Source organism: Myxocyprinus asiaticus, chromosome 23, assembly GCF_019703515.2.
Source record: "Myxocyprinus asiaticus isolate MX2 ecotype Aquarium Trade chromosome 23, UBuf_Myxa_2, whole genome shotgun sequence".
NCBI classification, from domain to species: domain Eukaryota; kingdom Metazoa; phylum Chordata; class Actinopteri; order Cypriniformes; family Catostomidae; genus Myxocyprinus; species Myxocyprinus asiaticus.
In genome coordinates, this window is record NC_059366.1 from 9379892 (window position 1) to 9438241 (window position 58350).

Here is a 58350-nt window from a genome sequence, read left to right on the forward strand (position 1 = left end):
TATGGATTATGTTTATGCTGCCTTTATGTGCTTTTGAGGTCCAAAGTTCTGGTCACCATTCACTTGCACTGTATGTGTGTTCTGTGTGTTCTGCTGAAGAAAGAAAGTCACACACGTCTAGGATGGCATGAAGGTGAGTAAATGAAGAGAGAATTTTCATTTTTGGGTAAACTATCCCTTTAAGTTTGGAAGTTTTTTTGAAATTTTGAAAAATAAAAAATGTAATAATTTGAATTAAATTGATCACCACGCCCTACAGCAGGGGTCAGCAATCTTTTTGACATGGAGTGCCATTTTTTTTCCCCCTTGTCAATGGCTGTGCCAACGTATGTTTTCTTGTTTTCTCTTTTAATCATTTAATGTAATTTTTAGTGTGACATTGGTTTAATGAGGGTGTACCTGTATGCTGGGTTGGAAATCTCAAGGATTAATAGTGTTGTTTTCCTTATTGCATCACGTGTTGTTCTGAAAGCAAAAAGAAACAAATGAAACAGAATGTAGGCTGTCATCCGTGCAGCCTGACTGAAGCAAAGCAGGCGCGTTTACTCACGTGATTAACCAAACGTGAAGCGCTGCCGGCTCGTGATGTGTGAATGTTGTTGCACGAGTCAAATCAAATCAAATCAAATCCCTTTATTGTCACTCAACCATATACACAAGTGCAACAGTGGGTGAAAGTCTTGGGTGCAGTTCCAAGCAACATAGCAGTATGACAATTACAATAAACTTATCTGATTTACACATAACACAGTTTACACATCTGTTACACAACACAATATACACCTAATAATATACAATATACAGTATACACAAAATAGAATACTGTATAGAAGACCCCCACCCCATGTAATCAATGGAAATAAATATGAAGTGTTGTGTTGACATTCAGATGTCGGTTGATAGTCAGTTGCCAGTGTGTTACTGAGAAATATAAAATGTGAGTCCAGTCTGAGGTTAATAAAGTGCAGTGCTGATATATGTATCGTGATCGATCAAGAGTTCAAAAGTCTGATTTCTTGGGGGAAGAAGCTGTCATGAATTCGGCTGGTGCGGATCCTGATGCTGCGATACCGCCTGCCTGATGGTAGCAGTGAGAGCAGCCTATGGCTCGGGTTGCTGGAGTCTCTGATGATCCTCCGAGCTTTTTCCACACACTGCCTGGTATAGATGTCCTGGAGGGAGGGAAGCTCACCTCCGATGATGTGTCTGGCAGTTCGCACCACCCTTTGCAGGGCTTTGCGGTTGAGGGAGGTGCTGTTGCCGTACCAGGCAGTGATGCAGCCAGTCAGGATGCTCTCTATAGTGCTGGTATAGAACCGTGTGAGGATGTGGTGGTTCATTCCAAACTTCCTCAGCCGTCTCAGGAAGAAGAGGCGCTGGTGAGCCTTCTTCACAACGGCCTCAGTGTGGACAGACTATGTGATTTCCTCAGTGATGTGGACACCGAGGAACTTGAAGCTGCTGACTCTTTCCACCGGTGCTCCATTGATGGTGATGGGGCTGTGTTCTCTGTCTTTCCTCCTGAAGTCCACCACAAGCTCCTTTGTCTTACTGACATTGAGGGAGAGTTTGTGCTCCTGACACCAACATGTCAGAGTGTGCACCTCCTCTCTGCAGGCTGTTTCATCATTGTCAGTGATCAGAGCTACCACCGTCGTATCATCAGCAAACTTAATGATGGCACTGGAGCTATGTGTCGCCACACAGTCATGTGTGTACAGGGAATACAGGAGTGGGCTGAGAACCACCTAGGTGTCTGCTAGACAGGAAGTCCAGGATCCAGCTGCACAATGAGCTGTTTAAGCCCAGAGCCCGGAGTTTCTCATCAAGCTTGGAGGGCACTATGGTGTTGAATGCTGAGTTGTAGTCTACAAAAAGCATTCACACATCTGTGTTCCTTTTTTCCAGGTGGGAGAGAGCACTGTATAGTGTAGATGCAATGGCATCATCAGTGGAGCGTTTGTTGCAGTAAGCAAACTGCAGTGAGTCCAGTGAGGCAGGCAGCACAGAGTAGATGTAATCTCTGATTAGCCTCTCAAAGCATTTGCTGATGATGGGGGTCAGAGCAACAGGATGCCAGTGAGTTAAGCAAGTGATTTTGGATTGCTTTGGTACAGGCACAATGGTGGACCTTTTAAAGCATGTGGGGACTACAGACAAGGAGAGGGAAAGGTTGAAAATATCCATAAAAACACCAGGCAGTTGGTTCACGCACGCTCTGATGACACGGCCCGGAATGGCATCTGGACTCGCGGCTTTACGGGTATTCACCCTTTGGAAACATCGGGTTACATCCGCTACAGAGACGGTGAGTGAACTAACCTCTGTAGCTTCGGCCGTGAGAGCTCTCTCCATGAGGGTGGTGTTATTTCCCTCGAAACGAGCATAAAATGTGTTTAGCTTATCCAGGAGAGTTCACGGTGGAGTTTTTATTCCCTTTGAAGTCTGTGATGATATTGATTCCCTGCCACATGCTTCTAGAGTTGGTGGCGTTAAACTGTCCTTCAATCTTGTCCCTATACTGGCATTTGGCTGCTCTGATAGTTTTGTGGAGGGCATAACTGGCTTGTTTATGCTCCTCCGCGTTCCCGGAATTAGAAGCGTTGGTCCGCGCATTAAGTGCCACACGAACATCGCTATTAATCCATGGTTTCTGGTTAGGGTAGATCTGTACCATTTTGGTCAGCACTACGTCATCTATGCACTTCCTGATGAAACACATTACAATATCAGCGCAGACCTCGATGTCGTCATCAGAGGCGGACAGGAACATCTCCCAGTCCGCGAGTCTGTTGGGTATACTGCAGTCTCATCACATTTTAACTTTTTGTTTAGCCTCCCAATCAGCTCATGAAAAAACGCTGCATGATCATGAGGAAGGATTACATCAAGATGTAGATTGGAATGCAGGTGCAGAATTTATATAAATAAAATAGTCTACTCCTCTCTAGCCATTGCTGGCATACCAGTGTTTACCCCTCCCAGGGTAGCCGCGGGTCATTAAAAAGTATTAAAAGGTACTAAATCAATTTGGTGAAAAATAAGGTATTAATTTTTTTTGTTTGAACATTTCCCTCCTTGGGTCGTAAGGTTGAATGAAAACCTTCGCAGATAGCAGAGAATAGAGTGGGCGCATGGTTTTCACGTGTACGTTCAGTGTACATATGCGCTGATCCTGTGAGTGCTCCGGGGCTCAAGATATTCCCCTTTCATTTTCTCCATTGTCATTTCAACATTAACAGAATGGGCAATTACATGAGAGAAGTACTGTATCTTTCAACACACCCTCAGAGGTTCATTCATGTTTTCATTTCGTGCTATAAGTTGGAGAAAGAGAGCGCAGTGCCCACTCTGTTTGACTGTCCAGCTACAGCAATCTGTTACACGCACCATTAAAGAGTGTAATATAACATTTATTGTTTGCATTTCGAGATAACAGTGAAATCATCTAAAATCTTAAACTAAATTTGTGTTTCTCCAAAAAATTACATCTGACTCAAATGATGGAGCGTGACAACAATTTGTGCATCTGTAGCTGTAACCGGCGCTGTCCTGTGCCTTCACTTTGCGTTGGTGTGTGTAGATGAGAGACTCATTTGAGATGTCAACAGTGTTGGGTGTAATGCATTACTAAGTAATTAATTACTGTAATTAAATTACTTTTTCATTGAAAAAAGTAAAGTAATGGATTACTCTTAATTTTTCAGTGATTTAATTACAGTTACTTCTGATGTAATTGTGTTAAATACTGTATGGACTACAGAACAATTCTATATAAAACAATAGGGAATTTAAAATCGAAATTTTACATCTAATGTTAAAATGTATAATGTAAAATGTTTTCTAATTTAATGCAGCCCCCTTAAATTCTTTGGCCAGTTCATGAATAATTTATTTGATTTTATATGATTTATTTGATAGAATTAAAAGAACAGTTTCATGTCTATCCTTGTATTTTTCATCTGGTCGAAGTTGATAAGGGTTTTAGAAAGTAATTAGTAATAAGTAATGCAGTTACTTTTCAGACAGAGTAATTATTACAGTAATCTAATTACACTGTAGAAGATGTAATTAGTAGTTAGTAATTAATTACTTTTTTAGAGTAACTTACCCAACACTGGATGTCAAATTCCTCGCTTTGAAAGTAGAAGAGAGTAAATGGCTGCAGTCAGAGGAGAAGTGAAATACCAGCTGTCAAGTCAGACAGTTCTTGTAGTGGATCAGACACCTTCAAGATCAAAGGTAGATTTTGTGGGATTCACGCTCGCTGTTGCTGATAAAGTGGATATGATTTAAAATGATGTTGCTTTAAAATGAAAATAAATATGATGAAAAAGACACTCAATGTCCCTGTTTTTTAATTTCGCCATTTTTAGTTTAATAAAGAGAAGTATTTTAGATATTTCAGAAATATAATAAAAATCACATATCCCGTACAGAGATCGAACTGTCAGAGTCTTGTGAATATTCACAGATATTTTATACACATAAAACATGATATTAGAGATAAAAACATAAAACATTTTAGAAGAAAATTAAACATCACTTCACGGTTGTTTTTTTATTCATTCAATGTCAGACGAACAAGAGGTATTTATACATAGTCACCATAATAATATAAGTTACACTGCCAGAGAATATTTTACATACATTTTAGTTCTTTTAAAACTTTACATGTTTTCAGTGCTTTTTTGTTATTTGTTTTTCCATCACAGTAAAGCCAGTGAGCATTAAACTGTGTCATCAGCAAGTCGTTTCCCATCATGCTGTTGCGAGCGCCTCGCTCTCATGAGACTTTATTGGCATACAGTATGTCACCATGACATCACAGCAAGTCGGACAGATTTCTAACTGGCATGCACCTGCCGGTGATCACCGGTGATCTGTTCTGCACAGAACTTGCTCATCTCAAACGAGCCTAATGAGACAAGATGCCGGTGACATCATTATTCAAAATAAAAGTCCTATATTGAATTAGCTAATTTTGAAGATAATACAAACATGGATTAGTGTAAAAAGTTTGTAAAATATTTTACAACATATTATTTTAGGATATCACACGATATGGTGAAATTAACTTTATATTCAAAAGCTTTTTATAAAAAAATATAAATAATTGAAGATGAGTATTAATATCTGCTACATAGATAATGGCACAACTGTACATATTAAACGCGGTCTATATGCAATTTGGAACAAAAGATAGCTATGAGATTATGAATTATCTGAAGAGCGACTTTGTGAAACGTTGCAATGGAACCACCAGCCGATCATTCTTAGATCACAGGGAGCGAGAGGGGACATAGGCCTGGAGGCGTGAGTTGAAGTAAGAGGGTGCTGTTCCATCGGCTGTCCTGAAGGCCAGAGTCAAAGCCAAGTTATTATACAAATCTAAAAACGTGATACAGTATCACAGAAAAGATGACAGTGTTTAACCAGATTTCAAATGAGGAACAATGTAAACTGTTAAATAAACACTGCCCTTTCCGCCAAAATAAAAGGTCCAAGTGAAGGTGAAGTAAATACTACAGAAATATATTACTATTATATAAAAACAAATCTAATCCTCAAAATTATAATAATTCAATTTTATGTAATAATAATAAACTTGAAAGGAACCCACAATGGCAATATTATTAATAATATAATAAAATAATATTCAAATGGGTTCCAAAAAAGTGAAACTGTACTGTAATTTTTGCCAATACTGTTAATTCACAAAAATGTTTAGTAAAACTATATGTTGGTAAGTACTGTTTTTTATTAGGCCAACTTAATTGCTGTATTGGTGTAAATAAATAAACAGCAACTGATTAATTGCAGGCTTGTGAGAAAAGTTGACCTCTCAGTTGACCTCTCAGTTGATATATATTTAAGCAAGCTGACTTTTCACAGCAAGTACTCAGTTCCTATTTTCATAGTGTGTGTGTCAGTAACAGAAATCATGTGGAAAGGGTTCCCTGTTTTTCTTCTCTGAATGTCTCAAGTTAAAGGTCAAATATCACTCCTCTATTCTAGAACATTTTGTTTCATTTACATAATTTATGCAGAATCTTTATGTATATCTTTCCAAATAGGGTAATGATTGATCTCACTGGATAGTGTACTGCTTTTCCTGTTCTTACAAAGATAAATAATGATGTGCTGAACAATAAAGTACGAGAAATCTTTGACGCATGCTCTGTGTCTGTGTCACTCATTTCTTCCCTCGCGAGGATCCGGATTGAGACAGCGACTGCAGACCTGACTTGATACTTAGGGGCCAGTCCTGAAAATTCCTAACAGCTCTGGTGTCAGAAGGTGGGATATTTCAAGACAGGTAGGACAAGATTATATACAATTTTAAGAACTGTATGCTGAAATATTACATGCCAAATTTGGTAGAGAATTTGACGGTCAAACCTATAGTTGGGAGTCCTCTTTTTGTAGAGTTGAAGATTGCCTTATTTTGAAAGATAAATAGGAAGGAGATTCTAAACTCAGTCATGACTATAGGCAGGAGTCCTCTTTTGTAGAGTTGACGATTGCCTTATTTTGAAAGATAAATAAGAAGGAGAATCTTAATCTCAAGTTCACGACTATAGTCGAGTTTTCCTAATTTTGAAAGATAAATAAGAAGGAGAATCTTAATCTCAAGTTCACGACTATAGTCGGGGTTTCCCTAATTTGAAAGATAAATAGGAAGGAGATCAATCTCAAGGTCAAATTTCTCTGGGTGTCCTCCTCAGTGGAGTGGACAGTTGCCCTATTCTTATTGAATAGGAAGGAGATTATATTCTCAGAAAAAATAGATATTGGTCTGCCGTCCTGTTCTCCGTCCAGATAGCATTTTACTAACTTGCTTCATTCCTCTTGACTAACTACTATATACCTGAATACTCATACTGTGGTGACATTACGGGACAAGAGATAAGCCGTCCTTTACCGGAGGAAACACCAAAACAATGGATGTTTCATAATAATCAAGATTATAATACTGAACCATATATCAGTAATTTGGCTGGATGGTCAGAGTTAAAAACACAGTTAGATCCGTACCCTAGAGACGGCTCATTTGAAGATCGATATATGAGCAAGGCCAAATCGATGGTAAAAGGTGGGTGGGAAGATCCACAATGGGATTCCCGACTAAACCTAAACCAACCCCAGTAATGGTGCAAGTCGTTCAAGGTAATAACGATAGAAATTGCTATTACTGTGGCAAGCCAGGACACTTTAAGCGTGAATGTCGGAAGAAACAATATGATTTACAACAGTGTAAAAGTGGGCACAATCGCCGACAGGATGACCCAACTCTGTTCAAAATGCATGATTTTGTCATTTTATCTGACTCTCCATTCTGCTTATTGGGGCGTGATCTGATGCACAAAATTGGTGCCAAGATATCATTTTAATCTAACTCTTTGCAACTTATATTTTCTTCAGTGTATTTAAAGTCTGTGTGTACAGGAACTTGTGGTGAAGTGCTCAGCTCAATGTCTGTGAGGTCTTCTGATGTAAAACAGGAACTACTCAATGTCAACCCAGCATTGTGGGATGCCCACAAAGATGAGGCTGGCCTAATTGACGTTAGGCCATACATGGCTAAACTTCGGTCTAACATACCAGTATACTGCAAACAGTACCCACTCTCAAAAGAAAAGGAAGAAGGTATTAGTCCAATAATACAGCGGTTGCTGTCACAAGGTATACTGAAACCAACCCATTCACCATATAACACACCAATCAATCCTGTCAAAATGACTAATGGTACGTGGCGACTAACACAAGATTTGTGGAAAATGTATGATTTAATTGTTCCATTGTCTCCTGTGGTGCCAGATGTGTGCACAACTATTAATTCTGTTCTGGCAGACCACACTTATTTTACTGTTATTGATCTGTGTTCTGCCTTTTCAGTGTGCAAGTCTCAACTGTCACGTAGCCCCTGTTCGCGTTCATGTACGGAGGCCGACAATACACGTGGACAAGAATGCCCCAGGGATTTAGAGTCTCGCCAACTGTGTTCTCTGCTGTAGTGCATGCTACTTTGAAAGACACCAGGTTGCCACCACAGACCTGTCTGCTGCAATACGCTGACGACATCCTGGTTTCAAGGCATCAAAAGAGAAGCTGCAATGGGTGAAACCGAGAGTTGACTATCTGGGTCATGAGCTGCAGAAAGGAACAGTTTGTCTCTCCACAGACAGAGTCAAAACAATAACCACCTTTCAGCGTCCGACAACAAAGACTCAAATGCAAAGGTTTCTGGGCTTAGTTAATTATTGTCGAGCCTGGGTCCTGAACTGCTCATTGTGCCAGATATTGAGAGAGGCCACATTCTCAGGGGCCGAAGAGCCCATAAAATGGACTGCTGAAATGGACATGGCTTTCAAGCACTTGTGTAACAGTCTAAGTTCCCCACCAGCTCTAGGTCTGCCAAACTATGACGAACCTTTCCATCTGTACGTGCATGAGACTGGAGTCACAGCAGCAGCGATCCTCGCCTAGTCCCATGGTGGAACATATAGTCTGGTGGCATACTTGAAGACATTAGATGCAGTCGCCAAAAGCCTCCCTGCATGTCTATGGGCAGTTGCTACTGCAGCATTGATGGTACAAGATGCAGAACACATTGTTCTTTCACACCTTATGACTGTGCACACCTCACATCAGGTAGGAGCAATTATGCATAATATTACTACACAACACATGACAGCACAACATCGATCAGGGTATGAGGCAATTTTGTTGGCTACTGCTAATCTGACTATTAAACCAACCTCTGTTGTGCATGGTCCAACTTTGTCATTGCATACAGTGCATCTGGAAAGTATTCACAGCGCTTCACTTTTTCCACATTTTGTTATGTTACAGCCTTATTCCAAAATTTATTAAATTCATTATTTTCCTCAAAATTCTACAAACAATAACCCATAATGACAATGTGAAAGAAGTTTGTTTGAAATCTTTGCAAATTTATTAAAAATAAAAAACGAAAAAAATCACATTTACATAAGTATTCACAGCCTTTGCTCAATACTTTGTTGAAGCACCTTTGGCACCAATTATAGCCTCAAGTCTTTTTGAGTATAATGCTACAAGCTTGGCACACCTCTTTTGGGCAGTTTCTCCCTTTCTTCTTTGCAGGACCTCTCAAGCTCCATCTGGTTGGATGGGGAGCGTCGGTGCACAGCCATTTTTAGATCTCTCCAGAGATGTTCAATTGGGTTCAAGTCTGGACTCTGGCTGGGCCACTCAAGGACTCAAAATACGCATATGGGGTGGTGCACGATTTTGCCCTTATGTGGGAAGAATGAGATTTTAAGACAGCCGAGGGCAAACCGATATCCCATCATAACCTAGTAGCAGAGCTGCTGAGAGCAGCACAGTTGCCTGCTAAACTGGCTGTAATAAAAGTAGCAGGACACATGACAGGAGATTCTGAGGAGGAAAGGGGAAACAGATTAGCTGATGAGGTTGTGAAATGGGCGGCGAAGGAAGCTGTGGTAAGCCCTGATCTAATTCAAGCTGATGAAACCGTTTCGATGATGCAGTCCACTTTAGTCAGAGATGCTGACATCAAATTGTTGCAGGCTAATCCATCTGAATCTGATCTCCAACATTAGGCCTTTAATGAAGTTAAACCAGATCAAAATAATTTGTTACAATACAAATAAGGGAGCCTGGCTTTACCAAAAACAGCCATAGTGGTACTTTGCCGACATTATCATGGTATTTCTCATTTGTCAAAAGAAAAATGTAATCCAGTCGATTAATTAAACTTATTGCATAAACGGGGTACGGAACGTTGTAAATTTAATCCTGGATTCATGTTTAACGTGTGTACAGAATAACAGATATAAGCCTATAAAACACGACTCGTTACCGCATCCGGAACTACCATTCCAATATCTGAAAATTGATTTTACCCACATGCCGCCGTGTCGAAACAATAAATTATTATTAGTCATTGTGGACCGCTTCTCCAAGTGTACAGAAGCCTTCCCGTGTGTGAGGGAAAATGCTAAGGCCGTGGTTAAAATTTTAGCTAAAGAAATAATACCGAGGTTCGGTATCCCGTCGGTCATTGAAAGCAATAATGGCACACAGTTTGCTTCAAAGGTAACACAGCTCTTAGCAAAAGAACTAAACATAAACTGGCATTTTAACATACTGGATCATCCACAGTCAGCTGGTGTGGTGGAGAGAACTAACCGCAATCTGAAAGAATGCCTAAACAAGGCCTGTACTGAAACAGGTAGAACATGGGTTGATATATTGCTGGCTGTGTTGACTGAGATAGTCCTACTCACCCATTTGTCAACAGGTCCTGATCAGGTGTCTAAAACCTACTAAGTTGGGGGAGCCAAAGTATCTGGGTCCATCTACTGTCCTGGCGGTGACCAGAACCGGAGTGCTAACAGATCTGTAACCATAGTGCATACACGCAAGCAGCATGAAACCTGTACCTGAGGAGAGTCCGACTATTTCAAAAGCGAACAGTGAACGTACTGGAGGAGCTGAACACGCAGTGCCAGTGCCTAACCGGGAACTTGAGAATTAGGAGGGCCAGAGGGGGGGACGGAAACTTCAGAAGGGTCATAGCTATGTTAAACAGACATAATATTGCTATGCTTCATTATGTACACTTACCCACTGTCTAAGAGATTCCGAGTGATCCTTCCAGGATCAAAGCAGGTACTGTGAGAAAAGTTGACCTCTCAGTTGAACTCTCAGTTGATATATATTTAAGCAAGCTGACATTTCACAGCTAGTACTCAGTTCCTATTTTCATAGTGTGTGTGTGTGTCAGTAATGGAAATCATGTGGAAAGGGTTCCCTGTTTTTCTTCTCTGAGTGTCTTAAGTTAAAGGTCAAATATCACTCCTCTATTCTAGAACATTTTGTTTCATTTACAGAATTAATGCAGAATCTTTATGTATGTCTTTCCAAATAGGGTAATGATTGATCTCATTGGATAGTGTACTGCTCTTCCTGTTCTTACAAAGATATATAATGACGTGTTGAACAATAAAGTACGAGAAATATTTGAAGCATGCTCTGCAGCGACTGCAGACCTGACTTGATACTAAGATCCTGAAGGACAATCCTGAAAATTCCTAACAAGGCTGAAGTTATGTGGTGTCTCAGAACAGTGGTAAAGTACCACTCATTCAGGTTGAACGAAGATATTTGTCAGGTTTTTCAAACAATGTTCCCAGATATACCAAAAATATAGCTCAGATAAAGCAAACAGTTTCACGTGTGACATGACAGCATATATAATTTGATTTGGTCTAGTTCAAGGAAAAGCTTGTTGGTAGTGTCACAAAGAGCCTCAGTGAGTGCACTAAAAAACAAAAACAAGTGGATGTTTATGTAATATTTTTGGAGTGACATCCAGTCGAGGTACCTTGTGTATAGTAATGAACACAAGCATAAGTAATGAACTTTAATAACTACTGTAGATGTCTGCATAAAAATATACACAGTAGGCATACAGTATCAAAGCTCTCGCATTAGCAACATGTCATTTTAATATGTGACTTCATGTAGCATCTAGTGGTGAGTATGTATATCCATTAACCCCGATAGTGATTGAAGTAACAAGCAAGTCTTAAATATTTTTGAAAAGGTCTTGAAAAGGGTATTTAAGGAGAGTCACGTGACGCCATGCAAGGATCGGACGTGTGAATGGCGAGCTCTGCACACTTTGCTAGTTTTAATACCTTTAATGATATAAACGGGTGAGATTTGATACACTCTGTACCATAACTGTTCTAGGAGGACAGTATGTCAAAGAATTCAAAATCCTCGGGCTCTGGATACATTAAAAGACACTTACGTGCTCAAGCTGACACCCATGAGCAGGCTGCGGACCTGGAAGTCGATTTGGTTGGAGAGATGTGGGAAATGCGGCAAGAGATGCTGAACATGTCGGCAATGCTGACGAAGGTTATTGCTGACTTGGAGGATCTTGCTGTGATACGTCAATCAATCACTGACATGGAGGCAAAATTTACTGATGTGATCACAAGAGTGGGGGATGTCGAGAAACTGATCGATTATCTGGAGTCATTGGAGAGGGAATTATCTGCTAATCCGCTAGCAACCAAGGTGGATTTGGAGAGTGTCTGGGAGAAGTTGGAGGACATGGAAGACCGTAGCTGGCGGAATAACGTCAGAATCGTCGGAGTTCCTGAGGGCAAAGAAGGACAGGATATGGTGAAATTCCTGGACGGGTTCTTTTAGAATCTGCTCGACATAACACGCCATAAGCTGGAAATCGAGCGAGCTCATAGGGTTCTGACTCGATGATCTGCAGAAGGAGACAGGCCCCGATCAATTCTGGCCAAATTTCTGAGATCATCCGATGAAGATCTTGTGTTACGCGAGTCGAGGAGTATAGGAAGGCTTTCTTGGAAAAACCACAGGATTTTCTTGTTCCCAGACTTTGTGAACTCGACAAGAGAGAAACGTGATTGATTCAAGGAATGCAAGAAACGTTCACATCAATAGAAGGTCACTTTTGCACTGATATTCCCAGCCAAAATTGAGAATAGATGCTAAGGATGGCCGTAAAACATTCACATGCCCACAGCAAGCGAAGTCCTTCATAAAGTCAGTGAAGTGAGTAAGCCATCTTATGGTACTCACGTTGCAGCCGAATGGTCTGGCTCATTGAATATTCGCTTGACTGTTTGAAGATTCTGTGTGCTCTTTTTGTGCTGGTTCCACCTAGCGGCTAGAGTTTATTTTGTAGAGCAACACACCTTCTGGACGGTATTGTGGATGAATCTACAAGCTCTTTGTGCTTATTTAGCCTATCGGCTGGAGTTTATTTTGTGGAGTATTTCTTGCATAGTCATTAGAGTGAGTAAGTCATTTGCTTGTACTCATGTTGCAGCCGAGTGGACCGGCTCACTGAACATTCGTTTGACTGTTTGAAGAATCTGCGCATTCTTTTTGTGCTAGTTCTGCCTAGCGCCTGGAGTTTATTTTGTAGAATATCACACCTTCAGGTCAGTTTTATGGATGAAGCTACACGCTCTTTGTGTGTATTCTGCCTATTGGCTGTAGTTTGTTTTATAGATTATCTTTTGCTGTATAATTTTGTCTCACAAAATGTGTATAGAGACACCGGACTTGAGCAATCCATTGGCAAGGTTGTCGTGGGGGCTCTCATAGGCATGCATGGACTGTTTGAGTTTAGAGGGATGAACAGCAGTTGGCGCTGTCATGCGCGGGGTTAATGCGCACGTTTTCTTTTTTCTGTCTTTTTTTTTTTTTTTGTTCTTTGGGATGTTTGGGAATTGATTGTTGCACTAATGTTGAAATGTGGTCTTTATAATCTTGTCTTTGACACACGATCTATTTTTTCTTATATGTCAAAAAGTCAAATGTTAATATGAGTGGATTGTCTCTCTCCACGTGGAACGTGAATGGGTTGGGGTACCCCATAAAAAGAAGGAAGGTTTTTTCTCTTCTTAAGCGTAAGAAATATGATATAGTGTTTCTTCAAGAAACGCACCTTTCTCCGCAGGAAACTGAACAATTTGGAAAGATATGGGTTGGGCATTTTTTTTATAGTGCTGGCTGAAGTAAGAGCAGGGGAGTCATTACACTGATAAGTAAACATCTACAATTCAAATGTCTCAAACAGAATAAAGGTAAATTAGGAAGAGTCATTATTGTTTTAGCTGAAATTCAGGGACAAAGTCTTATTTTGGCTAATATTTACACACCTAACGTTGATGATCAGGGCTTTTTTATAGATCTTGAAGGGATGTTGTAAGCCGCTGGCACCCCTCATGATATAATATTGGGAGGAGACTTTAATATTTTGATGGACTCAGTCCTTGATCATAGTGAAGCAAAAGTGTGCAAGCCCCCTAGAGCTACACTGACGCTTCACAGGATGTGTAAAAGTGTTGATCTTACAGATATTTGGAGACTTTTGAACCCATCTGGTAGGGACTATAAAAAAAATTTCATCAGTCCATATGATTTACTCTAGAATAGATTTTTTTTTTATGTCTAAGTCCCTAATTTCATCTGTCGTTGATTGCTCAATTGGAAACATTTTAGTTTCAGATCACGCCCTGGTGTGTTTAGAGGTGTTACCATATATAAAGAAAAGGAAATCATATAGTTGCCGCTTTAATGTATCCCTCTTGCAAAATCCTGAATTCCAACAAATGCTAAAGGCTGAAATCAATGTTTATATGGAGACCAACTGGTCCTTAGTATCCTCTGTAGACATGGCTTGGGAGGCACTTAAGGCAGTTCTCAGGGGCTGGATTATACAGTATGCTACTATCACCAAAAAATCCAAAGCACAAGAACTCGTGGAATTGGAAGGGAATGTTAAAAGTGCCGAGGCAGAGCTGAAGCACCAAATGTCATCTAATGGCCTCAGAGAATTGACCTGGTTGAAATACAGATATAATACTATTTTGTTGTGGAAGGTGGAGTTTTGGCTATTCAGGGCAAGACAGTCATACTTTGAGTCGGGGGAAAAAGGAGGGAAGTTTCTGGCTAGATATATAAAACAGAGAGAGTCTTTTTCTACTATTCCCTCAGTGGAATCTACTAGTGGTGAAATATTTACCGTCTAAAATATTTAGACACTCTCTGGTTGTCAAACGTTAATGAAACATGTTCATAGTGAATATGATGAATACTGCCTTCATGTGCTACCGGAATAATCCTACTTCCCACTTCTGAAGTGGTAATTATGAGTACGTCGTGTTCACGTGCTTTGTTGTAGGAAAGAACAGGAAACATGGACGACGCCAGGTTCATTCATACATATTTCTTGAGGAACTTTTATTTTGACACTATAATACATATTACTCAGCTTGCTGACAATAATGGAATTTGGTCAAATACAAGCTATTTTCATTGTGTAAAAAGTACAACATGCATAGAATGGTTGCTGATATACATAAATGAACATGACCGAAACGGCAAGCGCTAACAGTTGGCTGTATTAAGAAAAATGATCAAAACCTGTCATTCACTTCAGAAACTGTACTCTCCTCTGCCATGTTGAAAGTTTAGGACTCCTCCCATCTCGGAAACTTGGGTATCAAAATTATCTCAGAGTTTCCCAGTCGTAATTTCGACTTGAGGGGTTGTTCATGTGCAACTTCCAAGTGTGAAACTGCTATTTACAATAATTCCAATAGTGAAGGCAGCATTCCTCCACCGGTGGTTACTTGGACACCTGCATGAACTTAAGAAAGAAACTGATTTCATACATCCACTAAAAATCACCTTCATTACAAAAATGGCTTAGAAAAGTGAAGTTAGTTCTGAGAAAAACATCAGTTGCTTGCAGATTCCACTTGGTTTTATATTTTAGTTTTTAAATCCAATGCAATTCATATATTTTTAAGTGTGACAAAATATTTAAGTCACTGTATATGAGACACGTGCATTGATTAAGTAGTTATGTGTACAAGATACAAGACTTTAATTTAAAAAAAATTATTTTTTAGGCTTCTAGATGTTCTTGCAGTTTGGAAAGATCAGGTCAAGTTCTGGTTGACAACACCATTGTGACCTCTGACCTCAGGCTCTGCTCTGCCTATGTGGTTCAGGTAGGAGAAATTTAGATGGCCTTCTAAATTTTAATAAATCAATTAAAAATACACTTTCCCAAAGATACTTAAGCTCCTGAGACCAAAGCGTGACTGCTGTGTGCATTTTTCATTTAACTTTTTGATTTGTAACTAGTAGCAGCTAATAAAACATGCTAAATTAAATAAAGAAAAAATTGAAGAGCAAATAGTTTTCCAGAAAATGTATGTCCTCATATGGGGACAGCAGGACTAAGTTAATACCAAGCAATAGAAAGTAGCAAATTGTTTATTATGTTACTCATGTTTTTGAGATGTTACAGACATTAGAGCTGATTTTCTGTAAAGCTGCTTTAGAACAATGTGTATCGGGGAAAAGCACACACACACACACACACACACACACACACACACACACACACACACACACAAAACTATACAAATAAAATATCTGACTTGATTTTTGTGTTACAATGTTTTTTTCTACTTTGGCAACAAAATCTCAATGTTCTCTCTTTGCACTGTCAAACAAACAAGTGCTAGCAAGTGCTGAAGCATTTTATCAATCAGAAATTAATTCTAATAAAAGTAATGGCCAGCATTATCCAATCACTGTCAACCATGTTAAAATAAAATAATATATTATAAATTCTGAATCTAAGTACTGATTACTATTGTCCCATGTCTGCCAAACATGTTGAGTGGTCCAAACATCATCTGCAGCCTGAAACTGAACTTTTGACCGGAAGTCAGGAGTGAATGCACTTGGCTGCTTAGGAAAGCTATAGGATGCTCCCTTGCTCCCTATTTAGTAAACAACTTTTTTGTTGCCATTTCTCCCAAAGACAAACTCTGCTGAATTTGGCGCCATGTTGTTTTGTCACATGACTCTGTGCACTGAAAGTTTAACCTTTTAATGACAGCCCAGAGTGTCCTGAACTGAGATCAGTTAGTTTAAATGAAATTAAATTATGCGTAGTGTATAGTGAAGCCAAAACACAATGTACACACATGAGGACACGGGGTCGCACAAGGTTAATTGAGTGTTGAGTGTGGGAGGCATTAAATATTGTATGAGATACAATATAATATTTCTTGTAAAGAACTGCGTACCTTTTATATTTAAGTCAAGCATAATTTCCTCTCCTTTGTCTTTCAGAATAATATTCTGATGTGTACTCTGACCATAAGGGAGAATCTGTCTCTGCCAATCTCTGTTTGTCATGCAAAGAGTATTCTTCATCTGACAAAGAGATGAGAGTCAACTCTGTCATACAGGAGCTGGGCCTCAAAGACTGTGCAGACACTAAGGTATTAGCTCATTTGTTTAAAAATACATCTGTTCCACCATTATGAAAAAGGGACTCTTATCTTAGTATTAAAAATTCCCTTTTGACAAAGTGTATTGCACTTAACTATATATGGTGAAAATGCATTCTAGACCTATTTATGAATGCAGTATTTTGCAATATAGGTGTTTTTTGAAGCAACATAAAATAATGTTGTGCAGTATTCACCCATTGTCTGTTGGGCTTGATGCAAGTTCCAACTGCAGACAGACACACAAGCACTTTCTCCTGTAAATCTGACTGAATCCCGACGATTTAATCTACACTTTGGGGTAACCATACTCGGAAATCCCTTTAATTTTCTGTATTGAGAAGCAGTTTGGCTACGCATCAGAGACGCTGTCAGTGTGAAAGCTCAATGCACTTGTGAGAATGTGTGAAACAGGTGTCATGCTTTGTTGAATCAGAGTAAGTGAAGGAACAGGGGTTAAGGTCACATGTGCTTCAATAACACAGAATCAAACACTGATAGGGCATTATTAGGGTTTGTTCTCTCTCAGATTGGGACAGAGTGTTTGCGTGGAGTTTCTGGAGGGGAGAAGAAGAGATGCAGTATCGGTATGGAGCTCATCACTTTTCCCTCCCTCCTGTTCCTGGATGAGCCCACCACGGGCCTGGACGCCAACACTGCCAACTCCATCATGGAACTGCTGCAGAAGTGCGACACCACTCACACACACCTTATGGTTTTCCTCTGAGTCCACACTTTGGTGATGTAAGCCCAATTAGATTGTATGGTATATACTGTACACTAGGGTTTAAAAGTGTGAATTTAGGACTTTAATCAGCTAATTCCCATTTATACTTAAACTCGCACTTGAATATCTTTTTTTATTAAATAATTCCAAGCAACACATTTACTATAAAGCAATACAAAATGAAACAAATAAACATAACTTCCGGATCTGGTTGTTTACGGGTGGGTGCGTAGGACAGAAAGGTAAAAAGAAGTCCCACACACTGCTGTAGCTTGCAAAAATCCTTATTTATTTAAACTGCAACGTTTCTTCAAGCGTATATAATCGTAAGACCAAATTTTGCTGTTTAAATTACAATGTAATATATTTTTGCAAGCAATGCCGGTGTGTAAGTGTTCTATGGTGCCTTGATCCTTGCATGGAATAAACAATAACTCTGGTAAGGTAACTCTGACATTGTATCTCACAATTCTGGCTTAATTTCTCGCATATAGAAATAAAGTCAAAATTGTGAGATTTAAATATACTGTATTGTCAAAATTGCAAGATATAAACTTGCAATTTTGTAATAAACTCTATATCAGTTGATACAAAACTTTATATCATTTGCAACACAATTATGACTTTTTATCTCGCAATTGCGACTTTATTTCATGCCTCAAATCTGATTGGACGAGAGGCATTCCAAAAGTGCCGATATAGGAGTCCAACAGCACTGGGAGTTATAAAGTCAAAATTGTGAGAAATTAAGTCACAATTGTAAGACAAAGTCCGAATTGCCTCTTTTATTTTATTTTTTACTATTTATTTCATGGCAGGATCTGGCTTCTGAAGTATTCTCTCCTTTCTAAATATTTTATTTTATTCTAAAATCCTCTGTGAAGATAACAAAAGTTTAGATTTATGACACTTTTATCATTGTAATTTTCATTTAATAATTTTCAATAGAACTGAAAAGAAAAAATATTCAATAAAATTGTTTAAACAATAGAAACTAAATATGCATAATCTAATTTGTAGTAAAGTGAATTAAAGAAATTGAGGTTTTTGCCAGTTATACATATCAAACCAAAAAGTGTTAATATGTACACAATAAACAAGTGATGTATTGTTTCAATTTCAATTATTGTGATCAATTTTAAATCTGCACATTTCATGTAAAATTGTCAAGCATGGTCTCCTATTTATCTTTTGTTGGCACAAATAACATTGTATTTTTTTTTCAACTGCAATTTTTGCAAATTTGCATCATGTGAAAGACAGATTTATTCATCACTTGATCATCTGTACCACTGCTCTGTGCCCATGGGAATTCGTTTCTAAACTCTTGTTTTCACACTTTTTTTTTATATATTGTTTTGTTACTCAGGCTCTCCAAAAATGGCAAGACAGTCATCTTCTCTATTCACCAGCCATGTTACTCCATTTTCAGTCAGTTTGACCATCTCACACTCATGAACAGAGGAGAAATCATCTACGCAGGAAGTGCAGATAAAGCCATTAGCTACTTTGAGGACATTGGTACTGACAGACATACTGAGAGTTCTCCAAACATTTGAAAACAACTGAGCAATGGTTTCTTAATCACATCAGTCCATGTTTACTGCAATCCTCAAACTTGTCTCAGAGGTTACAATGTCCACAAACTGTTACACTGGTGCCGAAACACAGGAAGAGTGTAACAGTTTTTGTAAAGGAGGAAGCTGGGGCCGGCTTGACAAAACACGTAGACATTTATTGTTGCACTTTTCAGTCACACACAGTAACACACTGCTTTACACTATGTTATGATTTTCAGCTTCACTACACATAAACTCTGTTGGCTTTTCAGCTCAACACTACAGACAGTCAGCTTCGTGCATCTCTCATGATATCCTGCAATGGTCGATTAAGATACGGCACAAGTAGAGCAGTTTCATGGAGATAAAATACAAAGCAATGCATATATCTAGTCTTTGAAATAAACACCAAACTTTGAAGCTGCCAGAGATAAAATAACATTTATTATATGGATGAATTTAAACATTAAAGATTATACAGACAAAGATCTAGCAGCAGTAGTTAAACTACTAACTTTTAGTTAGCCACTAGGCTAATATAAACTGTCAAACAATATTGTGTATAGGCTATATGCCGTAGCCTACTGACAACACTAAATAACATAATATTGTAAAGAGAATCTTTTATGATATTTAGCTGTGGACGTGCACATTACAAAATATAGTTTACATACGTAGATGCCTCGTTCGGCTTGTTCAGATACGTCAACCATGGCACCATCTTGAAACGGTCAACAAGGAGAGCAGTTTAATTGCAAGTGACTGGAGAAGAAGCCTCAGACCGCTGCATAAACTGCTTTTGTGTGGGATAAAATGACAGACTGGGTGCTTATTTTCAGTATATTTGCCATGATATATTAAATTAAAGAGGACTGTATTTGCAGTTTTCTCCGGGGGAAAAAACCCTGTTTTAGAAGTGAAGTCAGGATTTTTTATATAATCTAAAATATTGCCCAAAGTTTATGGAAAATCAGATAAACTGAAAGCTGCCTGGAAAAGACTCCAGTCTGTTATAGACCGTATCTGTCAATTTACTTTCATGTGTTGACATGATGGCTCTTGACCTTTCAAATATGGCGGATGCACCGACGTATTGCGGCCCATAAGAACAGCTGCCAATGAGGTACCTACGTGTAGATATCTGTGTTAAAAACACATCATGGAACATCACGGAAATCAACTACAGAGTGGATTCAATCCATTACGTCATCGCGCAACAGTCTGCAGCGGGGACAGTCTTGAACATGATGAAAAGTTCAAGTCAGGAAAATAGTTAAAAATTGATAAAGCGGTGAAAATAAGCAGAAATACACGAGTACGGTCTTTCAAAGTGGGATAAGTGAGTTGTGTGTCACACAGTTAAATTTTCATATTAAATAAATATAATATAAAGACAAAAATACGACAAATAATGGTGAGCTTGACACTAATTTATTGATCTTTTCTGTTCTGTTGAAACTATAATTCACAAATGTTTAAACATTTTACTATGGCAACCCATATTTTCTGCCAAAATACCATAGTAACTGCAGTTATTGTTACCAGGCCTACTATGAAACTTTTTCATATGGCACATTCATATATCACTTTCAAACTATGTTAAAATCTTTTCCTGACTAAAACTTAAAATACGTGGGTCAATCGTCATTATCAAAATGTGTCACAAACATGTCCCTTGACTTTTCAGCCATGATGAAGATTTGGGCTGAAGAACAGTCAAAATGACTGTTTTAAACTATATTTTGAACTATATATATATATATATTTTATTATTATTATTATTATTATTCTAAAATAGATTTGAATTTGGCAGTTGCCTGAAAAAACCCTTGTCCCCTTCACCTAGTACAGCACTTCTATGACATTATATATTTACTCATTTTGTTTTGTCAGGTCAAGTATTTTAGTGCAAGGCCTAACAAGTGTGCAAAAAAGCAAAACAAAATGAGTAATTAATCATTTAAATAATTTAAAAATAATGTTTGTCCCTTGATTTCATGTCATTGGTGTTATCAGTGTTAAAAACATGTTTTCTGAAAATACAAAAAGTTATAGAAAAGAACTTCCAAGGGTCAAAGTTCAGAGGAAGCAGTGACATCATTCAAATGTGCATAAAGTGATTTTCCTACCATGTTGAAAAGTTATTAATTTACATTTTAACTGTAATTTTTTTCACATGGTTCATTGGTGTTACACTGTTTACTGTTCATGTAAAAGATTTTAATTTATATATATATATATATATATATATATATATATAAAATGGTATGATTTCTTGATTTTAGTCTGATCAGTGGTTTATATTTTGTGATGCTACTGACATCATCTTAGAAAATTAAACTTTTAACATAATTTGTCACTGCTGTTACAACCCTTGCTTAATTTGTTTTACAAAATTAAATGATACAATAAAGAACAGCAGTCAAGTTTTCCTTTATGAATCAAAATAATATCAATATGTTAATAAAATGTTTACCCTCAGCTTTTCTGGGCAAAAACTAACTTGAACTGAATTGAAAATTTCTATATTTTGGATGTCAGAATGTCACAGTACATGTTTTTTTTTTTTTATCCCCTTTTCTCCCAATTTGGAATGCCCAATTCCTACTACTAAGTAGGTCCTCGTGGTGGCGCGGTTACTCACCTCAATCCGGGTGGTGGAGGACAAGTCTCAGCTGCCTCCGCTTCCGAGACCGTCAATCCACGCATCCTATCACGTAGCTCATTGTACATGTCACCGCGGAGACTCACAGCATGTGGAGGCTCATGCTAATCTCCACGATCCACGCACAACTTACCACACGCCCCACTGAGAGCGAGAACCCCTAATCGTGACATGAGGAGGTTACCCCATGTGACTCCACCCTCCCTAACAACCGGGCCAATTTGGTTGCTTAGGAGACCTGGCTGGAGTCACTCAGCACACCCTGGATTCGAAATCGTGACTCCAGGGGAGGTAGTCAGCGTCAATACTCGCTGAGCCACCCAGGCCCCCATGGTACATGTTTTTAGGGCTTACAAAATATGTTGCTTTCCAGTTCAAATTGAATGCAATTGATTTTATCAGTTTTTTTACTTTACTTCACCAGTAACTACACCAGGTAAGACTCAGACAAGCTCAGCGGTGCCACCTAATGGACAAAATATCAATATCAAACCTGTTTCAAGGTGCACACACTAAACTTTAAACAAAAACAGAACATAAACAGAAATTTAGACCTTGCAATAAGAATTAAGTTGGCTTGACAAAACCGATGGATGGATGGAATTATGAGATTCAGACTTGTAAAAAGCTTTCAAATCTTCGAAGAAACAATCCACGTCAGAACAGTCTGAAGGACTGTACCAAGTTCAGTGGATGTAGCTTGAAAACTTTAGGATGAGTTACTGTCAAAAATGTTGGTCTTTGTTTAGGGATTTTGAAAAACCATGTCTTAATCATAACAGTATGTTGGCTTTGTCAAACCAACATAATAAATTCAGGATGGTAGAATAAAGCAGTAAGCCACAACAAGCTGTGCATTACTGTGATTTTACCACAGGATGAGTAAATGGTTTCACTCTTCTTTGGCACCACGCAAACTGTGGTAAAGTCACGGAACACACAACCTTGAGTGGGTTGCTCTTCCACGTTTACTGAGTATGAATAATTGTCCGCAAGAGCGAGATGTTACCATTTAATCTGTACAAGCACATATCAAAAGCGCACTCTCTTCGCAGAATGACTGGTGAGATGTACCTGGATCATCAAGAGATCGACCACAGCACTTGGGGTTTCTGGCAGAACCAGGTCGCTCTGGCAAGCGTTATGTGCGTGTGTCTGATTCTTGCATATGTGCAGCTACATCGGATCAACCGTTGGAAGTGACAGACTAGCATAGTCTTACACTACATATGGCCAAAACATGTTTGGCTATTCCAGTCCTTTTTGTGAAGACAAATTTTAATGCTACATCAAAGAGTGACATTTTACAGAAACGTTTAATAGAGGCTCACATCTTCCACACCAGACTTAAACCAATTCTTAGTGTGCCTTGGGTGATGCTCCTGTCCAACCCACTCCATACGGGACTTGAACTGGCGTCTCCCTACATGGGAGGTGGGTGTGTTAACAAGGAGGCTAAAGCCTCTATCAATTGCTAATGCACCTCTTGAGGTCAGGAAATGAGGTTTATACACATTGCACAGCTATCTATCAGCTGGCCACCGTTACACTTGCATTTGTCATTTTGGAACAGGAAGGGCCCTCCCCAAACTTCTGCAACAAAGGTGTAAGTGCACAAAGTTAAATGGAATGTCATTGTATGCTGAAGTATTAAGATTTGTTTTCGCTAAAAATTCTGGAACAGTAAAACCCATTAATTAGAAGGAAGTGACCACATACTTGTAGCAAAGTAGTGTATATACAGTATAGTAACTTTAAATTGCCATTAATTGCTTTAATGTAATTTTAATTCTAAACTCTACATCAGGAAACCACTCATTTTTAAGGAGAAATGTGAAGGCTTAGTTCCACATGATTCCTCACTGACTGTATATTCGTGTTCAGATTGTACACCTGCATGTACAGTCTAAATATGCTTAAAGGTATAGTTCACCCAAAAATGAAAATTCTCTCATCATTTACTCTCCCTCATGCCATCCTAGATGTGTATGACTTTCTTTCTTCAGCAGAACACAAATTAAGATTTTTAGAAGGATATTTCAGCTCTGTAGGTCCATCCAATGCAACTGAATGGATGCCAAAATTGACACTCAAAAGCAAATAAAGGCATCATAAAAGTAATCCATATGACTCCAGTGGTTAAATCAATATCTTCAGAAGTGATATAACTGTGTGAGTGAGAAAATACTAACAATCTCCACTTTCACTTCTGAAAGTCACATGTGGTGCCTGTTACATTTACATTTGGCAGACGCTTTTATCCAAAGCAACTTACAGTGCACTTATTACAGGAACAATCCCCCTGGAGCAACCTGGAGTTAAGTGCTTTGCTCAAGGACACAATGGTGATGGCTGTGGGGATTGAACCTGCAACCTTCTGATTACCAGTTATGTGCTTTTGCCCACTACGCCACCACCACTCCATAACCATGGTTCAGTTTCACATCTGAAAGTGAAGATTTAGATTAAAAAAAATTACTTAAATATTGTTCTGTTTCTCACCCACATCTATTATATTGCTTCTTAAGATATATATTTAACCACTGGAGTCATATGGATTACTTTTGTTTCCTTTGTGAATTTTGGCGCTACAAAAGGTCTGGTCACCATTCACTTGCATTGTATGGACCTACAGAGCGAATGGGACCGTTTGCTAAATTTAGTCGTGAACTGCATACAGATGCTGAAAGTGATACCAAGATTGAATACCTGATGTGTGCTTTTATTACTTGGCTGATAAAGCCCATCAATCCAAAATAAATGGTTTCTTTGACACCCACAGCTATAATTCACATCCATTACTGCCAAACAGCTAAAAAAAAAAAAAAAATTATATATAAAACTTCCCTATTAGCATACAATATAAGACTGTATTAAAGTGTATATGTTGATGTTTTCATCCCTATTAATCTTTCTTTGCAGTGAAGAATTAAACGTTGAATAGAGCTCAGCAGCAGTGATCACCCACTTCTGGTAATATTCTACAGAAACATGTCGCTTAACTTTTTAAAGGTATATACGTTGTTGTTAAAGATCTATTACTCTGAGGAAAATGAACACGATTTCTACATCCAGAATCCGATCATTGCAACAAAGACTTCAAATTCTTCAAAGGGCTTAAAACAAATCAATTAAAACAGTGAATAGGTTTAGGTAGGTTTAATTTCAATTGTTAAAAAAAAAAAAAAAACCAACTCAGTCTGAATAGTGTGAAGCACAAGATAAAATCTGAAAGTGTTGCTAACATTTAGGAAGCAGCTGAAGGATCTAGCCATGAAGGTAAGAATTCAGAGGGGCCAAATTAATATAAACATCACTTTACCCTTTAGCTCATTAATAAAGACAAAAGTTAAAGAATTAACTTCCATTAGGATCAAAAGGTCACTATTAAAATCAAGTTTTAAATCACAACACTGGCCTTGCAGGTGCTTGTTTACATTGTTACAGTGAGCCAGAGATATTAGGGGGTCCCAAGTCCAATACATTTCATCTTCATTCTCGGAGGTCTAAAACCCCTTAATCTGTCAAAGGCACTAGCTATTTCCATTTAAATTTCCCTCCCAAGACTCAAATGCTATGTGCATATTTGAAGGAACATTGTACAACTAATAGAACATTTAAAAAAAAAAAAAGTTCAGTGCAAGTATTTCCATTCACCTATATACACGTAGCTATACCTGCCAGTCATACCTCCCTACAAACCCCTGCCCCCACAAAAAAAAAAAAAAAAAATCATTTTCCCCTGAAAGGCTGTTAAATTGGCAGTGACATCATTCAATTTTAAATCTGTGTCACTTTTAAAATGAAAACCAAGTATCGATTTCAAAACAGAAAAGCAGTGCAACAGCAATTCTCCTTTAGTTTCCCCAAGATTCTGGAACGCTCTCCTTTAACTCCACACGTGGCGTCTGCAGTGGTCCAAAGCCTAGAACACAGAGATGGAAGCCTTATTTACAACACATCATACATTATATGCTCAAAATACCAGATTCAGACATTTACACCAAAATTTCCATTGCTTTTCCAGTCAATTGATTTTTTGATTGATAAGGGTTTTAATTTCTTAATTTAACAATTATATTGTCATTTTAATCAGTGGCATTTAGCGTATAAACTTACGTACCCGTTGCTTCCAGTGTTGACAACTTCATAGATTAAAATAGGATCTTTTTTGCTTTCTGATATCCATCCATGTCTTAAAATGACAAGATTTTATTACCAGGCCTTAAAACCAAAATTTTAGAGACCCCTGATATTTTCAGCTTTTACATGAAAGTGGGAACCCCGCAAATAAACAGGAAGCAAAAAATTTTGAAGTTGTTTGTAGACTGAACGAAAGAAATTCAACTTTACAAACCTGATCCAAAAACCACATCCATCTGTGGATTTTTGGGAGAGAGTTACAGTTTTTCATCATTCTGAATGCAATGTCAAAAGCATAGTGGTGTCTACTGCCATATCAGAATTCATGTATGCTCACATATGGCCTTCACCATGTATTGAAAGGTCAACAAATTGTTTCAGAAAAAGCATATGCATGAATGTGTAAATAGTCCAAAAATGCCTTGACAGCACCTCATGGGTCTCCAATTATGAGATTTCTGCATGAAAAAAAAAAAAAATCCCATCTTTTCCACAAAGACAGCTACTTTGCTCTTGACTCTTACATCTACTGCCGATATACTGATGTTTGGTCATTACTATTGCAACTGATGTAGATAAATCGGATTTTGTCTGACTGTATGCACTTTCATTTCAGAATTATGAAATCCGTTTTGTTCAGTCAGTCCGATTTGAAAAGCAAATCAGAATTGCGTGCAGTGCAAGCCAAGCTTAAGGAATCTCCAGTTACATGAGAATGGCATTACTCACATTACAGCGTGCAGCAGTCTCCACATTCTTACACCAGTATGCAGGACCCCAGCTGCACTGCTCCAGTCCCAGCAGCCTCTGCACTGCCTCAGGACATGCTCCCAGCTTCTGTATGAAACACCACCTCAGTCAGAACTCCACAAATGACCACATGATTTTCAAGAGTGTGAGAGTGCAGTGAAATCTTACCATGCAGACGAAGTCAGGGTCGAGTGCCTGGAGCAGCAGCTGTACCAGCAGAGGTTCGTACTGCTGGATGAGCTGATCACACTACAGAGAAAACAGCACAAATGTTTGTCTTGTTATACAATTTCCTACAGAAGAAATTTGACTAGTAGTTTGTCTATTTGTAGATTCAAACTGACAACTGGAGAGCTTGATTCATCTAGTTCTGGAAGTAAAAAATCCCTTTCATTTTTTTCTTTAGGGGTGTAGATTTAATGATACCTCACAGTAGGTTTGTATATAAAGGTTTAAGTTTAATAGGGGAATTTCAGGTGAAGATCTACAGTATCCTTGATCCAGAAAATAAGCCACCACTTACAGAATCGGCAAATAAAGCGTGCAAACCCATGGTGCACTGTGAAGGACGCAATCAAGTTGGTCTCCCTACACTCTCAAAGCACGCACACACACCTGAATATTTAGCAATAAAATCCAAATATATTTGTTTCTATACATGATAGAAACAGCAATTTTAAATGGTTTACATTTTTTCCATCATTTTTTATTTGAATACCTCATTCGCAATGCTTCATAAGATGGTAGTTCATTCCCTCATTAAAGATGTTAAGTACACAGTCTTGATCCTTTGTCTTTGCTTCAAATCAAAGTTTGTAACGTTGTGATTCAACTCAGAGCTGATTGATTTGGTTCATGGCTTAGAACTAGTGCCCAACCAATATTTCGGACGCCCGTATGCGTAGATATGAAAACTTTCAGAAGATATAATGCAGAAAACAATGCTTCAGAATTGGTGTCATAACGTAGTTTGTCCAGCAGAGCGCGCTCTGACTCCATTGTTTAGAGCTGAACTGACTGTGGCTCTGCAGACAGAGCGGAGTTCAGCGGTGTCTTCTCGGTAAATTGCTAACTAGTTTGTGAAATACATACTGGGATGACCCCATCATTTTATATAACTAATAATGTTAACCCTGTCCCTGACAACCATGTCACTCATGTTTCACATCTGTTTGCTGTTAGCCAGCTATAGTTTGTCAGTGCAGACAGTAATGTAGCAGACTGAAAGGTAAACAGAGCATCTTTTTGCAGCCAAGCAGACAACAGTCGGTGGTGGATTGTGTCTGATGAGTGTTGATTTCACGCTACATTGTTACCTAGTTGGTGAGACACAATGCTGGAAAGTAAAAAAAGTCCATCTTTTGCTCTCCATGACAAGGAGCTTACAACTAACTAGCTAATCACGTAGCTACTTTCATACCATGTCAGCATGTAAACATGTATTCACCAAACTGTTTTGTTCAGGATTCACAGTTTGGTACCCCTTCAACCAAACAATTCCAGTCGTTGTATTTACAAAATGTAATTTAAAAGTCTGGTTTTCCAGACATTAAAATAGGATACGTAACAAAAGTAGATTTAATAAATAGTATATTTGCCCTGTGTAAATAATATATAGGAACTGCATCTAAAATAAATACTAATACAACAGGCTGGAATAGACATTTATTAATTTTAATATCCTAATGAGATAGAATTTGTGGAAACTTGACACCGGGCGACGCACCCTAAAAACGGCACCATTAGATCGGTTTCATGCTGAAGAGCCCCTTTATTTTATTTTCACTCTCGTAAATGTAAACAAGTGTAAATGCCAACATAATCATATGATGTCGAAGGACTGATGCCAGTCAACTAAAACATGAGCTCATTGATGTCATTAAATGAGTCTGCTTTTTTTATTCCATCAGTTACTCCTGGTCGGAGGCTGCCGTATATATTTAGTTTATACATAGGGTTTACGTCCTACATAAATGTAATGGTGCAACGCTCATTTTGTAGTGCATAAGTTTTGACTTAGTGCCCATTTATGCCACAACTAGGCCAAGTTTTAATGCCTGTATAGCTGGTGCAACCGGCCCCTGATGTTTCTTTACATATTTATTTTTTTATTCTTTATTTAAATGGTCAGCAATTGACTGATACCAAGCATACAGTACTGATGTTTATTAAGCCATTTATTGTATTTTTATTTATTCTTTATTTTCTCAGTGTTCATTTCTAGAATTTGTTGACAACGTAATGTCAAATGTTCTTTGATAAAACTATTTAAGCAGCCTTCTGAGTACCTTTGCATAGTCATATCGGTGCAATAAGTGAAAAATCCACATAGAAAAGGTCTGTTTTCATTCCAGCTCAAATTTAATATATCGGGCACCGGTGAATTTCCCCCCTCTAAAATCGGTATCAGTCTCAAATCCCATATCAGTCGGGCTCTACTTAGAACTATGTTTTGAAGCGCTTTATGAAATCCTTATGGAAAAATATGAATGAAACGCTTCCGGAACCAGGAAGGCTGAAAAAGAGGGCGGGCACTGTTGCGCTCCATTACGGTACAGATCAGAAGTGTCTTTTCAGGTTGAGCGGCATAACGAACTGTTAACACACCTCATCTCTGACTGCATCAGGCAGGAATTTGCAGACCTTCCTCACGGCATCCTCAATATCTGCCTGAGTGGCGTTCTGCTCCAGGATCCCATCCACATAACGCACAGCCATCTTACACACGTCACAGAAACCGCCATTCTGAAACTTGGCTTTCTCCATTTCAGCTGCAGGACAGAAAAAAAAAAAAAAGTGCAACAAACCAATAAAAGTGTAAATATCTTTCATCCAAGGATGGTACATTGTGCCAGCACAACACATTGTAGCTACTTACGGATAAAGGTGCGGCTCGTCTCCGTGCAGAGCCCGAGGAATGTGCAGATGGTTTTGGGGTCGGCCTCCTGCACGAGCAGCTCAATGATGGCCTGTCCATAGGCCTCAATCAGGTCCTTGCACTGAGCTGTGAGTGTGGAGGGCAAAATGTTGCAGACCTTCTCCACAACCTGCACAATCTCTTGCTGATTAACAAAAAAAAAAAAAAAAGGAAAATTAAATGGAGGCTTAGGCAAAAGTAATAAAAATGGCCCTGAAATTCAAAATACAGAGGCAAAAAAAAAACACCCTTGTAATGATTTGTTTTTTATAACAACTAATATAATTCTTAATATTCTATTGTAAGGCTAGTTAAACATATGATTTGATGTTGATTTAATTTTATGGGTAGGAGGCTAAATATTCAGATTGAGAACTTAATGAACTGATTGAATTAATGTGAAGGATAGATATATAGAGAGAGAGATAGATAGATAGATATAGATATATATATATATATATATATATATACACACACACACACACACGTGAAAAGTTTATATTTGAGTATAAAAATAAAATTCTAAATAAAAATCCAATAAGAAAAAAGTAATTTTCATCCAAGTATTTAATTATCTAGCTTCCAATTAAACTACATGTTCTGAGCTGTTATTAAAGTGGTTAGAGTGGTTTTATTTTGGTAGTCTCTGACAATCATGTATTTGACAGGTGGCATCATACCTCAGATGTTTGACCCTCGAGCATTGCTTCAACCTCCTTTATCACATACTCACAAATGGCACACTGCGGCGAGTTACGCACACGCATCATCTTCTGTCAAAATAGACAGACACCCGGACACTTGAAGGAATGGTCATGCGTTTTTAAACACTTAGCCCATTAAAGTTTCATTTGAATGTTGTTTAGAGCCCATAACAGTTGCAAACATTTTGTAATAAAATCAGTAAATTCTATAGAAACATTACATTTTAATATGCCAAAACACAACTACTGAAACTTGTGTTAAAGGGATAGTTCACTTATAAATGAAAATTCTCTCATCATTTACTCACCCGCATGCCATCCGAGATGTGCCCGACTTTCTTCGGCAGAACACAAATTAAGATTTTTAGAAGAATATCTCAGTTCTATAGGTCCATTCAGTGCGAGTGAATGGTGGCCAGAACTTTGAAGCTCCAAAAAGCACAAAGGCAGCATAAAAGTAATCCATGTGACTCCAGTGGTTAAATGTATTCTGAAGCGATTTGATAGGTGTGGGTGAGAAAGAGATCAATATTCAAGCCCTTTTAACTAGAAATTCTACACCCTGCCCAATAGGTGGCAATATCCACAAAGAATTTGAATCGCCAAAAAGGAGAGTGAAAGATTTATAGTAAAAAAGGACTTAAATATTGATCAGTTTCTCACCAATACCTATCATACCTTCTGAAGATATGGATTTAACTACTGGAGTCGTATGGATTACTTTTATGCTGCCTTTATGTCCTTTTTTCAGCGTCAACATTCTGGTTACCATTCACTTCTACTGTATGGACCAACAGAGATGAGATATTCTTCTAAAAATCTTTGTGTTCTGCAGAAGAAAGTCATACACATCTGGGATGACATGAGGGGGAGTAAATGAAAGAATTTCATTTTTAGGTAAACTAATCACTTTAAAGAAGTAGTTAACCTATAAATTAACAATTCTGTCATCATTTACTTGCTCTCACATTGTCAAATGGTGACTGAGGTTGTCATTGTGCCCAACATCTCCTTGTGTGTTTGACAGAAGAAAGTCATAACATTAGAGCAAGTAAATGACAGTTTTGTTTTTTTGGGGGAACTATCCCTTCAAGTACTAAAACTATACAGGATTAAATACAAGCATTGCAAATGATTTTACAGACACCCAACCAGCTATTGTTCTATTTAGAGGTTGAAAGTGACCATACTTCCTGGTGTTATCAAAGAGGTAAACAATTTTACTTTGTGTTCCTCTCCTTACGGACCCAGCGACATGCATGCACGTTCCTTTTTGAAAGCGGTTTCCTTTTGAATACTTCAATCGGATAACATTTCACAGGTTCATACTCTTATGAAAAATCAAAGAAACTACTGTATACTCTACCTTAACAGGCTTGTCAATGATAGGCGTTTCAAGTTTAGTTGCGGGGAACATCTTGACAGCAGGGATGGATTTGGCAGGCACCAACTCCTGCATGCGCACGGTCTTGGGTCCAGTAGGGCAGAAACCAGCACGAAAGCAGAGGTCCTTGGGTTGCTACGGAGACCATTTTGAAAACGTGTAGATATTCAGTTAGTGCACAGTTTCTTCCGGCACATTTAAATAAAAAGGTAGGATGAGCAGTATTTCTCAGACATGCAATGACTGATGCGTTTATGCAACATCTTCAGAGATAATGTCATGCAGCGTCCATTGCATAATGATGCTCTACCTCATGCACGGAGCATCTCATACCGCCCTGTCAGCCTGACGGCAGACGTGCATGCAAACATCATACAATGCATGTGTCTGATCTGATGGATGGGATAGGGGAAAGTCACATTTGCTGCTGGTCTAGATCTAGAGCACCAACTTAAGCCAATAGAGCTCAAGTAACCTTTATTAACTTAACAGGAAGGGACAGAAAGAATACAGAGATACACATTCTGAACAAAAGTTTTAACTGCACATTGTCACATGAACAACCAATCAACAAACTGCACCGATTTAAGTTTCACAAACCTCAGACATTGCGAAGTTGGACATAGCGAAGTAATGACTTGAGTGTGTGAAGATCCTCGGACCAATTCAGTGAGTTAGACTGATTCAAATTGATAACTCAAGTTGAGCGCAATTGAGTCTTTGATCAATTCATTTACTATGACATGTCTTTTATTTTAATATGTTCCTTGAGGTTCAGTTTTTATATTAGTAGGACTACCAATCAATTAAAATCTAAATAATTACATATGGCGATTAATCGAATTAGTTGCAATTAATCAAATAAATATTTGCTGAGAAAGCCCCTCAAATAACAGTAATTCAATACATAGTTATATTTAAATCAAATAATTTATTAGCATAAATTCAGATAATTAAAAATGCATTGTGACAGACAAGCAAAGCGCTGACAAGACAAAGTGGCTTTAGAAGGCAACATATTTTTCAATATTATTGAACATAAGCCGATCACTAACGGTCCATAGCAATTAATTTTGCGATTGAATTTGTCAATCTGTCTGAGATATACTTAAAATAAAGGGCTTTAAGGACGCGTTAATGTACATGTTTCAGATGGACGCTTTGAGCGCTTGGGTTGTGTTTGAATGCAAGAATGCGTCCTCATCTTGTGCTGTCACTTGTGTCAAGCTGAGTGTGGTTTGTTCTCTGTACAGCTGCATGTTGCCTATACCACTGGAGATTTGCTTACTGCCCCCTGGAGAAAACAGGGCGTTACTTCAAGCTTGAATAACTCTGACAGGAATATTCTTTATTACGGTCCAGGGAAATGATTGTTTTTTTTATTTTTATAAAATGCACACCGAATTTACGTTAAATCTTACAGCCCTAAATGTTAGTAATATTTTTTGCCCCCCCCCAAAAACAAGTCATATTTGTAAAACATGATCATTTTCCACCCTCTTTCAGAAACGCTTGGTTTTGGTGCTGCTTCTCCTTTAAGACTTGACAGTAAACGCTCACTTATGATTGGCTTTATGCTCTTGACTGACCTGCACTCTCCTGGCAATGTCACTGCTCACCGCTACTGGGCGGGGCTGTGGAAGTGATAAGGAAAAGTAGTCGCTGATGTGTTATGGATGGGGTCAGATGCAAATAACTACCACAGTGTGGCACAAGTTGGCAGCTTAGTATTTTTATTTATTTTTTGCAGTGAGGTAGTAGTTTTTAATTCTGAAACTAAGGAAAATGTGATTCCTCATATCATGACCCCTTAACACACACACACCACCCTGAAAGGCATTTTGACGGATTTCCTCTAAAATAGCAATTTTTTTTAAATCAATTGCTGGTATAAATTGTAGAAAACCTTTCATAATTTAAGCAAAAATATATTTGGATCACGTTCAGAGACTCTTATGCTACAACATTGCTGGCAAAACAAAACATTAGCACTAAAAGTGAACTTTTAGTTATTAAGTTTGACATATCTTTTAGACAGGAAGTATGGATGGTCAAAAAAAAAAAACAAAAAAAAACCTTGTCAATTATACCAGGAAAAATAATTGTTGACAGGACAATGCAATCCAAAGTGATCGCATATAGAGCCATGGTTGTCATGGTGGACTTTTATCAAAGTGTCCAAATTACATCTCCAAACAATAATTCATAAATAAATTACTTAAACTAGTCCCATATGATACATTTCACTTTGGCTTCTTTTTCCAATCACTCCAAAAAATGTGTTGAGCGCCCTGTTTTGCGCAGTCCATGTATGTGCATTCTGGTCCACACGTGGGACACGTGACTTGTACAAATATGGAATCAAACATTCTCTACAGATACAGTGAGAACGATCCGACACATCTATGACATGAAGGCTGGTGTTTCAGTGAATCGCTCCCAGAGAACAGCATTGTTATAGCGATCTCTTTTAGCGCTACCCTTCGGTAGCCAGCTGCAAGTTGTGATAGGTCATTTTCTATATGATGTTTATTTTTTATGAATTAATAAACCAAAATGTGATGGAAATGCCGTTTATAATTATTTTGATAAATACATTTGGATTTCACAAGCTAATACTTACTGTAGTTTGGTCTCTGAATCAAACTAATTTGCTACTTATATTCTACTTGTCAATAGCTTCCCAAAGATATACAACATGGCTGTCTGATCTTTTTTACTGTTATTTTTTATATGATTGTTAAAAATCGCAAATTTGTGATTCCTTCCCCCCCAAACGGAAGGATTCTAATTTATCAGAATTTAAAAAGCAGTATTTTAGAATTGGTCAGATCAGCTATATTCATTGTAAAGATAAGATTCTAAGTTTTAAAACGACACGTAATTTGTGCAGATCAAGCAAGTGTTGAAGTAATACCATAATAATTTTTTTTTTCCCGTGATCAGCACCCGCTAGAGGGCCTGGTACCGGGTCGCTCCGGGCTTAAGAGGTTAAATAAATTGTCTGATCGTGGTTATCCGTTTTAACAGCGGATACCTCAGATTATTGTGCACTTCAAATTATAAAAACAATTCTGAAAATTAAAAATAATAAATTAAGCGAATACAGAAATGCAGTTAACAGTGCATTTATAGTTGCGATTATTTTGCGCAGAGTATTTCTCAGCCACCGCATTCAATTCAGACTGCAAGCTCAAAAAATGGCTAAAACCTATTTCTTTTGGTATGACTCAGCAGTGTTGCAGGAAACGCTGAGTATTTTAGTATGGCATCGCAGAAGCAGACATTCAAGAACTGTTAAATGGACCCTTTTACATTTTCTGTTCCCAACCCTACTAACAGAAAATGTGTGCTACGGATGTTATACTGAATGATTAGTCTGGTACCACACCTACAAACCAAATCAACATGGAACCCTAAAGGGTTAGACCCATTTTAACACTGCAAGTGAGTGGCTAGTCTACACAACAGTACAGATTAGCAACCATTGTTCAGATTAGAAGACAGCACAGGTGACTAGCCACATGACAGATTAAAAAGCACAAACTAGAATGAGACTAGCAGCTCAGAGAGACCTACCTGCTCCTGGAGACCAGAGCAAACAAAACCGCAAGTTAAGAGAGGGGAGGAAAAAAAAAAAAAAAAGGAAAATGAGGGTGGGATGAAGGAATAAAACAAGAACAAGTGATTAGAGATGCAGATTAAGCCGGAAGACGAAAACAGGAAGGAGAACAAGAGCAGGTCTGTTCACTTGACTGGCAAATACTGCAACAAGCTCTACATATTAAAACCGCTTGCTGTGGTGTGCCACAAGGGGGTAATTTAAGCACTCAATTCTGCAATGGAGGACGGATGAAACTGCTCGAATGCCTGCACAAATGAGAAATTTAAAATGCAATCACTTACCATAGACATTAGCTGTTGAATGACTAGGGGACCGTACTGGCTGATGTATTGCTTACACTGTTGAAGAAATGAGGCAAGATGTAGGCTCTGTTCCAAAAATTTAAGGAGCTGCCTAAATAGGCAGCATTTTAAGGTATTACTGTATAGTCAAGCTCCCTATTCAAATGTCCTCACTGTATCAGACATGCCAGATCCCAGGTGCTCGCACTGGTTCTCCACCTGCGCCAGAAGAGTGTTGACAAATGATGCGTTGGTTCTGGCCTGATCCTGAGTGTCAGTAATGAATGTAACGCAGTCCTGACACACGTCTCCACTCATCTGCAGACAGATGATGTCAGTCATTTAGGGAACAATCAGGATGAGACAAATTACATGTTAAAGTCACTGATATACAAACCAAGTTAGTAATGCTTCACAATAGCTTTGATTAAATCATTAAATAAAATTTGAATGAACTGTGGCATTTTTTTTGTGTGTTTTTTTTTTTTTTTTTTTTTTTTTTTACATATTGCATCCAGTGTTGGGTAAGATTTCAGTTCGTTCAGAGGAGAAACAGTATTTTTTCCATTTTCTGTCATTCCGCCACCTATTTTCCAAATGTTTCAGTTAGATCTAAAAGGCTCTTTTTTTTTTTTTTTACTGACAGTTCAACTCAAGGGTGGGGAAAATAAGTTGCAACGAACTCAAGAGAAACAAGGCAATCATTTTGGAAAAACAAGCTCAATAAGCAACATGCTCCAACCGAAATAAGCAAAAATATGCATTTAAAATGTCTTCCCATGTGGGGAAATTAAAGATTCATGACTTCAGGAAGTCATAATACGCATAGTATACTGTACAGTAGCCTATAGTTTCTTCTTTTAAATATCAAAATTTACAATATTAATTGGACCACCTAAAATAAATTACTAGCCTAACTCTCTCTCCTGCATGAATGTACGTTGCATAAGGCAAATGTGGGATGAACTTCTTTTTTTTAACCTTCAGAATCAAAGTGCATGCTTATGTTCTACTAAAAAGAGAGAAGCCTCATTTTCTCGTGCAACAGGAAGTGTAATTCCTAAAATGTAACGGGATACTCAAATTAAAATAAAAATCAGAAATTAACCAGTTACCAGCATTTTAAAATAATGTTTTCACTTCAGAACAATTAAAAAGTGACTTAATTCCCATTTTCAGTTATGTTCTGAAAAAAAGAAAAAAAAAAAAAAAAAAAGTTTAATAATCCCTGCTTCAAATTACCAATTACTTCTGTAAGAATTGTAATAAGATTTCTCTACTGATTACTCCAAACAAGTAATCACATTACCATTTACTTTCTACAACACTGCCCAACAAATTCAAAATAATTTCGGTATTTCATTCATTGTTGCACACCGGTTCATCTGTCTCAGACACGCAAACACAGGTACATGTAAACTTTAATATTTTAAACTATACATAAATACTACTTTAGAAATGTGTAACCCAAGTAATATACTTTAAAGTAACTACCTTAATTGAAAGTCAGTAACTGTAATCTGATTACAAGAATTTAAAATGTAATGTTACACTAATTACTTTCAGATTACACCCAACACTGATTGTATTGGAAAATGGTTTTCAGGTTAAATTTTTCCACCAATTCAAACAGTAAACTTTCCATGCCTAAAGCTCGGTTTTACTAACTTTATAAACATTTTATAATACAGTAAAATATTTTAATAACTGATTCATTTCAATCATGTAAAATTCTAGTTATGGCCCTCCATGTCTACGGGATTATTTTTCACCCATTTAATCGTCTGAGAGATGAAAATTATATGTCTGATTGCTCAGAAAGGTATTAGCAAACTTCAACAAGCTGGACAATTTGAACTAGGGCTGTGTCAATACAATAATGTACTGAAACATCGCGTTTTTTCCACAATACTGTATCAATAGTTTAGATCCTAGTATTTTTTTTTTGTGTGTGTGTGTGTGTGTGAGCATTCTTGTGACTGACAGTTCAATCAATGAAGCAGCAGGTTGTCTAAAGCGCAACCGAGGCACTCAGTGCGCTTATGAGACATGAGACTAAAACTGAATTAGTATCACAGTTTGAATCGTAAGGCGTTGTAGTTGGCGATACCCAACCCTGATCTGAAGTCTCATTCATGTCTGTTCAACAAATGGTGCAAGACAAGTAACATGCCAAATTTCAACAACCTAAAGTTTAACACTTGGGGTTAGGGATTGATTCCAAATACCAGCTATATTATTAGCGATACTTGCTTTTGTGTATTATTTTTTAGATTATAGGCAGTATAGCAATTTGACAAATCAATATTTGAAGTCTCATTAGACATTTTCCCCATTAAAATGGATGACAGCAATGACTCATCACCTGTTTGGGGGTCTCCTCCTTGGCGTTCTCTTTGGGGTAGAGCAGCTGAGGGATGTTAAGCAGGAAGGGGTTGACACGCTGTGTCAGGTCCACTTGAGGGATCTCATTAGACATGAGCTGAGCTTTGGCCAGAGCTGCCTGCTGGGACACACACAGGCCCAGTGCACCGCACACCACACCAGGGTCATTCTGCCAGAGAGGAACACAGAAGGATTGTAAGAAATAATACAAACAAGCAAACAGAATCTGCGACCAAATCTACAGACCTCCTTCTGTTCTTTAAAGAGGATTATGACTTTGATGCAACAGAGGAAGAGCCTCTTACACAAAGCTTGCCTTGTAGATAACCAGTGCTCTCATTGAAACTCTTGGGACTGAAGCTCTATTCCAAACCCTTGTAAGCAGCCATCTACATACATTTAGGCTTTATCATTACAGAAAAGGAACCTCACAAGTGACTAGGGCTGGGTAAAAATAATGATTTTCCAATTAAATCACGATCTTCATTTCTGGGATTAGTAAATCACTCATATGCAACAATTTCACACTCGACTAAAAATTGTTTGGTTTAAGAGGTTTACATAAAACTTTAAAATCACTAAAAATCTATTTTCCAATGGAGAAAGTGGTTTTTAATTTTCTGAACCCTGCCGTTGCACTCAAGGGTTTGGTGTTTTTTTTTGTTTGAGAAAATGTTTACATTTTAAGTCATCATTTGTCACAATACATTCAAGGCTGACCTATTTGGCTGCTAACCAAGACATCTTAAAAGGTAGCACAAATTCGCTGCCTCCAGTCTGGAACAGGCTTTGCAACAGTAATGCACCTATGATGGCTAAAATTGTTCAAAAGATTTAAAAAAGACAGCATGAATCATTGTTTACTTCATAAGGAGTCTTTTGTGTTAAGTACACTGTGTATACTGCAAGCACTCCGGGGCATATTAATGCCTGTTCGCGCTCCGCATGCGCTGCCTCTCTCCACCGGCCCGCGACATGAAGCGCCGCATAGTAGAGCTGCAGACGCCGTTAATGACAGTAAACCGTAGCGGTGAAATACAGTGAGCAGTAATATAGATGGATCCCGACATCTTTCACTAAAATACACTGCAGAAAACAAATGAAGCAGAAACAATCTTCATGTGTCCAATATGACTCCGACGGTTTAGCCAAGCAAGGATTGTGACAGGACAATATATCGTGGTTACAGAGCGCCTTTAGACTAGAAATTATCCCCCCGTCTAAAATTAGCTTTATTAATCAATGTTTCCAGCCTATTGATAAGCAGATGTTTTTGCTTAAATTGTGAAAATTAATCAAAGATAACATCTCTGGCATAGATGGCAAGGACGACAACCAAAAAAAATGAATTTGAAATTAAAAGTTCTCTGCTTATGGGGGAAAAAAAAAAAAAAAAAAAATATTCCATTTGATAATCAGCTCATTTATACTTGACTATAGCTAACATTTTTAAACTGCACTATTTACACTGGCGGACAAACGTTTGGAATAATGTACAGATTTTGCTCTTATGGAAAGAAATTGGTACTTTTCACCAAAGTGGTATTCAACTGATCACAATGTATAGTCAGGACATTAATAACGTGAAAAATTACTATTACAATTTGAAAAAAGACAAATTCAGAACTTCTTAAACTACTTCAAAGAGTTCACATCAAAACATGCAGCAATGACAGCTTTGCAGATCCTTGGCATTCTAGCTGTCAGTTTGTCCAGATACTCAGGTGACATTTCACCCCACACTTCCTGTAGCACTTGCCATAGATATGGCTGTCTTGTGCGTGAGAAGTGCCCGACCTTACAGTCTAGCTGATCCCACAAAAGCTCAATGGGGTTAAGATCCATAACACTCTTTTCCAATTATCTGTTGTCCAATGTGTGTGTTTCTTTGCCCACTCTAACCTTTTCCTTTAGATTTTCTGTTTCAAAAGTGGCTTTTTCTTTGCAATTCTTCCCATAAGGCCTGCACCCCTGAGCCTTCTCTTTACTGTTGTACATGAAACTGGTGTTGAGCGGGTAGAATTCAATGAAGCTGTCAACTGAGGACATGTGAGGCGTCTATTTCTCAAACTAGAGACTCTGTTGTGCTTATTCTCTTGTTCAGTTGTACATCTGGCCTTCCACATCTCTTTCTGTCCTTGTTAGAGCCAGTTGTCCTTTGTCTTTGAAGACTGTAGTGTAAACCTTTGTATGAAATCTGTTTTTGGGCAATTTCAAGCATTGTATAGCCCTTCATTCCTCAAAACAATGACTGATGAGTTTCTAGAGAAAGCTGTTTCTTTTTTGCCATTTTTGACCTAAAATTGACCATAAGACATGCCAGTCTATTGCATACTGTGGCAACTCAGAAACAAACACAAAAATAATGTTAAGCTTCATTTAACAAACCAAATAGCTTTCAACTGTGTTTGATATAATGGCAAGTGATTTTCTAGTACCAAATTAGCAATTTATCATGATTACTCAAGGATAAGGTGTTGGAGTGATGGCTGCTGGAAATGGGGCCTGTCTAGATTTATGCTGTTTTTTTACAGCAGTAATGTCCCGACTACACTTTGTGATCAGTTGAATGCCACTTTGGTGAATTAAAGTACCAATTTCTTTCCATAAGAGCAAAATCTGTACATTATTCCAAACGTTTGGCCGCCAGTGTAGATGTACATTGTTTCTGGTAGATTTGCAATTTAAGGAAACATAAATGGCTCATTAAGACTCACATTACCTACATTTTCTCACAGAGGTTATCTTTCCCATGTATATATAAACTGTAGAAGATCCTCCATAGTCCACTACTTTGGTTGTTTTTGAGCCACAATTACCTCATTCTTGCCCAGTTCTTAAAGAGACTTTTTGACTGTTGATTTTTTCATTTTACAAAAGTACTATTGCTGCCAAATTGGAAATTTATAACAACCATTCCAACAAATTTGCATTTCTTACACATTATCATTAGTCAGAATGGCTGCGAAATGACAAGTTATTGTCTGGACCTTTGGTGGGAAGGAAATGTCGAGACCGGATATCTTAAATTTAATTGAATACCTCTGCTGTAGGTGTTCAGTATCAGTACTTTCAATACTAGCATCAACTAAAAGGGTAATTATGTTAAAGGGGAAGGGAAGAATATATTCAACTCACCAGCTCTCCTTTGATGATGCCCATGAGAACGGGAAAGTAGTTGTCCACAACCTCCTGGCACTGTCCGGCTAGGCCCTCATCAGGGATCAGCTGACATGCCTTCTCCATGTATCCAAGGATTTCAATCTAGAGTCAACACAAGAGTTTAGACTTTGACCTTACATGAAAAGCATTCAAAACTTTAGTGTTATCATGTCAACATACCTCTGTGCCATTGTCCTTCAATAGCTGCTCCACCACCACAATCACCTCTTTGCACAGATCACACGGCACAGATTTCTACAAGATAAAAAGCAAGATTTGTCCACTTAGTGTTCATGAATTCATCATTAAAATACTAACCAAGCATTTCTGTGAATCAGGTCAACCCACCATCTGAGGCTTGTTCCATACATTCTGTTGGCAGTGTTGAACCGCCCCGCAAAGTGAAGCAGTCTTGACGTTCTGGCACCAGTAGGGGGTTCCGCGGGCACACTGCTCCGTACCCAGCAGGGGAGTTGCCACCGCTAGCAAGAAAAAAAAAAAAAATCTTAATATTTCTGCAGTAAATATGTAGACTGCATACGAGTATATAGTGGAAAACCTACCGTACCGTTGACCTATTTGCCAGAATGTGCAGTATGCATAGCACCCTGCACAAGATACTTGTCAATCATTGCCCTAAACTTGATGTTTCATTTCACTATTGAGGTCTAACCAAAAGTTAACTGACAAGACATGGCTGCCAAAACACAAAGACAAACCAAATCCTTTCAGGCTTTCACAATCTGATTTTCCACATTGAACTGTTATTGAGACTGTGAATGGTTTAAGATACGAGAGCAGTCACATTGTTCCATGGAACTGAAACAGGATTTGTGGCCAACAGACAGAAAAATCTCAAGGGAACAAGCAAGAACACTTCAGATAATCAAGCTTTAATTTTTAAGAGGATGGATTTTGGTTTTAAGATGAATGACCTGAAAGTTGCATGGGTGTGTCTGGTAAGTCCCAAAACTCTCAAAAAGTCAGTTGCCATTGATACCAATGCAAACGCTCAATTGATTCCTTAATTACGTCCCACAAAAAACAAACAGAGACGGGAAAAAAATCAATGAGTAGGCGCACAAAATCAGCACTGACAGAAAGCTCCACAGATTTCTGCAGAATTGGAATGTCAGTCATTTATACAGTTATGCACACCCCTTGCCACATACATGTTTGCTTATTGAATGTTTTGGCCAATTTTATTGTTTCAGCCACACAAAACTGAGCTCCATTTGACATTTTCAATATTTCAATCCTAAGAATGGGCTGACAGTTCTATTTTTAAAAAGATGTAAAAAAATATTCATCCTACTTCTGAATCATGTTGAAAGACGCAGAAAAACTGCAGACTTCAAATCTAAAGCATAAATAAACCCAGTCATCTGACATATACTGCATACCCTGACAAAAACTAAGGTCTTGAGTCTTATGATCTACTACTCACATTTCACCAGCTCAGCATCTCTCTATCTAGCCGTCTGTACAAAAGATGGCCCAATCAAGTTACGTACACTGTAGGTCAAGTAATTGACTGACACTGCATTTTACTAGTTATATGATGAGTAAACATCACATGATCCAGTACCAAGTCATGCTGCAACTAAGCTTGGAAACATTCCCAAAGGCCTAAACTCACAGAAACGAAAACAAGAAAAACACCAAGTCTTCCGTTTGACCTACTACAAGTGAAAATCAACACCATCTTGTTCTTTAAACTTGTGTTAAACCGCTGGGCTTTGACTTCCTCTTTCCCACTGCCACGTAGAGTAGTTGTGTCGACCAAAGAGAAAAAGAAAATTGCTATATATAAAAATCAGGCAAGAAAAAAAGCAAAATGCTAGAGCAGACACAAAGTTTGAGACTGGAAACAAGAAAGCTTTACGCAATGGCTCAAGAACTAGTTGTAAAAGTGGGCTATTTACAGAGATGCATGACAATAATAAAAATAGTTAACATGTCATGGACTGTTTTGCCCAACAGATCATAAACGGTTTACATTTTACTGTTCCCTTTTCTTAAGGTGAACATAAGGGGATCCACAACAATAGTTATAGTACAGAGGGAGGAGGGGAAAAAAAATAAATAAATAAAAAAAAAAACCCCCATTACCATCGTGAAGTATGACATGCTATAGCCTAATTTGCCTAAAACAATATTTTTCTACTGATACCAATTCTACTGTAATTCTCATGCACGCAGTTTTACTACCTTATGACAAACTTGAAGTTAAATGGTGACCAGCTACAGAACCTAAAACACACTCTTTGCCTACTTCATATAGCTCTTAGCTTGCAGTCCTGATGTTGAATAAACAAACATGTTTGTCATGTTAAATACTGGAATGCTGAACCTGTTATAGGTTATGGATTAGAACCAAGACTATCCGTTTATAAATGGTCATGCACAAAGTAGGTCCATCAGGCCTCTTTCATTATAACATGCAATAAAGCAACAATATCCTACTGCCAAAAGCAAACTAGGGCAATGTTCCCAACTTCCTTTTGTCCCATTACTGATAAAACTGCATGCCAATGAGAAGCGAGACATTCTGCGGCTGAGAGGCACATCTGAAAAAAATTATTTTTTTTTTTTTTTAAAAAAGGCTGCGAGACCATAAGACCATATTTCATTTATGCATTCATTAAATTGTCCTTCACTGTAAACCGAACAATAACATCAAAAGACAAAGAGAAACTGTGACTGTAATCACATCCTAAATAGGAAGACAAAGGAATGGAGCCTCTTGTGCAGCTACCAGTCATCATGGGCATGCATTTTCAAAAAAAAAAAAAAATAAAAAACCTTGCAGAAAACTGGAAGTGAGAACATTAACTTATTTAAAGCAACAAGAAAATTGGTATGATAAAAATAACTCATAAGACAAACAAAATTACTTTCTCCACACATTCCTACACTATAATGATTAGATACAAGATACAATCGCAGTACATTTAAGGGTTTGTTCACCGTGAAAGCATCCAGACACCTTCAGAGGTAACTAGAACAGATAAGGTTAATAAAATCACTGTTGCACATAAATCAATCTCACGAAATCAGGACGTTACGACGTTAAAAGTGAAATGCGTAACGACACAAATGAGTCGCCTCGGTTAAAAACACAAATCAAAGCCGATTTCAAGAAATGTTCAAGAAAAAAAAAAAAAAAAAAAACTATAGAAAGTCAAACTGCCATATGTGCCTCGGGTTAAAAACAAATTCTGCAAATAATGATTTATAAAAGATGCTTCAGGAGGGATTCAGACCGATTAAAATATCTGCACAGCAAACCAATATTGCACATACTGACTGAATCTTATAAGCAAAAGCACAAATATTTTGAAATAATTTTAAAAAAAAAAAAGTTATGAACAATTAATTTTTAGCCAGTTAGCTGAAATATTTGTGCTACTAAGGGCGTTTTAACACCTGGCTAATTTGGAGCATTCGTTACGGAACCTGGCTCGGATTGTTTAGGCGTATATGAACACGGAAATCCAACCCGATCTCACGAGAAGTCGTACATCATTTACGACTTGGCCATTTCGTATGGTTTCGAACAATGTTGTTCGCATAAACTTGTAGGAATTCATCATGTGCAAATTCCCAGATGTCTAATGCGGAAGCGCGAGTTCTTCGCACGAGGCATTAAGAACATGCTTATTAACATTATGCCCTTACCCAAACCCCTTATCTAAACTTAACCAATCAGTACAGTGTGTATACATTATAGGAAACTGTTGTGTGTGACAGAAGCAAGTAATTGTCACGTCCAGCGACGTCACTGGCTCTAGTGAAAGTCATAGGGCTTCAAAGGAGTGCAGCTGCACGATATCATACGAATTAGCCAAATTTAGAAAAGTCGTACTAATCCTGACGATTTCGACCGTGAGAGTGTGTTGCGGCAATCGCACTCAAATCCAAACAATCGAACCAAACATTATCCCTTTAAAAACCATGAACATCCTTGATGGATCTGCAGAGAACACATCTGTAGATCAGCACTTCTCTGTAATTCATCATCAAAACGTGGATAGATATAATTACACGTTTAAAATAGGAGCGGTTTTATAATTCCTGAGATGATTTCAGTACGATCGTTTCTCTCTTTGGGATAGCGGCAGAACACGGGTAAGACGGCGGTAGCAACTTTTTGACGAATAAAAAACATTTTACGCGGCTTTACTCTGCTGTTTGTGTGTGCACGTGAGAGAGAGATCTGTGAGAACAGGCATGTTTCAATGGAGAAATAATGCAAGAGTAACTAATGACAGATACAAAATAACCATGACGGAACCGAGAAGAAAATGCAACATTGTAACGATTTAGTCACCGTTTAGTAACAAAGCAAACGGTCCACAGGTTTGAAAACGCCCTAATACAAAAAAAATAGCCTACATAAAACACCAAAACGTCGAACTATTTGTTAACAATATTCTACTCATAAAACCGATCATAAATAATACGAATTTTAGACGTGTATTTGTTTGTAATAATTCCATTCATACCGTTTCGTAACCTACATGACATGTTTACCAGACACAACTTCGGCCATATTAGCCTCTGCGATTAAACGCTTACATGACTAAGATTAAGACACAAATCACTCTGAAAGACCATGAAACAGACGTGTATATTACCAGTGGAGATAAACAGAAGCGTGAGAAACATGTTGGGTTGATGAACTGCTTCTCTTGGGTGTTTTCGGTCTCGTCTGTGCGGCGTAATGAGTCTTTATGCAGATCTCACTGTCAGCTGACCGGCACACACGTGACGGGACTGGGGCGTGTCTACAGACACACGTGACGGGACTGGGGCGTGTCTACAGACACACGTGACGGGACTGGGGCGTGTCTACATGCGACTCGAGGAATTAAACACGCAATCAGGTTGAGTATTTGAGACTTTAACAAAGTATTTATGTGCATTTATGTTGTTTATAGGGGTACCAGGGATTAATCAAATTACACAACTGCTTGTTTTCTCTAGCAGTGGTTTTGTATGTTGGTTTTAAACACATAAAGTTCAAAACTGTTTGTTAATTCTGTCCTGCACAAAAATATTCCAATATCAGCATGTTTTTGTAATAGTTGTTTCGTAAGCAAGAGAACACCGAAAAAGTCAACTATATAATTAAGGTAGATTTTTACCAGAAGGTACAAACTGTGTTCTGAGGACAAGGGTATTTTTCATAAAAGACTGGGACAGATGTGCCCTTCTGGTGGAGTCGGAAACATCGTAATTACGGGTTCCGAGCTCATGAAAGATCACATTATCGTTAACGAGTGAGAAACTCGGAATTCTAGATGAGACACTGGTCCACTTGAAGGCAGCAAGAAACACATTGATATTGGGACAAATTGTCACGTTTTTTGCTGTAATTGTTAATTTATTAATTACAATTTCTGTTGGCCAAAACGTGTAATATTTTTCCATATTAATGATTTCTTCTTGATTGTGGCTAGATGCAGCCAAATCTTATTTTAGTTTTTTAATAAGCTGAATGTGTTGTTTTGAGTTACATTAGCTGTATCAAATGTACTCCGCCATTAACATTACAAAATTAAATGTATGTGTGTATATATGCAAATAGAATGTTTAAGTCGAAAATTGATATTTCCTGAAGATATAAAATAACCATGACGAATGTTTTTGTGAAACATATAATGAGCCCAAGACTTTTGCACTGTACGGTATGAACACTCAGAAAAATTATTTTAATATTTACGCATTTCTATTTCATGACTGAATTCGATCAAATTGAATCGAGTAATCTTAAAAAAAATAACATGAAAAAATGACTAATAAACTACTTTAAGTTGTATTACTTTAAATTTGTTAATTACACAGTTCAATTTGATGTAATTTTGTTATTTACTTTAAATGCGTAAATCTCGTATAAGTGTAAGAGTTAAAAATTACAACATTTTAACTATACTTTAAATTTTGCTGGGTTGAGTCTGCTGGGTTATTTTGTTGGGTTATTTTCACAGTGTTGGGTAGTTTTTAACCCAACTTTGCTGGAATAATGGTTGGGTCATTGTCACTGACAGTAAAATAACCCACTGCTGGTTTATCTATGCCAAACTGGATAAAAACAATTTTTCAACTGTCATTTTTGCCTCCTGTCCTGAGAAAACTTCCTGAGGGGAATCTTCCTCAATAAAATTAAGTTTTGTATTCACTTGTGTTCCTATCCATCATTACTGTACAGACAGGAACAACTTCTGTTGTCTCACATTTTTGTTTTTTAAATGTACTTTGTATTACAACATCAACGTAATACCAAGCTAGTTTGGCAGCTAATTTATTTCATATCTGTTAAGGTTGCTGGCTTTGCTCAAATGCTGACGGAAACAACGGGTGAATCTCACTGTGCGTTCTTTTGTGTTTTTTTTTTTTTTACTACATTTTTTTATTGAAAAATGTTCAAACAACACAGGCAATTGAGAAGACAAATTAAACAAGGCAGACATTAAAGATTAAGTACAACAAATTCCAAGTAGACATGTAGATCTTCTGGGAATCCTTAATAAATTAACAAAGAAAAGCAAGTTAAAGAAAAGGAGAAAACATAAAAAAAAAAAATAAATAAACGCATATTATATATATATATATATATATATATATATATATATATATATATATATATATATATATATATATAAAAGGGGTAAACGCATCACAAAGCACTTAAATTATTTAACATTTTCACAAGTGCGAGAGGCCTGGGTGTCTCGGCAATAAAGACACTGACTACCACACCTGGAGTCACAAGTTCAAATCCAGGGCGTGCTGAGTGAATTCAGTCAGGCTTCCTAAGCAACCAATTGGCCCGTCTGCTAGGGTGGGTAGAGTCACATTGAGTTAACCTCCTTGTGGTCGCTAAAATGTGGTTTCACTCTCGGTGGGGTGCGTGGTGTGTTGTGCGTGGATGCCGCGGAGAATAGCGTGAAGCCTCCACATGCGCTAGGTCTACGCGGTAACGCGCTCAACAAGCCACGTGATAAGATGCATGGATCAGGGCCAGCCCTGACCAATTTGGTGCCCTAGGCAAGATTTTAGCTGGTGCCCCTTGCATCGCAGCCAATTCCACCACTGATCATTGTGTTCATACACTCACACAGAAACTGAATTTTTTTATGTCTTAGAGATTTTCTTTATTTTAGAAACAAAACCCCCCACAAAATTAAAAACAGTATTAAAGAAACAAGTGACATAAAACAAATTATAAATACAACATAAATAAGAGTATTGCATGAAAAACTAAGTATAGTACAGAAACCTCAGTGCAAAATATGCACAATGTAGCATTACAGTCTCATCAAGTGAAGAGAGGGCTGTATCCACTACCACATAAAATAATGTGGTTTCCATTCTTCGAAGTGCATCACCAATAGGCTCATCTGGTGCCTCATAACCAAAGTGCCTTTTTGTGGTTCTCAACTGCTTTTGTTTGAGTACAGTCTCCACGTTCATCTCCTCGCACATTTCCTTTGCAGTTTTCTGTGCATCAGAAAATCCAGTGTTTCTGTAGCAGGTGAGGGAATCTCTAGTTTTCTTCAGCAAGTTGACAGCCACATCTAGCTGCATGGAGGGTGACTACATCAGTTTACTCACATGCTGGATCTTGTTGAGGATGTCATACCATATGACTGTGCAAACAGAAAAGCGGTAGGATCCAATCTCCTCAGCCAAAGACTGGGCTTCAACTTTCACCACAGGGTCTGCAGTAGTTTCCCTCACCTCCAAAAGAGCCTCTCTGACTTGCCCAGCCTGGTACCTTACTGCCTGAATGCTGTTTATCCTGCTTTCCCACCAGGTCTCTGACCAAGATTTCAGGATGGTTTTGACATGTTTCAGGACGATATCCCATCTATGGGTGGAAGCTGAGAAGAGTTTGAATAGTTTCGCGAAATATCCAAAGTAGCGAATGGCATCTGGTGAGCTCTTAGCAGCATCAGCTACCACCAGATTTAAAGTGTGGGCACCACATGGGACAAAAAATGCTCTTGAATTCAGTTGAAGCAGCCTAGCCTGAACATCTTTATTCTTTCCCTTCATGTTGGCGCCGTTGTCATATGACTGTCCTCTGCAGTCCTCAAAGGGGATGTTCAGCTCCTCCAGCCTTTTGAGGATGAGAGATGACTAACTTTCCCCTGTTGACATCTCTACCACAAGAAAGCCCATGAAATGTTCTTTAATTTGTGATCTCTTCCACTATTTTATCCAGTATTGTTGCAGTGATGGTGTCTATCAGTTCATTTTGTATTCTTTTGCCCAGGTAATGTGTGTGACTGCCAGATCCACTTTCCACTCTACCAACATGCTGCTTCATCACTGGATCAAATTTGGCCATAAGCTCCACCTCTTTGAGAAAATTGCCATTGTCTGGTTTGTTTAATGTGTCTGTGGATCCCCTTAAAGCCATGTTTCTTTCAGCTAAGGACTGAATTATTGCCACCAATCTGGTAAGAACTTCACGGCACCTGTTTCTCTCAGCCTCAACGAGTACCATCTCATGCTTATCTATTGTTAGCCCCTCTGCAAGACGGACCTCCAATGACTTCCATGTTGCCATGTGTGTATTGTGCTCCTGGCTATCCTCATGGGCCTTGCATTTTTCCAATCCCTTAGCCCTTCTCTATTCAATTTGATATCTCTCCTGAGAAAATATTTAGCAGCAGAAGCAGTACAAACTATCATTCTTTTTTGAGTACATTAGTCAGCTTCTTTTGATTTTTTCTCCATTGACTAAGACTCTGTTAAAATAGTCATCCTGTCTTTTTGTTTTGGAAACGTGAAATGGTTTTTTATTTGATACGGTCCTCTGAGAACAAATTCTGTTCTTACCTTATCATTTAAAACAGATGGCCAGTCAGCAGGGTCTATTGGTGCAGCCTTTTTGTAGATGCATGATGCTGTGCTGAGGTAGAGGGGACAGGTGCACTTGATGCTGCATCGCCGGTCTGTGCTAAGGTAGAGGGGACAGGTGCACCTGATGCTGCATCGCTGAGCTGTGCAAAGGTAGAGGGGACAGGTGCACTTGATGCTGTATTGCTGGCCTGTGCAAAGGTAGAGGGGACAGGTGCACTTGATGCTGCATCACTGGGCTGTGCTGAGGTAGAGAAGGTGTCTGAAGGTGGCCGAGGATTTGCAGGGGTGGGATTCAAATATTTCAAAAGTGCATCTGAAGAGAGAACAGGAGTATATGGTTGTTACATTATATTAATAAAAAAATCTGCTGATGGTGAAACAATATACAATAATAGCACTTAAGACACATTATAGCCTAAACACAAATAGCAACAGTAATTACACCTAGCATTCATGCACAAAACATGTATTCAGTGAGCACTTCTCTAGCATGCTGTTTGCTATAATACATATAATGATATATAATATAATTTATAATAATAATATAACAATCAATAATGAAAATGCAATGGCTTACAACTATTAATTACAAAAGGGGATGGAAAATAAAAAAAGGAAAAGCATTTTAATTTACTTTTACAATTTTTCAAAATTATGTTATAGGTTAGGTGATTCCCCAAACAACACCTGAATAGTCTTTCCAACATTCCCTAACGGCAGGTTCACTGTTCACACACACATCTTCGGTGATCATAATGAATTTAAGGTTAAAGTAACTGACATTAATTCTAGCTAGCTATTTAAATTAGCAAATGTTACTAGTATCGTCCAAAGTAAGCCAGCTAGTAGTAACACTGATTCAGCGGTAACTACTATGCAGTTAGATAAACTATCATATCACATTACCTCTGTTCTTATCCCATTTTGTTCCTCTTCTCTTCTTTTTCTTCCCTGGGCACCAGAGGGCTTTGTTCTTTTTGACATGTTTGAAGAAGGCTACTGATGCAAATTTATCTTGTTCAGTGACAGTGTCACTTCAGATAACGGAACTCGCCCATCCCCCACAATCAGGTAGTCTAAACATGAGAGTGGGGACGATTGATGCACCAGGCCGGGGTGACGCTGAGGGCAACAGAAAATATAAGCTATGTAGTTATGTTGTTTTGGGGGCTTTTCGCTTTTTTGTAATATTTAAAATTAATAGAGAAATGGGGAAATTGGACATCCTTGCCTAATTCCCTGTAGGATTTCAAATCTCTGGGATGTCCCATGTGACAGTGAGATAGAGCTATTCATATTTTTATATAGCATTTTTATAAAGGAGAGAAATTTGTTACCAAATCCTTATTTCTCAAGCGACTGGAAAATGAAATTGTGTTCAGCTGTATCGAAAGCTTTTCTAAAATCCAAAAATAAAATATACCCATCATCTTAAATCCATTCATGATAATCTATGATGTCTAAGACTAGTCTAATATTATTATTATGTATTGATCTTCCTTTCATAAAACCGGACTGTGATTCGCTGATTATTTGGACTAACCCCATCTTGAGTCTATTGGCAAAAATGTGGGCAAAGAGTTTATAGTCACTGTTAAGTAAGGTAATAGGGTGAAGTTTATCTATTCATCTAGCGTCTTTGTTTAGTTTGGGAATTAGAACGATCAGTCCTTGTTTCATAGTTGAGGTTAGGGAATTATCCTGAATACATTCAAGAATGGCTTGAAACAGTAGCTCCCTTAGGTCCTCAAAAATAAATTTAAAAAATCAGATGCGAGGCCATCAGGGCCTGGGGATTTCCCTAATGATAATTTACATATGGCCTCATCAAGGCGGAGCAATCTGTTGTTGAGAATGATGAGCTGTATAACGATACTGAAGAAGCTCTAAAGTAATGGATGTTGGACATTCATTTACAACTCCATTTATATATAGTAAATGTGGTGATGGGGGCATGGTCGTGTGTCTGTCTGCGGGAGAGAGAGAGCGGTAAGGCTTGTCACCTGGGTTGTAATTATCTCTAACACCTGTCTCGTTATAGTGATGGCGGAGGGAGACTTAAAAGCCGCACCAACTCACCAGTGGAGAGAGAGAGAGAGAGCACGAATTCGACGCTTGCTGAGCGTATCCATGATCTGACTGAGTGTTTAAAACGTTTCTTTTGTTACCTGATTGAGTGTTTGAATCTACGTGAACAAACTGTGTTAAGAACCTGAGGCAGAGAAATAAAAAGTCTTGCCTGCACTGCTTCGTTGCCTCCGGACTCCTCCAATGCCCAAGAGAACCGAACTTGTCACACTGGTTCCGAAACCTGGGACTTTGGAGGACAATGCCATTATGGAATCTTCACCGCTGGGCGAAGTCATCAAATCCCTCGCCAGCATCCAGCAAACCCAGCATCAAGCCCTCATGGAGTTATGCCTGGAGCAGGAACAGCAGTTCCAACTCTTGCTCCAGGCACAAGCGGAGGACCGGCAGGTGTTCCGGAGCCTAACTGACAGAGAGGGGGCTGGCGCTGCGACCCCCCCTGGAGCCCACTTCCAATGTGACCCTCATGAAGTTGGGGCCAAACGACAATCCAGCGGCCTACCTCGACTTGTTTGAGAAAACCGCTGAGGTGTGGAAGAGGCCGCCCGACCAGTGGGCGGCCCGCTTGTTGCCGTTACTATCCGGGGAGGCGCAGCTAGAGGCCCAACAGCTTCCTGCCGCCAGCCTCCTCAATTGCCCCGACCTCAAGAAAACCATCCTGCAGCGGGTCGGTCATAGTCCGGAGCAGAATCGCCAGTGGTTCCAATCCGAGGTTCGGGCGACACGACCACCCATTTGCCTTTGCCCAACAGCTCCGGGATGCTTGCTGGAAATGGTTGATGGCTGAGGGGACCTGTGGCACCGTGGACATCGTCGACCTGGTGGTACTGGAGCAGTTAATCACCCGGCTTCCTCGTGGGATGGCCGAGTGAGTCCAGTGCCACCACCCGGCGTCGCTGGAGGAGGCCGTCCAGTTGGTAGAGGATTACATGGCGGCGTTTCTGGGAGGCAGCGAAGCAGTCTCTTTTTCTCTCTCTCTTTTTCTAAGTTGGCGCTGCCAACTTCTCTGGGCTCAGTCTCATCTTAGTTGGAAAGTAGAACAGTGGAACTGTGTTTTTTGGTCTGAAGAGTCCACATTTCAAAAAGTTTTTGAAAAACACAGCTGTCGTGTTATCCGGGCCAAAGAGGAAAAGGACCATCCGAGCTGTTATTAGCGTCAGGTCCAAAAGCCAGTGTCTGTATGGGTACCTATGGCATGGGTAACTCACACATCTGTGAGAACACCATGAACTCAGACAGATATGTAAAAATTTTGGAGCAATACATACTGCCATCTAGCACCGTCTTTTCCAGGAACATCCCTGCATTTTCCAGCAGGACAACTTCAAACCACATACTGCCCAGATTACAAGTGCATGGCTGTATGAGCAGAGAGTGTGGGTGCTAGATTGGCCTGCCTGCAGTGCTGACCGGTCTCCAATTGAGAATGTGTGGTGCATTATGAAGCACACTATAAGGCAACGAAGACAACATTCAATTGTACATCTAAAGACCAACATGGATGAATAGGGGAAAATTCCACTTTCTAAACATAAACTTGTGTCTTCAGTGCCTAAATGCTTAATAAGTTTTACTAGAAGAAATGGTGTTGTTTCACAGTGGTAAACACTCGACTGTCCCAACTTTTTTGGAGGGTGTTGCAATCATCTGATTTGGAATGACTGTACATTACATTTTTTTAAAAACAAGGAAATTCATAAGGTAAAACATCATATAATGTTTAGTTGTGGTGCTTTCAATATAGCAAAGGGTAATTATAATTTACAAATCACTCTTTTTCGTTTTTATTAGTATTCTTCATACTGTCCCAGCTTTATCGGAATTGGGGTTGTATGTATACAGAATATATAGGCTATATATAAAACAGTAAAAAACAATTTTTTCATTTTATCTTACAGCAAAATCTCTATATACAGATTTTGTTGTAGAAATAAATGAAAACAATAGCCATTTATGAGCTCAAATTAACCCAGCATATTATCAATATGAGCTGGCATGTTGGGTTAACTGTACAACTCAGCTTGCTGGGTTAAAATATGTAACCCAATTTGCTGGGCTAGTTTAACCCAATGTGTGTTCTGTCCAATATTTACCTAGCACTTGGTTGCCAATTGGGTTATTTTTAACCCAGCCAAATGTAGCCAATTTTATAAGCTTAAAGGTCTACTAAGTAAATTTTTCACATTACAAAAGTCAATAATGCCCCTGTTGGGGCCTGGGTAGCTCAGCGAGTAGACGCTGACTACCACACCTGGAGTCGCAAGTTCAAATCCAGGGCATGCTGAGTGACTCCAGCCAGGTCTCCTAAGCAACCAAATTGGCCCAGTTGCTAGGGAGGGTAGAGTCACATGGGGTAACCTCCTCGTGATCACTATAATGTGGTTCGCACTCGGTGGGGTGCGTGGTGAGTTGTGCATAAAAATAAATAAATAAATAAATAAAATAAATAATACCCCTGTTAGTGAACACAGAATGAATTAATAATTTGCCATGGCTGACTGGGGCAGCTTTAATTCATAATTTTGAGTTAGTAGTACTTGAAGGCAAAGTTTAAGGAACATATATTTAAGTTATGATTCAAAACATAACATTTCAAGTTATGTTTTATTAGGACCACTAGACTGATTTTATTAATGACAACATTAGGGTTTATGGAGTAATGGTAACTTGATTAAAACTAGTCAGAATAGTAAAAAATAATAATAATAATAATAATAATAAGCTTAAAGGAAAATTCTCTCATCATTTACTCACCCTCATGCCATCCCAGATGTGTATGACTTTCTTTCCTCTGCAGAACACAAATGAAGATTTTTAGAAAAATATTTCAGCTCTGTAGGTCCGTACAATACAAGTGAATGGTGATCAGACATTTGACGCTACAAAAAACACAAAGGCAGCATAAACGTAATCCAAAAACCTCCAGTGGTTTAATCCATATCTTGAGAAGTGATATGATAGGTGTGGGTGAGAAACGGGTCAATATTTAAGTCCTTTTTTTACTATAAATATCCACTTTTACTTTCACTACCACATTCTCCTTTCTTTGTTTTTTGGTGATTCGCATTCTTCGTGCATATCACCACCTACTGGTTGGGGTTGGTCAAAGGTGGATTTTTATAGTAAAAAGGGACTTAAATATTGATCTGTTTCTCACCCATACCTTTCATAAATTAAACTTATTTTTCTGAAGATATGGATTTAACCACTGGAGCCTTAAGCCCAAAGTATACTTTGATTTTGACACGATCGCTCAGCGTCTGTGTAGTCGAACACGAGCCTGTCAAAGTATACTCCGTTTATGGTGCGCGCATACACAGGTGGTTGGTGCATGTGTGCTACGACGGCTATGAGACACCGGACAATTTCTCTTCAGGAGTTTAAACCCATAAAGATGCCTTTATATCCCTTCAAACTCGAGTTTTTTAATGCAGGTATCTCCAGACCTCCTCACACATGTGCTCTTGACTTGCAAATCCACTGTTGATGTTTTTACCTTCGTCTCCTGTTATTTACCGGCGGTTACATCTTCATCTAGCATTTCTTCGTGACAACAACGGCTCAAATGTGAGTATTGCCATCTTGTGGACCCACTAATTCATGCAAATAATTCCAGGCGCATGCGCATTTTGCTCGTTAGAAAAATCAGGCTGCACACGTTCAGTGCTCGAGCACTCTGCTAATTACATGATTTGCGTCACGCGTCAGCGCCTAACCCAAGTATATTTCGGGCTTTCTGGATTACTTTTATGCTGCCTTAATGTGCTTTTTGGAGCTTCAAAGTTTTGGCCTCCATTCACTTCCACTGTATGGACCTAAAGAGCTGAAATATTTTTTAAAAATCTTCATTTGTGTTCTGCAGAAGAAAGAAAGTCATACACACCTGGGATGGCATGAGGGTGAGAAATGATGAGAGAATTTTCATTTTTGGGTGAACTATCCCTTTAAGTTGAGGGAGGGTTTTTATTTTTTGGTAACTATTAGTATTTACAGTGCGTGAACACTGGTTCTGGGAGCAGCACTTCTCTTACTCTTTCCTTTGGATGAACCACTATGTTGTAGAATTCTTCTAGAACACTTCACAAATATACTTTTATTTATTTTTATTAATATTAATTAATAGTCTATTAATAAAGTTTCTGCTAAATAAATAACTATACATTGGATTTCTTTTGAACAGACTTTTGCTTAATTTTTTTTTAATTTTTTTTTTTAAATACTGCCATATAATAAAATAAAAAAATGAGTATGTAACTTTGTATACTGTTTCGTGGGTTGGGGTCCCAATAATATTCATTAATCTATTCTGAGCTTGTTGAAGCACATCATTTATTTTAAAATTAAACTGAAAGGAGATCATATGTACAGAGTTATTTAATGAAACATGTACCACATAAATAGCTCAAGTAAATGCCCTTCTCCAAAAATCGAGATATTATTTTGTCCGATTGCAGAAGTGGCGATCTTCACAGTCCTTTGGGAAAAAGAAAACATATTTACTCATGGTACATAAGACGGAACATATAATATCACATCAATATCAACAGCAAAAAACGAATCAGTTATTGTGGCCACATATATTTGGACACTAACAAAATGTCAAACCAGGTGGCATCTGTACACAAATGTTAATATATCTCTTTTCAGAGAGAACATTTCTGAGCCACTTTCGCAATGACTTCAAGAACTGTTTAATTTTTATTTAAAATAAATTCACCTTGGTTTGATGTTTTGTTATCTATTGCATTTGCGCATACGATTTTAAGAGTGTCCAAATAATTTTGGGCCACATTATATTGCTTTAGAATCCATGTACTTTCTCCTTTTCTCCTCTAAACACCCAATCCCAATCCTTATGAATAAAAAGAAATCATGGAAAAGCGGCGACTCTCACGTTTAATTCGAGGCACTCTTTACATTGGCAGGTGGAGGACCACAGCACTGCGCCTTGGAAAGCTCAAAGTCTTTTCTTAAAACTGTGGGACGCAAAATGTCAATGTCCCGTTCAAGTTGCTCTAAAAGCCCGCTGACGATTTTGGGCGAGGCGTGGAAGTCGACGGAGAAGTATCCGCCGTGCGTGTGGCGACAGTCGTGTTTGGAGATCTTGTATGGCAGTCTTCGCTCGCCGAGGTTCTCCAGACTCCGAACCACCGCGCCGCGCTCGAACAGAGTCTCCACCGCGCGCCGCAGGACAGCCGCAGTCTCCGGCTTCTGCATCGCCTTCAGGATCACACACAGCTCATACCTCGGCATCTTAAAATATGGAAAGTCCAGAGAGTTTACATCAAAGCTAAGAACAAATATCTCTGAGTGGAAAGCGACTTCAAAAGCTTAACATGCGTGTCCTTCTTCTTCTCTTTGTTTTTTGGCAGGTTGCAAACAAATTTTAAAGGTGCATACCGCCACCTACTGTACAAGAGTGTGTATCACCATGTCACTTAGCTCAAATTCTATTATTCAATCTTGTGCTTTTTAAAAAGGTAAAAAGTGCCCTCCTGATCTCTCCTATTCCTTCTTCCTCCCCTACTGTTCCCAATACCCCTTTGAGATCCCACGCCCGTCCTGTTTCTCTTACTTTGCCATGTAAGATCCTTCTTTCAGATTCATATATGGTACAATGCACAATGACATGTTCTACATTTTCTTTATCTCCACAGTTAGCACACTTATTACTATTTATTTTCCCTAGAACAGCCATTGTACTATTTAATCCTGTGTGGTCTAATCTGAGTCTTGTTATTATTATTTCCTCTCTTCTGTTCTTTTCTTTATAGATCTTTATTTTAACTGATTTTTGAATTTTATAAAATCTCCTTCCTTTCAGATCTTCATCCCACTTATTCTGCCAAATCTCCATTCCTTTATTCTTAATCAGGGCTTTCCCTTCTCCTTTTCCTAATGTAACTGAAATTGAGATTTCCTTTTGTAAAGCTTTTTTTGCAAGCCTGTCAGCACCCTCATTTCCTTTCAGTCTCTCGTGAGCTGGCACCCAACAAAACTGCGCATCAATACCATCTCTATGGATCCTAAACAAATTTTGAAAAAGTTCTATGATGAGATCATCTCTATCACTCTTCCTCGATTGGATGCTTCCCAAAACAACGATTGAATCAGTGCATATAACCACCCTATCTGGTTTAACCTCTTCAACCCATTGTAACCCTATTATGACTGCCACTAATTCTGCTGTATATACT

At 38.4% G+C, this 58350-nt stretch overlaps 2 protein-coding genes and 1 pseudogene across 4 annotated transcripts; 1 reads left to right on the plus strand and 2 right to left on the minus strand.

Moving 5' to 3' along the window:
• The first annotated feature begins 12135 nt into the window (after positions 1 to 12135).
• LOC127414315 (broad substrate specificity ATP-binding cassette transporter ABCG2-like) lies at positions 12136 to 25499 on the plus strand (annotated as a pseudogene).
• LOC127413703 (prosaposin-like) lies at positions 24982 to 45964 on the minus strand. 2 transcript variants are annotated; one of them, XM_051651053.1, is made up of 14 exons: positions 45829 to 45964; positions 41537 to 41670; positions 41369 to 41443; positions 41165 to 41290; positions 38007 to 38195; positions 35816 to 35959; positions 35642 to 35698; positions 31718 to 31870; positions 30328 to 30417; positions 29609 to 29792; positions 29338 to 29501; positions 26899 to 26979; positions 26710 to 26817; positions 24982 to 25762 (listed from the first exon to the last, which is right to left on the minus strand). In XM_051651053.1, exons 1-14 carry the CDS (start codon positions 45857 to 45859, stop codon positions 25727 to 25729), a joined length of 1572 nt encoding a protein of 523 aa, XP_051507013.1. In that variant the 5' UTR covers positions 45860 to 45964; the 3' UTR covers positions 24982 to 25726. The 2 variants fall into 2 exon arrangements, with proteins under 2 accessions (XP_051507013.1, XP_051507012.1); XM_051651052.1 differs by having other exon boundaries at positions 30328 to 30420.
• Positions 45965 to 47865: 1901 nt separating this feature from the next.
• LOC127413717 (28S ribosomal protein S6, mitochondrial-like) lies at positions 47866 to 57514 on the minus strand. Of its 2 annotated transcripts, XR_007892683.1 has the most exons (4): positions 57048 to 57514; positions 56544 to 56627; positions 50972 to 51187; positions 47866 to 50378 (listed from the first exon to the last, which is right to left on the minus strand). XR_007892683.1 is itself a non-coding variant. In XM_051651082.1 (2 exons), exon 1 carries the CDS (start codon positions 57404 to 57406, stop codon positions 57050 to 57052), a length of 357 nt encoding a protein of 118 aa, XP_051507042.1. In that variant the 5' UTR covers positions 57407 to 57514; the 3' UTR covers positions 56125 to 56627; positions 57048 to 57049. The 2 variants fall into 2 exon arrangements, 1 of the variants encoding a protein (XP_051507042.1); XM_051651082.1 differs by lacking the exons at positions 47866 to 50378; positions 50972 to 51187 and having other exon boundaries at positions 56125 to 56627.
• Between the last annotated feature and the right edge of the window lie 836 nt (positions 57515 to 58350).

What these genes read in the sequence shown, in the direction of transcription:
- LOC127413717 (XM_051651082.1), bottom strand. Translation starts at nt 57,406, where the DNA reads ATGCCGAGGTATGAGCTGTGTGTGATCCTGAAGGCGATGCAGAAGCCG.
- LOC127413703 (XM_051651052.1), bottom strand. Translation starts at nt 45,859, where the DNA reads ATGTTTCTCACGCTTCTGTTTATCTCCACTG. An exon ending in TTCAACAGCTAATGTCTATG is followed by an intron (nt 31,871 to 35,641) that starts GTAAGTGATTGC and finishes TGGTCTCCGTAG; the next exon opens with CAACCCAAGGACCTCTGCTT. An exon ending in AGACTGCTGCACGCTGTAAT is followed by an intron (nt 25,763 to 26,709) that starts GTGAGTAATGCC and finishes TCTGTGTTCTAG; the next exon opens with GCTTTGGACCACTGCAGACG.